At 36.0% G+C, this 72,089-nt stretch overlaps 1 pseudogene; it reads right to left on the bottom strand.

The window, feature by feature from the left end:
* Positions 1-10,499: 10,499 nt before the first annotated feature.
* LOC143387231 (ADP-ribosylation factor-like protein 6-interacting protein 1 pseudogene) lies at positions 10,500-11,250 on the bottom strand (annotated as a pseudogene).
* Between the last annotated feature and the right edge of the window lie 60,839 nt (positions 11,251-72,089).

Raw genomic sequence — 72,089 nt, forward strand, 5'->3', positions numbered from 1 at the left:
GGTAAAATGAGATGGTTGTAATATTCTCCACATCAAGAGCTGGTGGAGTGATGAGTACCACAGCAAACAAGTACACAAACAAACAAAAAACCAAACTCTTCCTCGAGAATAGATGATGGCACCTTTGAGCATCTAGGGTGGGGAACAGATACTAAGGTGCAAATGTGAACAGAAATATTTTTTTCCCATGTGTTTTTCATCAAGTAATGGAGAAATTTGATGCAAATACAAGCAGTCACAGTATTAGGAGATCCTTGATTCCCTCGGAGGTAGAGGTTGGGAAGGATTTCCAGGAGACATGGCATCAGAATTAAGCCTTAAAACATAAATGAAATGAAACTAGGATTTTTCTGCTTGACATCTGTTAAGTGTGGGTCCCAGGAAGAAAAGGGGGTGTAAGATCTTTAAGGCTGAAGTATAAGTGATTTGGAAGTTCTGGTACCACTATCTGACATAAAGAAGCACCAAGTTCAAGCACAAAGTGTGAGAAGCAAATTTGGGGTTCGTTTTCCAGCACCTTCGCTACTTGCTACCCATAATATGATCTTGCCATTTCTACTCTCTCTGTACATCCTGGTTCCCATCTCTTACTTCTCATACTCTGGCCTTTCCATTCTGCCCTGCTAACTTCTCTGCTTGAGATTTTTACAAGATCTAGTCAGACTTTGTGCTCAGCTCATGTGGGGTAGTTGCTTACATGCCACCAGGTCAACTTTTGATTTAAAATATTACTAATGTGCCAGTTGTGGTGGTGCATGTCTGTAATCTCAGTGGCTTGGGAGGCTGAGGCAGGAGGATTGTGAATTGAAAGCGAGCTTCAGCAATTATTGAGGCCCTAAGCAACTCAAAGAGAACCTGTCTCAAAATAAAATATAAAAAAGGTCAGGGGGCTGGGGATGTGGCTCAGTGCTTAAGCACCCCTGAATTCTATCCCTGAAATCAGGATTAAAAAAAAATCACACTAATGTGAGTGTGGTTTTATTTTATGGGACTAGAGTGACCTTATGTTTCTTGGCAACCCTGATCCCTAGGACTCAGTCAACACTCCGTAGATTTCTGTTGGATTAATGAAAGAGGATAATGAACATAAATTGTTGGAAAGAAAAGCAAGGGGGACATACAACAACTAGGCTTGGTTCTAAAGATGGAGAAGAAGTTTGAGAATCTATTGCAATAGAGATGGTGTAGTGAAGCCAGAATATAGAGACATGGAAAGAATGCTGAGGACTGGATTGTGGGACACAAATGTGGAACTGAGGAAGCTCAGGGGAGGATTCCGTAAACACAAACTAAGGACAAGGAAAATTTGAAGAATTAAAGGATGACCAAGGAATTAGAATACTGCAACGAGGCCAAGGAAAATGAGACATAATGAAAAGGTTGCATCTGGTGAAGGGCAGCCTTCAAGGCCCTTGGTGAACAGTTGAAGGAAAGTGGTTAAGATGAAAATATGAGTTTCTTTATGAAAACATTCACATGTTTTCACATGCCATTTGTAATGATAAGTTGGACCATTTAGTTTATTTAGGTATTTTCTGTTGACCCTTTGCCCCTGTGTAACCAGAAGGCTAAGGATTTCTTGTGGTTGTTTTTAGTTGATCGGAATACACTTTGTTGTTGGGTAAAGTGTATTCTAAGTACTGGGTTCTTATGTGAAACTTTACAGAAAAACATTAGTGTTTTGCTGTGGTTTCCATGGATTTCTCTATTTGTTCTTGACTTGGAGCAAGCCTGTTAATGCTAAGCGATCACAGTTCCCATGGGTAGAATCATTTTACATAAGTAAAAGCTTATACCTGTAGCCAGTGGGGCTCTGTCTTCAGAAGGCTGAAACCTTTGCCAGAGTTTAATTTTCAAATCAGGAAATCGCTTTCAAAGGAAATTAAAACAATAGCAAAACAGTGACTTAATAGCAAGGGTAATATCTTTGTCTAGGGTGACCCCTATGTGTTTTGTCTGAGTATTTCTGCAAAACTGTCCTTTTGATCTTAGGTGTACAATGTAAGATAGATAGAGTTGGTGAAGTACCATAAACTTCTGACTTAGGCATAAATTGTACCTTTTTTGTATGTCTATCTCTTTTATATTACTACTCATATGTTGCATTTATTGTCGCCATGTCATATTTCCTAAATACACACAGGCTGTTCAGTCAAGTATCAGTTGGTGAAATATTGATTTGGGTCATAGATAAGCATGTATTTGTTTTGTATATATGATATTATTACAGCAAAATTTTGGAAGAAAGCTAAGTGACATATATACTTCTATTTCTATGTAGATATTTACACATAGAATATATATGTACATGTGTTATCTACTTCTATTATTGAATATTCTATACTTTCTTTTTCTTTTTCAAATTCTCAATTCATCAAAATTTTAAACAACCAATCCAGGGGAATGCCCTGGAGAGAGAGGATTTAAGAAATACCTTGGGGTTATTGGCATGACACATCATCTGAAAATGACCAGGACCCAGGCACACATGTAGATTTATGCTGCACATGTGTGATTCTTGCTCACATCTATTTGTGCATAATTCTGATCATGATCTGGCCAAAGTACATGGTAATAATTTTTTTAAGTAGTTATTGTTCAGTTGATTTGTGACTAAAGTAGAATCTAGATTTGACTGTGTGGAACAAGAAATGGAAAAATCAAGTTCAACAAGGAAGTTTTATTCCTCTTACATGTAGCCATTAGGAGGTCAGCCTTCCAAAGATCAGATAATGAATTTGTTACATAAAATCACTCAGAGATCCAGGTTTCTTTGTTGTTTGTTTGCCTTCTAGAGCATTGCCCTCATTTGCACAATTCATCATGGACAACAATGAAGTTCATAGTCAGTCCAAGCTACCAAAGAGAGTTCCTTCTTTTTAAAGCATAACCTGAAAGTTACACATAACACTTGTTCTTTTGTTCCATTGGCTGTGCATTATGGAGATAGGGAAATGCATTTTTTATTCTGAGTGACCTTATGGCCAGCCAGAATTCCTCTTAATATATGGAATAAGGCAAGTATGAATATTGGGTTATACTTTTTGCCCTAGAGCACAATAGGGTTGGTACATATATATAGCAGACATGTCATTGTCAATATTTACATTTTTATTGATTGTTTTGTAGAATGTGCACTCAATGTTACTCAATATTGTGGCATTATTGAATGCTTTACAAATTATGTGTACAAAATATCCTTTATTTTGGAAAACCAATGATTTCAGATTCTGAACTTGAATAGTTGAGGAATCTGATGTGTGGTACAAGGCACTTGACTGCTAATGAAGATCCATTTGTTTTCTAGCAGGGTAGGATGGTCTGTTTCTGATTGTTTCTTGAATATTGTCTTGATTCATTAATTATTTCAACTCTGTCCTGCTCTGCATGGAGTAAAGACAGACAGTAGCATTAAGGCTTTTATAGTTGTATGTACTATATCCCTGTGCAGAGCAGGCCTCGATGACAGTGTCTGTACCTGGTCAAAATCACAGGAAAAACTGATGAAAAGACTTGTCTACTCCTTCACTCAGATTCTGATTAGTGCCATAAGACCTGAACAAAACCAACTTAGGACTTGTTGCTATTGTGGGGAAATTTTTTTTTGAACATTCAAGTTCTTTATGTTTCCTGAATTTTATTTTTTTAGTTTAGAATTCGCTAGTGGTTTATGACTTCACCACTACTGTGGTCAATTGAACATGTCAAAAGTAAAGGGAAACAACTTGATTTGTGTCTGTTTTTTTTTCCCACCCCCCAGGATTTCGAAAGTTTTTTTAAACAGTAAAAAATAAAAATAGCTAGTAATTATATGTATGTTCTTTTTCATTAAACAATTCAGAATCAAAATTTTCCCATTTAATTAGACTATAACATACAGATTTTTAGATTGTTATCTTAAGAAATAAATGCCTGGTTTTTATACAAAACTAATGGAATGCATCAGTAATCATTAAGGTATTCTGGCTAAGCTCCTTGCTACTCATCCTAAAGGGAACACACACACACATACACACACACACACGTGTGCACGCACACACACTAAACTAGGGATAGGGGAAGTAAACACTAATTAAACCTTAAATGTGTTGTAAAACCACAGCAACAAAAAGCCCTTGGTTCACCTAGTTTGATCTTGCTTGTTTTTTGTCACTCTTCAATGAGAATTTCAGAATTTGTCTTTCTTTAACAGTTTTCTTTTGAAATCAGTTGATTATTTTCTTTGATTATTCAATTACATTAGAACAATGAAGATCAATATTGATGTCACTAAAAGACATCCATAATAGAAGGTGGAGCACTTTGCCTGTGTCTGCACCGTACATTTGGGGCAGAATCAACATTTGTTCCTAATTCTGTTTTTCCTGTTGCATTATTACTCTCCTTTTGATCTCAGACTACTCTCTGTCCTTGAACCTAGATATATGTGAAATTAACTACCATACAGACACCTTTGGAAAGATTCCATTTTATGGTATGGTTAGAATCATATACTGTGGGGAACTCCAGAGAAAAACTGAACCAGAAAGTATATTTGTTGTCAACTGGGCTGGAAGGTAGAGAATATTTAGATATAGATGGATATTTCATATCATTGTTTTTTGCTTTTATTTTTAATAGATTAAGTCAGATGAAGCTCTTAGATTCTGAGAGATGAAAGCTCTTAACTTTTTTCCCTCCAGGAGTATGCATACTGGACGATGGTAACCTAATGTACTAGGAAGAATAATAGGATAGGAGTCAGGAAACTTGGGGTTTATGAACTCAGCTATTTTTTTTAGTGTAAACTTACCATGGCGTGTAGCATCTCTGGGTCTCTCTTGCCTCATCTGTAAAATGTAGGACTTGCTCTACATGATAACTAAGATTCCTCTTAGGTCTGTTGGTGCTCATTTACTTACTGGTCACTTTCATGAAATAAAAAAAAAAGCTTGGTATTTTAAAAAATCCATGTTCTCAATGCAGAGTTTATACACACATCTGTGTAATTCAGATGACATTAAATCTGTGTTACCTTCTCCATAGTTTAGCCTCTTCATGAATACGTTTTATGACTTAGTGACTTTCAGCAGCTCTTTTTACCATATACTAGGAGAATTTTTTTAAAAAAATTCAGAACTAGCTCACATGCAAAGCTTTCCTTGTGATCTCACTGTGGGCAGCCCCACTAGTTGAATATCCTCAACCAGTGCAGGGCCAGGTGGCCAGCCTAGGAGGGACGGCTGTGTCCTGCTGATTGTGAACATTTATCACAGCCCTATATTTTTTCACTTAGCCATATTCTCCTTGGATCACATGCCTGCTCACATGGATTAGTTTACTTAATTTGAGGTTGGTGTTTCTAGTCTCCAGTAATCCAATTTAGAGTAATTTGGTTTTTACCAGTAGGTGAATGGATTGCTCTTTGTGTGCCATTGCTTGCCATTTTGGAAGTTGCAATCAATTTTAATTCGAAGGGAATATGAAATATCAGGATAAAAAATGAGTATGATATGCAAGCCTCTTCTCAACCTTCAAAATGTTGTGATTTGTGAGGGAGGGAGAGTGCAAACCAGATTGCAGGCATATTTGTGGGAGATGAGGCTGCTTAATGAACCCTACCCCGCCTACAAAATTTGAATAATCTCGTTTTTAAAAAGATGAAATACTGATTCTTCTCCCTTCATTCCTAAGACAGGTACTTATTACATAAAACAAGCAGCTGTTACTTTAGAGTATACCAGTGTTAACTCCTTCAGGTAACCTAGTTGCCTTTAGCAATCCTGGTTCAGTTCACCAAGTCAAAAGTGCCTGCATTAAGACCTGGAATGTTCAAACATCATTGTGTCACAGTGATTCTGTGCTCAGGATCAAAGACAAATAAGGAAATGGCAGTTATTGATTGGTTTTATATAAAAACTTTGAGTGTCAATGACCTTTGGTATCCTCTGGTTTACTCTGGCATTCTGGGAGCTGTTTCAAAAATAGACACGTACATGGCTATTCAATCTCCACTTAAAAATCTTACAGTGATAAGTAACTGACTTCCTACTGAAAGAGTTATTTCCTTGAGAAGCGCTGCTCTGTGCTTAGCTATAATCCACGTAGCTTAACCCAAAGTGGTTCATAAAAGAGCATTCAAAATAATAAAGTTTGATCATAAATTGTGCTGAGGCATTCAGAAAAATTTAAAACACTATTGAAATATGGCATCTGTTATTATTCTTACTATTAATAGGTACTCTGGTTTCTAAGTTATCCAGTCCAAATTTTTTTTTGATTATTCAGCCCTGTCTTTATTACTAGTGGTCTCCCTGCTAACAAATTGTCATTTTTAGCCTAGCCATGTCAAGCCAGGTGAATATTACAAACAAGAAAATTTTAAACAAATATCTAATTAAGGCATAAATTGGTGTTTCTCAACTTCAGCACTATTGACATTTTTAAACAGGTGATTATTTAACATGTGAGGCTTGTCTTGTGCATTTTTGGTGGTTAGCAATACCCCTGACCTCTGTCCATTAGGTGCTCCAGTTTTGACAACCAAAAATATCTCCATTATTTACTAAATGTTACATAGAGGGCAAAATCACCCCTTGTTAAGAACCACTGCATTAAAAACCAAATAATTATTACCAATGTTTAACACCAAAAATGATAGATAGGATACCGTGGCAAAGTTAGGCTGACCTAATAAAAATGCATTATTAAAATTTTATGAGATTTATTGACTTGTTTTCTTGATACATCTTGGCAGATCTAGGCCAGATAGTACAAGGTAAAGCAGAGTTCAGCTCCCTGCCTTGTTCTGTTAAAAAAGAAGAAGAAGAAGTAGTTGTAAAAATTCTAATTTATGTGGGATGTTTGTATAAATGGAGGTGATAATTTTAGCATCAGTTCCTGACTCTGGAATATTCTGGGTGCATGTGAAAGCTGGTCTGTGATTAATCGGTTGTAGTGGTTCTGATGTGGTTCTCTTGAGGTCTGCGGACATCTCCTTGCTTATCCTCAGGATTGTGCACTTGGGGACCCTCATATCAGGAATTTCTTTCAGAAAGATACCAGGAATCAGTGGGAACTTTGTCACCAGCCAGGAGACAACAGCTGCCCTGGCCTGTACTGAGCATCCCTTAGAAGGTGACTAGTTGGATTCTTCTTCCAAGTCACTGATGGGGCATTGAAACGGTCAGTCCAGAGGAGCATGGTGATTCATACTGGGGACATTCCAGCATCTTCTTCCCGTTGAAGGGTCTGATGAACAAGGCAAAAATTAAAAGGATATGACTCATGGCCCCTTCCCACAGGCATTTCTCATGTAATAATTGCTGTGGCACTTTGTGGGTAGGGGAATCTTTGTCAGAAATGTCTCCCATAAAATCCTTCAGCCATAACTTCCTCCCGAGGAGCCAACGTTGTGAGTGACTCTAGGTCTTTCCAGGGTATCATTTAGATTACTGAGGTACCGTTGAGCTGAATCCCCAGTCCTCCCCATGGTTCCTGACTCAGAGAATTTCAGTAGACCAGCTATGATCTTCTTCCCCTGGGAGGTCTCTGAAACCTCACTTATGAGTCCTTGTCACTCTTAGGTATTTGTCATATCCCATAGGTGGATTAGACAAGAAAATGGTTGAGAACCATTTGGTGTCTACAGAGCTAACCCTTGATAGTATTCATCAGAAGCTATTTTTCTAAAATTTATTTTCCATTATGAAACCAACCTACAATTCAGATCAAGTGTGGTACATTGTTTTTTTAAGAAGATTAACAGGTCTAGCCAAGCATTACAATGTGCCTAAGATCATGACATATTAATAACAGACTCAGAATTTGTAGACTGGATACCTAAAATCTCTCATGGCATAATAACCTAAGTATTCTACCGACACCAAATCCAGATAATGTCGACTCAGAGGTGTAGCTTGATATGTGAGTCGTTATGAAAAACCATCTTTGACACCTCTATGGCATAGAATTTAAAGAACAACATATTGTAAATCAATCTAAAGCCCATCTTATTGTTCTTCAGCCATTAAGTCATTTTGGGAATAATGTCAAATTAAAGTTTTAGTAACCCAGACATGAAATATCCAATTGAATATGTTCTTATTGAATATGTTTCTGTATCAATTATATGAGGACCAATGGAAAAATATTTGTCATATGTGCATACAGGCTTGGAACAAACTGAAAATGTTTAGGGACTCAGTGCTTTTGCCCACCTAACATCTCACATGTAGAGGGTGACATTACTTAACACTGTGACAAATAATTCCTTTACAAATGACTGCTCTTGTAGTTTTCTTACTTTCTCTTTTTCCAGATACTGTCATTATTCCTCATATTTTTAAAAATATTTTTTTAGTTGTTAATGGACTTTTATTTATTTATTTATATGTGGTGCTGAGAATCAAACCCAGGGCCTCACATGTGCTAGACCACTGCTCTACCACTGAGCCACAACCCTTCCTCAGTGTTTTTAAAAGTTAAAATGTATATCTTCACTCAGCTTTCTTGGAGTTTATATAAATTACTCATTCTTTTGTGGAGGAGTTGTCACTAACAGCTTAAAAGAATATATAGCAGAGATCTTATATTTTCCCTGTACTTTTTTCCAGAGATAATTTTATGTTATTTTTTTAAATTCATGCTTATTTTATACAGTTTTTCAAAGGGAAGTACTCTGTACAGATGCCTACAGTAGAACTGTGTTAGTCTCATCAGCTCTGAAGTTCTGATGTCTAAATCTAAATTATTTTTATTTCATTTATGTGTAATCCAACTTAACTTTCTCTTCTCAGGCCTTGGGGAATTTTTGATCACCTTTGATGAACATATTTTTTCTTTTCTCTTTTTTCTTTTTTCATCTTTTTTTTCCATTTCCTTGGCTAACCACAGTATTTTGATGCATCTGAATTCTGGATAATTAACTACGTAGATGTTTAAATGTTCTGTCCAAAAGGGTATCCAGCAGCTACTTGTAACTATGGATCATTTGCAATGTGCCTCATTCCAGATTTTTTTTTTCAGCTTTTTAAAACTTTTATTCTTTACACAAAACAAAGTAGAAGAAATAATACAGGATTAAAACTGCTAAAGTAGTTAATTGGTAGAACATTTATTCACACAAAAAAAATCCAGATAAGAAAACAGGCTTATTTACAATGAGGAAACACATGTAAAATTAAGGTATTTGTCATATGAAACATTAAAAAAGAAAATCAAACATACACTTAAACGGGTGCCACTGTTTACAATGAGAAAAATGGGAGAGAACAACACTTACTCAGGAGCAGATGCACCAGAAGGTACAGGGTTACAGCATCAGCGCAATAAATTCACAAACTATCTTACAGCTAGTTCATCAGCTTAAGAATTGTTCCCAAATATGTCACATTTTTTGGCCCTCAAAGGTTTATTCCTACAGGTGTTAACTACTCTAAATTGCTAGCTACTGAGAAGGAAAGAATGATAAGCTTTCCAAAGAGTCACAAGGTCTACATAGACCAGAGACCAGCTATCACTACATGTCTGCTGTCACCAACAGCCCTTGAATTTTTCAAAGAAATATTGAGGGAAAAAAAGTCATCAGTGTAGAACTCTCTTCAATGCCAAACTGAGGGGGACCAAGTAATGGCCATTATTACCAAAGAAGGGAATTTTGAGGCTTACCCTTGAAGGCTTTCTCTGGTCTTAAGAATCAGATTATTTTTTTTCTCTACTGCAATGAATTTTCATTCAACACGGGCAGACTTGTCTTTGTTTAGCTGGTCATGAAGTAAATGTCACAGACACAGGTCTTGACCTACTGTGTACTTCAGGTCAGCTGAAAACCTGAAATGCTAAGTATGTGAAAATCCTAAATACAGTCTTTTAGAAGTCTGCTGTTAAAAAGGCTTAAGGGTTTACTAACTTGAAGTAGTGCAGAGAACAAGAGCTCTAAGCCTGTCAGATTCCCTGTGGAACAAAGAATCAATGTTTCCTAGAAATGACTAAGTTTTGCACAAGGGAGTTTGAAACCTATACAAACTAGGGCATGGAATTAATTTCATTTTATTCCATGGGGATTCTTCTCCCATGGTAAAAAACAAACAAACAAAAAACCAGCACAAGCAACGAATCTTAATTGGTCTCTTCATCAGAAGTAGTAAACTTGGTCTCTATATTCATGAAGCCAGACAGTTTTTTAAAGCAGACTGTGGAAGCAGACAGTAGATTCAGCTTATTATAGCCACAGACAACTACCTTGTAGTAGCTAGAACAAATGTCAACACTGTTAATCATACTAAAAAGTAAAAATCACCACTGTTATTTTAAAGGAAGTCATCAAAAGTAAAAATTCAATTAACCCTGGGTGAGAAAAATCAAGACGAGTCATACTCACTAATGAGTTGTCCATTTAAGGTCAACTGATGAAAATGTGCCCAGCTATACCTGACTCAAAGACACTGTGTGCAAAGCCTTACCTGGCAAGTGTGAATTTCTATCAACTAAGGGCAGAGTGAGGCGAGCTAGAGCTACTTCTGTAACATTTTAGTATCCAGACAGCATAGTAGCAACTGTTCCCAGGGGTGATGCAGACTCCATTAACACAGGAATAAAGCAGATAGATGCATTATTCATTTTTCTTTTCTTTTTGTTTGAAAAGCTTGTTTATCTCCCTTTTGGCCATTCCAATGTACTTCGAAATGATTCCATGTTGGCTTAGTCCAGGAAGCAACAATAAGAAAGTCACTATCAGGTAGGTGAGAAATAGATTGTGGACTTGCTGTCCAATCCAAGCAACCACAGCAAGAGAAATGATCATGGTCATGAAGTACATTTTAGGCTTTTCTTCCTTTAATGTAAAGAGGTGCTTCCACCAGCCCACAGTTCTACGTCGGGTCTTCACTAGATTGCTGCAAATTTCATGGAATCTTTGTTGTTGTTCAGCGGTCCATTTATTGGAGCCAAAAATTCTAGGTGCTAGAATGGGAACAAGGTAGTCAGCCAAGCACAAATACATAACAAAACAGGAAATACCAGAGAGAACAGATGGATCTAGATAATAGATAATCAGGAACACCAAGGAAACCACACCCATGATGGCAGGTGGGAACCAGGCTCTCTCCCATCGGAGAATTTTATCGGCCATCAGCATCATTTCTCCCTATCCTTGCAGCTGCTCTTCCAGATTCGCAGTCTCTGCAGCCAGCAGGTTGGTGCTGCGATTATCTCCCTCCGCCATCGTCCCTGAGGTGCAGTCTCAACGAGCGCAAGGCACCCTCCGGATACCTTCCCTGGATACCTTCCCCGGATACCCGCACCGCGACTGGAGCGCCTCATTCCAGATTTTGAATACCAAGTATCATGAAATAAATTGTTTCCTTTTAGATTTTGATTACCTTGAAATGATACTATTTTGGATATGTTGAGTTAAATAAAATATGCCATTAAAATCAGTTTCACATACATCTTTTACCTTTTTAGTCTGATTTCTTGAATATTTGAAATTACACATGCAGCTCACCTAATATTGCCACTGGGCAACTTTGCTCTGTTTCCCATAGTTTCTTTGCGCCTTAGCACCCACATTCAGTATTGAAGACCTATTTCAGTTTGATTGAAAGAATATTTGCTATGATCATATTCTGTGTATGCTTCTCACTACTGTACCTTTCTTAAATTTTAGCAAAAAAAAAAAAAAAAAACCACAAAAAAACCCTTTTTACGTTTTTGTTCCACAAATTTCATCTCTTGTTGTGATTGCCTTTCTTCCTTGAGAGAATTAGTGTATGCTCTTTCACTGGCCCTGGGCCTTGTTTTCTTGGCAGCCTGTGCAGATAAGGGCGGGGGTGCTTTGAGTATGGGCTTTGATCTGCATGTTTGAGTTTATAAATCATTTACTTTGTGGGCAGGGGTCCTCAGTAAATTTTTTTTGCTTTTCCTTTTCTTTTAAAATAAAGCTTGAATTACCAATTGAAATGTATTTATAAGAGGCTACATATTTTTATTTCTTGGGAGTTAACAATTATTGGATTTTCATAGATGACCAGAAGAATGCTATAATGTGGTTTCTAGAAACCATTTTTTTTTAAATTAGCTTGTTAATTTTTTAAAATGTGATTAAAGTTTTAAGTGAAATTCACAGCCTTTTGTTGAATCCATCACCTTCATGCCTCCTTCAAAGGAATTTGGAATCCTGGCTAGCCATTTGGTACCATCTCAGCTGGAGCAGTCAGAATCCCTTTCTGCTTATTAAGATCACAATGTGGAATTCCACAGGCTGAGAGGCCACTCACCCATTTTGGGATGGTGAATGCAGAAATTCAGAGGTTTTATTTTGGCTCAGGGAATTTGTCTGTGACCGTGGAGCTGAAATATGAAACAAACCAGCTCTGGAGCCATAGAGTCTTGCATTTATAGTGGGAGTGATTAGATAAGTGGTCTGCTGGTGACATGGACATGATTCATGCTCTATCTACTGAGGACCGAACTTTCCAAATACTTTCAGTACACTGATAGTACATTTCTTAAATGCTAAATATATCTAACTGTTAACAGCTAATTGTCTGTCAGGCTCATTGTCTGTTACCCTTTAAGGCTAAGGTCAAACCGTCCTTCCAGTTTTGTATATATAAGTATACAAATTAGTGGCAGAGGAAAGCAAAGAAAATCTATTTTTAAAAAACAGTGTACACTTTTAAATCTTGGGTACGTTAAAAGTAATCATCTCAACTACTGTTAAACTGCTTATTACTCTTGTTGTTTAGTTTTTGGCTCTAGAACAGTATCATACAACTTTACATCTGGGGAGAAAATACCTTATAGATCATCTGATCCATGAACTTAATCTTAACAGGTTGCGATTTTGTTTAAGGAAGTTGTGTGACTTTCAAGTCTCTGAAGCTAACACACTGATAGCATGAGTTAACCCGTGTTTGAATCTCTTAAGGTTTTCCTCCTGTCAGAGTTTATTTATCCACTCAAAAAGATTTAGGAACAAAACATCTAAGAACTATCTACTTTTAATTTCAGAGAAACAACACCTGTCTCCCTGATCCCTAGTTGGTTTTCATTTATAAAATGATAGGTCTTAGATGATTTCTAAGATTCTTTTTTTGTTCACACAAATTATAGCATGAGGTCTTTCCTTTAAAAATAAAAAAAAACAACTGTGGGCAGTGTTATTACCTCAAATACATATGTTTTCAATCTTTTATAAAGGCACTTCAATTTAAAGGTTATTTTAAGGGACATTTAAAAAATCCAGATGAAATTCCCACTGCTTGGAGGTGGAGGTGGGGATGAATGTGCATGCGCACACACATGTGCAACATGGGCTCTGAGATCTTTCCATATAGATCAGCACACAGGCTCTAGGAGAGAGGCTGAGATGGAGGCTAAGGCCAACTTGTCAAGGTTTTAAGCTTTGATAATAAAAGTCCTGCTCTGTTCTTTTCTTCCCTGGCAGCTTGTGTCTTGCCTGTTTCCAAGGCCTGTGAGTAGGCCAGAGAGCCACTGCAGGTCGGCCTTGGAAGATGATAAGAATTCTGTCCCTTGCAACAGTAAGCAAGAATGCTCCCCTTCTGTGGCTTTGCACTGACCAGTTGGTGGGTGGTCGTGTTCCCTCTTTTTTTTAAATCCTTTTGCATTCCTCTCCTGTTTTAACCTCATTCAGCTTGATTTACCCTAAGTCCTGCTTGGAAAGAGGGGGGCATGGTGAAGAGAACCCACAATTTAGAAAATGGCAAATTGGGTTTCCAGAGCAGCTTTGTCCTGTTCTGCTGGAGACCCTTGGACAAGTCTTGCCACCTCTTTCTGTCCTCAAATGCAGCCCTTGTGGGCCTGGGTACTTTTCTCCTTTGAACTTTCATTGTAGTAAATAACATATTTGCTTTAGAATAAGGTTATTCTTTCTTTCATGCTCTTTCCCTTCCTTCTCTTCATGGCAGAAAGGTGTGCTTACTCTACTTCCTCAAGAGCGTGAATATTCCTTTGCCATCTCCTGATAACAATAGTTGTTGCTTAGGTGCATCAGCCCACTAGTTTTCAGTACAAAATTTATTATTTCAGACTTGAGGGACAAAGGCCAAAGCTTTTGTGATGGGAAAATACCCTGGTGACTGTTGCTGTGAGCATTTGGCCTTGGTCAGCTGACTCTTTTCTTGGTTCTGTTCTTATTAGTCCCCTTTTCCTAAGTTTGATTTCGACTGACTTCCTGGCAGAAGTGGTGCAGAAATTTCTCCCTGTTCCTGGTCCTAACTCAGCATCTCACAAAGGGGCCAGGTTAATTCTTAAGAAATAATTTATGCAGTCAAAGAATGTGGTTTACAGAGAGTCCCATGTAGGGAAACACTGTTTTGTGATGTTAGTTTTTGGCTTCAACTAAAACAAAGAAGAATTAATCCACAGGACAGTGCTTAACAGGGGAGGTAAGAGCAGAGGTCTTTGTGTGTGGTTAGTACAGTGCCAGGGTATTTTCCTTTCTGGTGTTGATGTGGGTAGCACCAAGTTCTTCATTCAGAAAGGGAATAAAGCCCTAAGTGTGTCAGGTTATTGCCTCTTATCTCAAGAAAGGACACCATGTGGCCCTGTATTTGTATGCTCTTGCCATGACAATTCCTTCTGTCAAAAATGATTTTCTCCAGAAGTATGGTATGTAAATTCTTGGCTGATCATTCCAAAAGGGAAGGGAATAGCATTTGTTAACCAGCCTTTTTGAAAATACTATTTTGGCATATGAAAGAAGAAGTAACAACCCTTGGAAGTGTTGACACTATTTATGTGTTTTTAGTTATAATAAGGATACATGATTTTATAAACAGTAAGAAAAGCTTTCTTCTTCATCTTCAGATTATATGGATACGTCTCTTTTTTTGTTGTTTGTTTTTGTTTTTAAGTTTCATATTCTTGAGTAGCCTAGGAAAGCATCAAAGAGCTTTTGAAATCAGTTATTTGTGAAATCACCTTGAAGCAAATAATTGGCTCTGGCTTGAATGATACTGAAATTTGCAAAAATAAATCATTCTTCAGTTCTTGAAAATAACAGTCCAAAGTGTTGTATAAGTATGGTTGTTCCATATGTAGCTCCTCATATTGTCTGTTCATTTATTATTATAATACCTAAAGAGAGATGTGGCCAAAGAATTCAGCTTTAAGTTTCCAAAATATTTAATGATGATCTTCCTCCCGAAATCTTTCCTGAACTGTGCAAGAAGGAGGAAACCATGACTTTACTTCTAAATGTGTGGGGATATAGAAATCCACCAACTTACAGTAGGACAATTTTTAAGTAGGATGATGACATTTCTTTTTTGTTTGTTAATTGTATGTAAATTAGTAAAGTGCTTTTTCTTTCATAAGAGTATTGGATTCTTTTTTAAAAGAGAAAAGTTACCTAGGTCACTGGCTAGTCTACCTATTTATTTATTTTGTAGCAACAGGTATCTTGTTTCTATGGAAAATGTCATTAATTTGTATTGGGCATGTAAAAATGAATATTCTTTTCTGCTCCTTATTTTTTCAGTAGCATGAGTTTGTAGGTACAGTAGTTATATCATTAGCTGTCTAGTTATTCTGGCCATGCTTCAGAATCTGGTTTAATAAGATTAATCATAATGCTTTTAATACTGGAGAAGGTGCTATTGTTCTGTCAAAGTATTATTTAACGGCTGATGTGAACAAAGCCCATTGAGGTATGACTGGACACAACTTTTCATTATTCTGCCTTTCTTGACTGGCCAGGTAAAAGGAATTCTACAGAGTAGGGATAGAAAAGGGAAGTGTATTTATTTGTTTAGATATTACTCCTTATAGGTCAGGTTGAGAAAATTGGGAAAAGCTGCTCTGTTCTGACTTGTTGTTGTTTGCTTTTTTAAAAAAGGACTTAAGAGAGTTTTTGCAAAGGAGGTTCACATGGACAGAAAGTGGCTAGTTAAAACTCTTGGGTAGGTCATCTGATGAGTGCAAAATATAGTGTCATAGGAAAAAAACTAGAATTTTTAATTTTGTCATTAAAATTTGCATATATTATTGGGCAGGCACACATTACACACATGTGATTTGAAGACTTAGAATAAACTTGATTTTCTGAAATTCCTCTTTGGATGGCTTCTGTATTTGACTGTTAGAGGGACATGAATGTGTCTTTGACAGCTGTTTGATTAAAAGCTGAGCCCCAGTCTGTCAGGGTGAATTAGATTTGGCCAGGACCCAAGTGTATGTGATTGCATTTCATCTACTTCCTATCTTAACAGATGGATCTGTTTATTTGACTATTCCTAGTCTGTCCTTTAGCAATACCTAGATATACCAATGTCTGTAGAGTGCATTGATCAAAAAAGAGTTAATAATGCTTTTCTGAGGAATGTTGTTTCCCATAGCACTTTTTAAATTTATGGATCAAATAAGCAACTGAGAGTTTTCAGCACTTTTTCAGATCTTTGGAAGTTGTCTCCAAAGCCTGATCCAAAGAAAAATGAGGCCATTTATCTTTCCAGGGGTTTCCATGCCCTCTCAACACCTATGTGTTAATGGGATAAGTAAGAGTGGTTTTCACTCCTTGAAATCTGCAGGCTATCAAATGGAGAGGAAAAAAAGTGGAAAGGTTACTGCTTCCTATGTCTACCAGGTTTTATTATGGAAACTGTTCAGCCAGATAATTGGGTTTAATTTGTTACAGAGGGGGAGATTTGTATTGTAAACAAGAAAGTTCTTTGAAGATAAATCTTGTCCATAGTTGTTAGAATAATGCTAGAGGAAGCTTGAACTTTTTTTTTTAATTTTTTAATGGCCTGAAGTAAGAATCAGAAGGGCCTTTTCCTTTTCTTTCTTTCTTTTACAACCATCTCCCTTTTTCTTTTTATCTTTTTTTTTGCTAGAGCACAAGGTGTTAGTGGGGGCTAGATAGTGGTGCTAAGGTGTTAATTAATAGTTTTCACAGCTTCTTTCTTTCCTTCCTTCCTTTTTTTTGCACACTAATTAAAATACACAAAAACCTTTAACTCCTTCCCCCAAAGGAAAACTTATTTCTTTTGACGTCTTCATTTTTTGCCTTTGCACACCCTCCCCTGCTATCCTCTTTATCAAGGACTTCTTTATAAACTAAGAAGAGCCCTTAATATGTTTATTTGCAACTCTTAAACTATTTGGGAAATTAATTGTACTTGTAAAGTCAAGATTTGTTTTAATATGTATCAACATGATAGCATGCATATTGTGACACACCTATTAAGACATTTATTCAATTCTCCTCGTGTGTTTCCCACATTGGGCTCTTTATGGTTTAGTCCTTTGTCATTTTCAGTGACTAGGTAATAGTGTTTCTAGAGTCTTTTATATCATATCACCGATGGGACAGTTTCCATTTTGAATATTCATACCATCTCATACTCTGTACCATCACAGCAAAGATCCAGATTTTAAACACAATATCTGTAGGTATTAGATGTGAGATATTGTAAGTCTAGATTTGCTTTTTAACTTTAGGTGCATTGCTTCAGAAAATATGTTATTCTTTTATAAAGGAAATATTTCTTTACATTTATTTACTTATTTACTTTTTTATTTACATTTCAAAAGTCCTTGAAATGATGAGCTTTTGATTTTTGTGGTGTGGTGAGCTAGAATTTTTCTAAAACATTTCTATGATAAATGTACTAGAGAGTAGTACATTTTAGTTTGGCCTGCTTTTAATTGTCAAACTTGTAGAGCTTTTCAGCTTTGTTATTGTCATTATTTATTTTTTCAAAAAATATTTGTCATGGGATTAGTTAATGGATGCCTAGTTTGGATGTGTACATGTGTTGAATGCTGGATTTAGTTTCCCCCTTGCACATAATTTTTACCTTTAATTTTTTTTTTAGTTTTTGCTTATGTCCAGAGTAATGTTAACTCAACATTTGTGTAACTAGAAAAAGTATCTCACATTATCTTTGACAGAAATTAGACTTAATTAGAGATGCTTAACCAAAATTATAAATTATTTTAAAAGCCTGAATTGATTTTTAAGTGCTGATACCTATTTATTATTATGTGATAAAAGAGTTTTCACTAACAGTTGTAAAGTCAGAAGCAAGAGGCCACTAGCAGAGGCAGATGCCCTAAAACTTAGAAACAGACAAGTAGCTCATTTTGTGGGCTTCCTCACTGTTGATCAATTACATGTTACAGAACTTGATTTATTCTTTCATATCTAGAAGTTTGTGACCTAGGTGATGATTTTCCTTTTCTAATGAATACGTAAGGTCAAACCATCCCACTGAGAGGGAAACAAAACTAAGTAAGATGGTTCTCAAAACATAGATATTATACTTTCCTATCCCATATTTGCTAATGGTGACTGACTACTGGCAGGAAATTAAAATTTTTAATAATCTCATATTCACAATTTCAGGATAGAGAACTTATGAATAAACTATAGGAGTAAAGTCATATCATGAGAGGATATGAATGCATTCTCTTCATTTCCCATTAATTATAATTTATATTTGGGGGGATTTTATAGTGAATTCTCAACTAACTAATCAACATTGTAGAGTGGTATTTCCTCGCTAATTAAGTCATGAAGAGTTAACCAGAAACCTATTTTATTTTCTTATAAAGATTATTAAGCATCTGTATGAAGCATATTTGGATACTTTTGCTATTATGACAACTTAATGAATGGAATTATATTTTTAATTAAGGGACTGTGCATTAATTTGGGTGAATATTTTTCTGAATTTAAAATTTTCATTTTGAGGTTCTGTGATAGGCCGTAGTCTGGAAGTTAGGAGAGAATGAAAAATGACTGATAAAAATTTGTTTTGTTGTCATTTTAAGCATTTTCTCTGAATTTGGAATACAAGAAATAATGTTTAATTTGTATATAGTTAATGGATTCTGCTTAATTTAGGCTATATTTCTTTTTATGAAAAGCTTATTTTGAAAATGATAGCAGGAATTTGGAAGTATTCCAGAACTCTAACATTCATACTTAATAATTTGCTTCATTCAGATTTATTTTGATTGGCATGTGTGATGCCTATGTTGTGTTCTAAAAAATCTGAAATCACAACAACTTGAAAGATTCTCCTCTATTTTTGAATTGTTTTAAATAGTAACTTTAAAATTTGCATTAATTGAAAGGTATCTTGTCATAACATTTGCTTTGTATCATGAAAGGTTATCTATATTTGGAAGTAACATTTTGGTAAAAGGAAGATTATGGAATATTTATGAACTTTCTCTCTCAGAGACTCACAGAACAGGATGGAACTTTAGAGCTTTTCAACCACAACCTTCTCAATTTGCAGCTGAAGGAAATGTATTGCAGAAAGATCAAATGACATGCCCAAGGACACATAGCTGAAAGTAGTGTGAGAGGAATTCTAACTCAAGACCCCTAGATATAGGTCAAGTTTTTTTAACCATGAAACTGTCTATTCAACAAAACATAATATTTCTAAAAAATCCTGGTATAAAACTAGAAGGTAGTGAATTTTATTTTAAATACATTAAATTAATATTTTATCACATGTATATACATATATATAGGCTCACATACATTTGCATCTCTGTATATGTTTAGGTTGTCAAATGCTTTTATCTTTTCACCTAGTAAAATATGTTTGATTCTATTGGTAAATTAATCATGAATGTGAGTAAAATTATATGAGGATAATTTTACTTTTTCTTCTGATCCAATTTTAGGAGTATTGTATCTTAATAACAATTCCATAGGATAATGAATTGTGAAAAGAATTCTGTGTACAACAATTAAATTAAAAATTAAAATGAGAATGCTTAGTAGTTTTAAAATATATTTGATGAAAAATGACAATTAAAGATTGTCTATGATTCTAAATTCAAGTAACAAATTTTTCTAATTTAGAATAAACACATGTGCACTTTGAATTTATTTTGATTTAGTTAATTCTTTAGAAACAATGGCTCTGCAGAGCCTTTTAATGAATATACATGGTAAAGGTTTTTATGGTTCCTATTTGGTAGTGAAATAACAGAAACTTTTGATAACATTGTTTATGGTATTTCTTCCTTATAAATTCATTTTTATTAACAAAAATCAATATTATAACCAAGTAGAATTAATACTGATTGTGTTCCTGGACAGGCAGACAGGAAAGAGTCACAGCCAGTTGGCATCAAGAAGTGCTGCAAGAGCTTAATGCCCCTCTCCACAGCTGGCGGAAGTTGCCAGAAAAAGTGCAGCTCCAAATTCTCCTTGGCTATTGGTGTTCATAGGGTGCAGCCTGATTTTGAATTTTAGAGCCTCCAATTTTTTAAACTACATTTAAAAAATCTTGTTGATTTCTTCTTCTTCTTTTTTAACATATAAGTGTTTATTGTGCTTATCAGTTAGGTTTAAGACTCATATTATTTCATTTATTTCTTTTCTGACTGTTAACTGAATACCTGCCTACTGTGAAAATCTACTATTCAGTAACTAGTGGAAAATAGAGTGATTTTTCATAGGCAAATACCATTTTTGATTATTAGTATCAGCTCTGATATATATACATGCACACACACATACACACACCCCACACACACACATATATATACACTTTACCTGACTTCAGATTTATACCCTAAATTTTTTATGATCTGAAAACCAGGTTCAGTTGCAATGTTGAGGATTCTTGAATATGTACTATTGCTCACTCTGTATTAGAAGCTATTTTGATGCTTTGTTTCTTTTTAATTTCCATTTCATTTTCTCAGATAATTTTGAGCCACTTCCCATACCCTTTGCCACCACTCCCACAAATAAGCCAAACAAATAAGGCTTACTCCAAAGAATAAGATAAGTTTGGGGATTTTCTATATTTAATTTACATTAAGTGCCTAAACTCTTGACTTTAAACGGCAAGGGAATAATTTGCATATTCATTACAAAATAAATAATCTTCTTTGCAATTGCTCTTTGCAAAGGTACCAATTCTTGTCTCTCACAGTTGGATACTCAGTATGGAAATGGGCCTTATGTCCTGTATTCCAGTCAAAATCTTGACTGTTGGACAGGATAGAAAGTACCAGGAAGTGAGGATATTGGTCTGTGTTACCACCCCTCTCTTTCAAGTTGTTTTTAAAAAAGAAAAGAAAGAAAGGAAAAAATTCTTTAAGAAATGACTCTGCAGGGCTAGGGATGTGGCTCAAGCGGTAGCGCGCTCGCCTGGCATGTGTGCAGCCCGGGTTCGATCCTCAGCACAACATACAAAGATGTTGTGTCCATTGAAAACTAAAAAATATAAATATTTAAATTTAAAAAAAAAGAAATGACTCTGCAGAGATGCATCATAATACCCCCCCTCCAACTGTGTTTGAAATTTTCATTTCTTAATTCTTTAGGCATTTTGTAGCCAATCAAATCTAAACACTTAGGACTTTTTTCTCCACTTAATTAAATTTTAAAAAGCCCCCCCCCCCAAAAAAAAATTAATCCCTATTTCCCTGATTTATGACATATAGAGTCATTTTCTCCAAAGAAGGGAACTGCTATCTTTTTTAATGGTAAAACCAGGACACAGGCAAATTCCATAATAGAAAAGTTTCCCACTCCCTGATCAAGGTGAGTGGGTGTGAAATGTGCCCATTTCTTTATGGAAATCAGAATGGGTTTCCTTCCCTCTTGAGCAATTTGAGAAACAGGAAGAGACACAGGTAAAAAATGGAGGGGGCAGAGGAAAAGTCTTCCTCTTTAAAAAACCCTGGATCCTGAAGAACCATTATTGCAGTCAAACATAGCATTTTACTCAGAGTAAATTGCACATAGGTATTAAATAAAGCTTGGAGAGATTAAATTCCCAAATGTATTATGGTGTATTTTTTTTATAAATCACAGGTGTGGTTACAGCCGAGTCTCCAGGTGGCTTTTGGAGAAATATAATTTAATAGGGTGCTGTTAAAGAAATGCATCCAGGTGCAGATGACTTTGAAAGGCAGGAAAATTCACCACTAACTTTATTATTGCACATGGAAATTAAGTTGTGTTTAGTCAGGAGAGTCATATAAATAGCAACAGGGGTCATAGGACACTGCTCATCAGTAGGGGTGGGTGGGTAGAGGATGTTTGTAGTTTAAAACTGCAACATCCAAAAGCTCTGGAATACCCTTGAACAATAGTTAGAATGTGTAAGCAGGAAGCAAACTGCTAAGTTATTGTAGACACAAAGTAAGTGGAAAGTTATTTAGACCATCGACATTGACATTAAGTTTGATCATTCCTAGAAGCTGTAGGAGAGGATAACTCTTTGTTTTATGTTCACAAATCATCGTGTACACTATGGTTGGTTTTAAACTTAGAATGTCCTAGAATACATGTGTTGAGAAAATATGAAATATGACAAGAAATAAGATACTGATGCTTGTTGATAAGTTTTACAAAATTTCACTTTTTAAAAGCATATGTCTGAGTGGATTCTAGTCAATCCTTCTTTATGGGGTTAGTCTTGCCTGCATTCAGACCTCACTCCGTGGGACAAAAAAAAAGTTTGAGCTAGCGAGTTAGTGCTCTTCTTTAGATATGGTTTGAGTGTGTCCCCTAAGGATTCACAGGCTGGAAGCTTGGTCCCCAGAGTAGCAGTGTGAGAAGTGGTAGAATCTTGAAGAGGTAAGGCCTAGCTGGAATTGGTTAGACTGTTAGGGGCACTGCTCTTGGAAGGGACTAATGCTGGTCTCACAAAGTGAGGGAGTTCTCCCAAGAGCAGATGGTTAAAGTGTGAATCCACTCCACGTGCTTGCCCCTTCTGTATGAAGCTAGTTCCCTTTCCACTTCATCACATTGTGATCCAGCCGAGGGAACCCTCACTAAAGGCTGATGATGAGGCTTTCTAATCTTGTACCTTCAGCTTCTAAAACTGTGAAGTAGACTTCCTTTCTTCACAAATTCCTCTGGTATTTTCTGTTATAGAAACAGAAAATGAACTAATACACATGTGCTCTATAAGTATTGTAGTTCTGTGTCCTGTAGTGTCCTCTAGTTCTGTGGTCTATCTTTTTAAATTTAGAGTAGTAACTCTGAAGATTCTAATAGTTGTAATTTTTTTAAATTTCAAATAAAAAATTTTTAGGTTTTGCCAAAGTTTTTTTAAAACTTTGGACCCAATATGTTTATGTGAACAACACTATATCATCTCGTGAAAACTCTGGTAGGGTACTGAAGACCATAGCTAAGTTGTTCTATATACCAGATTTGAGAAACTAGGCCCTTCTGACTATTGTGTATACTGATAGGTTAGCATAGTATATTAATCCAGATCTTCCAGAAAAACAAAATCTTTTATATAAATGTCAATATCCATCTATTACCTATCATCTATATATGTCTGTAAGAATTTATTATAAGGAAGTGGCTCATGTGATTATGGAATCTGCCAAGTATCAAGACCTGAAGGTAAGTCGGCAAGCTGAAGACTCAAAAGAGCTGATAGTGAAGTTGTATTCTGAAGGCTAGCAGTCTCAAGACCCAGGAGGAACCCGTGTTCTTCAAGAGTTCAAGTCTGAAGGCAGGAAAAAGCTGATGTCCCTGGTCAAAGACATCTAACGGAGGACTCTCTCTTGCTCAGGGAGGCTCAGCCTTTTGTACTTCTCAGACCTTCAGTTGACTAGGGGAGGTTTGCCCACATTGGGGAGGCCAATCTGCTTTATTAAGTCTACTGATTTAAATGTGAGTCTCATCGGAATCCACTCTCATAGAAATACCTAGAATAAGGTTTGACCTAATGCCTGGACATTACATGGCCCAGTCAAGTTGACACTTAAATTAACTACCACATGTAGTAGTGTCTGTCTAGTGCCCAGGACAGTGCATTACAAAGATCAGTGGTCAATAAATATTTTAAATGGATGGATGGATGGATGAATAAATGAATAAATGTTCAAAACAAAAGCTAAATGTAGATCTACAAATACAGATGATTTTGCTATTTAAAAATCCAAAATTTCACAAGATTTGAAATATAGTATTAGTTGATATTTTTATTTATTTAACACCTGGGCCATGCTGAAGGTTATACCTGCCTTGAGATTTAAACATCTTCTGTTAAATTCAACATTTTTACTTGCTACTTTCTTCCATTACGTTTCACCCTGTCTCAATTTTTCTGTAACTTCCATGGCCTTGCTTTCATATGTAAGTGTATTTAGTATTTATATTCAGTTTTTTATTTATCTTTATATTTAATATTTATCTTCTTTTCTCTATAACTCATTTTAGTTTTGGTTGGTTTTGCCCTTATTGAACTTCTTTCTAGTAGCTTGTTGCCAATTATCTTTATTTACTTCATAGATAATAACTTTCACATTTTTATTGATATAAAAGTGTTCAGTGAAATCCTACAACTGGCAATGACTTTATTAATGTGACTACAAACAAAAAGTGAAGTACAACATCAATATTTTGAAAATGAGTTATATATACTATATATACTAATATATATATATATATATATATATATATATATATATATATATATATATCTTGAATCTATTCTCTTCATGTGATCTTTTCACCATAGAATTATAAAGTCTTATTGATCTGCATTCCTTTAAGTTCTTACAATGTAGTGTTCGGGAAACATGTTGATGTCCAATAACTTATAAACTAACAATGTAAGATACCAGAAAATATAATGGAAACACCATATTTTAAAGGATTTTCTTAGTAATAGTTTTCTTCCCATAACCAAAATGTTAATATATGTTTTCTGTAAAAAATTAGAATAATATTGTTATTTTTTTAATTATAAAAGCATAATAAACTTACCTTTGAACAGCAGAGGTATACAATGAAGGTAATAAACATCACCTGTAAACATAAACGTCACCCTGGAGTTGTTATGTTAGTTATAACCATCCATTTCTTTCCTACACCTTTAGTAGAGACCCTCATTCATTTTGGGCTCTGCATTGGTGTATTCGCTTACTCCCTAAGGTTTATTTGTAACCCCATTGAATACTAATGGTGAAGTTTTCTTAGTTATTTGAGGACATGCCGTGCACAGAGTGGCAGAACATTACAGTTGTTCCACACATTTTCAAAGCTGAAGTTGAACGAGGTGACACTTGGCTACCTTCTTTCAACTCTCAGCCTGTAAACAAGAGTCCTTTTTTTGCAATCTATCTAAAGCTGCATTTTAGCATTTTTATGCTTTTTGTTGGTGATTTTGATGTTTAAGATGGCCCTGGACCTATATAGTACTGAGGTGCTTTCTAGGATTTCTAAGTGCATGAAGGCTATGTTGTACCTTGCCAACAAAGTATGTGTGCTGGATAAGTTTTATTCAGGCAGAGTTATAATGATGTTGGCCATACACTCAGTGTCATGAATCCACAGTATGTATTAAATAAGGTGTCTTTAAATAAAAATGTACATGAAACATGGTATTCATCAGCTGACAAAATTATCATAACCAGAGGCTGGCAGGAACCTCTCCCTGTGTTTTCACTTTTTGTAAATTCAGTGCTTTCACAATGTTACAGATTTCATAATGAGAATAACAAGAACACTTTAATTTTTTTTTTTCAAAAATTAAGTTCCACTGTAATTTATGCATTTTTCTCTTAATGGCATATTTGAATGTTTTCTCATGTCATTAAATATTTTAATATCATTTTAATGTCTGTGTAGCAATGCAGCCTACAGAAGTGCTATTAGTTTATTTAATAAAAGTCCTTTTATAGATCATTTGCTAATCCCCCTAACTTTTTGCTATCATATGCAATTCTGGAAGAAAAATTCTGTAGCTTAATCTTTACCACATCCATGATTTTTTCCTTAGGATAATTTTTATGCAAATGAAATTTTTTAGACATAGCTTATGCAAATCAAAACTTAGCTGTTTGCAATATTCCTTTGTGATCTCTCTAATATGCTCTATCCTGCATAGAAGAAAATTAACAAAGAGTCCCATTTTATCAAATTTTGAAAACCTTTATTGGAATATGAAAAATACATAAAAGTTATTTTTATCTCTTATTTCAGTGGCCATTTATAGTAAATTTGTTCTGATGTATGTAAGTTGCATTGTAGAGTACTTTAGATATGGAGAGACTCATAGATTAGATATGAATGTGCCCCCATGAACTGTTAGGGGTTTTTTAGTCCACCTCCTACTTTTTATTGATAAGGTAATAAACATTACCTGTAAACATAAACATCAGACTGGTTGACTGCTTTATTTTGAATTGAATTTTTTAAAAGAACAAAACCACATAGCTTTATTTATTATTTTAATATTATAACCACGGATGTGCAGGAGGACTCAGATTGTCTATTCCCACACCCATACCCTCTTTGATTGTTTTTTCTAGCTTTGTTTCAGACACCTAAATTCAAGAAACACAAATACACATCTATTCTTTGTAGGCACAGGTGCAGAAATGAAGAAAGGGCACCCCTCCCGTTCATCCAGCAAGTCAGAGCAGGCACACCGATGCCCTCTTCTCTAAGGGAGATACTGATTAATGTCTCTGGGGGTACTCTGAAGTAGAATGCATTGGAAATACAGAGATTGGAGAAAATACTACTTTCTGCTGTGAGAATTGAGTAACTGAATAAAGTGGCATGTGTTTTAGACATTGAATGATGACTTGGAAATTATCATTGGAAAATTTATCTAATGGTATAAATTTGCATACTTCTACTACATTGGCAGATTTTTAAATTTTGTATATGATCTTTCTCAAATAAGGCACTTGTTTAGCTTGTCATTATTTTAAGCACTGCTGCTACAGAAAAGTAAATATTGATATTCCTGTATCACTCTTATTTATGAAGGGTGTTTGGTATTTCACATTTTTTACATAGACTCATAATAATTGTGTTAAGATTTTTGGTCACTGTGACCAAAATACCTGACAAGAACAACTTAGAGGAGGGAAAGTTTATTGGGGGCTCATGGTTTCAGAGGTTCAGTCTATGGATTTCCCACTCTATTGCTCTGGGATGCAGGAAGGTCAGAACATCATGGTGGAAAGGCATGGTGGAGGAAAGCTACTCAATTCAAGCAGAGAAATCCTGAGCAACAGTGATAGAATATAAACCCCAAGACAGTGACCTACTTCAGTGACCTACTTCCTCCAACTCTGACCCACCTGTATACAGTTACCACCCAAGTTGACCCATTCAGATTATTAATCTAGTAAATGGAGTAATCCATTGATCAGGTTGCAGTTCTCACAATCTAATCATTTCACATCTAAATATTCCTGCATTAACACAGGAGGTTTGAGGGGACACCTCATATTCAGTCCTTAACAATAATTATTTTGGTTTGTTTATGTAGTCCTTTTGGATCACACATCATTTAGTATATAATTTCAGGTTGTACTGATACATTTTAATTTTACACTCTTCTCTAATTTGGTCAATTTGGACTTTGCTCCATGTTTTGATTATTATAGATAATCACAAATGAATAATTAAATGATTATATAGCTTGTGAAATATTTTTGAGCATATATTCCTCAGAGTGGAATTACATTAAACTACTTTATAGCTTTTGTCATGTATTTTCATAATGCTGTCCAAAAATGTTTGGCTGATTACTTGCATTCCTTTCCATGGTTATTCCATCATTGTATGGTGTGTGTGTGTGTGTGTGTGTGTGTGTGTGTGTGTGTGTGTGTATGTGTTTAAAAATCCTACTTTCTTAGCAACTGTAAAAATGGCATCTCATCTTTTTAAATGTATATTTGTTTTACTACTAGCAAGTATCAATCATTTTTCCCAATAGTATTTGCTACTGAGATTATGTCTTAGGTAAAATTGATTGTAATTTTTTGCCCAAAAACTTGCTTTGTAGAACCTTTCTTTGTCTCACTTAAGGTCATTCCGTTATTTATGGAGATATTCCAAATTAAATAATTTTCTGTATATAAAATTTGAAGTACATAATGTGTACCTTTATATGTTGAGTGGTGTAGAGGGAATAGCACCTCGTATGACTGGGTTTCTCACTTAGCACAGATACTTTATGGAAGAAAAATATGTCTGAACAACCTTCTCAATGACGTGTAAAAGAAGCAGATGTTATATTGATAGTATAATTCTAAAATAGTTTATTCTCTATTATTGGAATGCATCTGTTCACCATAGTAATAATAGCCCATTCTGATTCCATCCTCTTTCTTTGTGCTGTTACTATACCTTGTGTATATTCTCCATTAAGGAAACTTAGTCACAGTACATTGTCATTAAGACTTTTTTTATGTGTATATGTTTTCTCTTCTAGATGCTCCCTGAGTAGTAGAAACCCATAGTCAAATCCTTTCTTCCCTTAATTCCTGATGCTAACACATAGCCATGAAGTCACTCCTTAGTTTTTTCACTCATTTAGCAAGCATTTATTGGATGTCCAAGTGCTCTCCAGAGTTTTATTGGACATGGAGTCCATAAAGATGAAAAACCCTGGTCCCTGAAGTCTGGCCAGACTATTTCCAGGGAGGAGAAACTTGAGTCCCTAGATAATTGACAGAGTGTGAAATCTGATTTTAGAGTTTAGTAAGGCCTTAAAGCACTAAAAAATATGAGTCAAGATACTTTATTAAAGCAGCAACTATCAGAACTTACTGGAAAAAGTATGTTATAACATGTTATAAATTCTTTACAGTTTGTTTTCCCAAACTTTATAGGTTTTTAGCTAAGTTGGTCTGGACAACTCTGAGTCCCTACCCTCATTCATTAAAAATCCTAACTCATAGAGATGTACTATTTAAAGCAGACAGAAACCTTAGCAATCATCTAGTTTAAATCCGTCTTTTTACAGTTGAGGAAATTAGACCCTAAAGCATTCATAACTTACCCCAGCCTGGTTGAGGCTTTTTTTCAGATCTTATTTCAATATTGTAGAAGGATATATTTCCTTATAAATATAATGAAGAACATTCTGTGTATCCTTGCACATTTGAGCCTAAGAGTTTCTAATCAGACACAAGAATCATGTAGATTCAGGCTCATGTGGATGTGAGCTATGTCTTCCATGTACACTATGCTCACATACCACCCCATTTCCCTTTGTTTCGTGTGTACCTCCAAAAATGCCACAGGAAACTGAGCTCTGTGATATTTCTTATATTTCTACAGTGTTTGCTGCTTAAAAAGAGATTGAAGTCTACTTTTAGAATTCAGTTGTGGTTCTTTGTGACAAAGATACGTACAAATTAGTACTTGGTTCTGAGCTTTAGCTTTTGAGTGTAATATATAATATGTAAAGGAAGGAGAGTACATCAAGGAGAATGTATAATGCAGTTGGCTCATGGCAGTAGAATTTTTCACAATGTTTTGTCTGGATCTTATAAAACAGCCAAGCGCTTAGTGTTTTTTGAGAACAATCCAATGTTTTGTTTTCTCTTTTACTTTGATTAGACTTCAGAAGATAAAGATGTGTCTATCTTAGTCACACCAGACCAAGCTCACATGGTAACCTTCATATGAGATGAGTGTGGCAAAAGGCAGAAAAAAACCTTTGGAACTGTATATTATTGTTTAACAAAATTAAAGACGTTCACTTATCCCTTTATTACATGAAGCAATCTTTCAGTTCAAGTGAGGGCTCAGAAGCAAGAGACTTCACTTAACATCTTCTAACTTGGGGTTGGTTTGTTTGTTTGTTTTCAGATCTGAGTCAGAAGTTTTAATTTTAGAGTACTCTTTAGGACCATATTTCTGTTCCCTGAATTGTCAAATTGTGTGTGCGTTTTCCTAGAGAAGGATTCCTAGCATCATAAACGTATCCTCAAAGGAATTCTCAAGTCAAAGATGAGGAAAACAATTGCTTCAAACTTTCACACAGTGACTGCTAGAGTGTGGTAATTCGTGAAATGAAAAGCAACTTCACTGTTGACATCCCTTTTCACAAGTTCTTCAGAGTGGCAGAGGTAATAGTCACTACTTGCATTTGTGGTTTCTTTAATCACATTAAAAAATTCCCAATTCATTGCTTGTGTTTGGAATGACCATATACCTTCCATGTACAAGATGGCTTAGGTTGGAATATTGACTAATTCCACCTGGTTGTCAAAAGAATATATGTATTTCTTCTTAATGGACTTCATCCTTCACTGTTAAAAGAGAGAGGTTAAGATTTCTATAATTCCATCTTTCTCGTGATCTTATTCATCTAATAAAGGTAAATGAACTTAGACATAATTATTAGAAATGTGATTTGATACCACCACTGAATTATGAACTTTTTCTTGCTGTGGTTTCTTCAAAGATTTTGTGTCTTACAATATATAATATTATATGTTAAAATTTTTTCAACTGCTATGTTTTAATGGGGATTTTACTATTTTAAAATTTTTTGTGCTCTTTTGTTTTCTCTTTTGATCAATATTTTGTTAATTCCTTGAAAGCTGTTGAAAGAATTATAAGAATTATATTGAGTACAGTTTAATTACATTGGGCTTCTGAGGGGTGATGACTGAAATCTGACTTAACTTAGGTTTCATTTTATAAATAATCATTTCAGAGTTAAACATGATGGCAATCATTCCTTCTATAAAAGAGACTCAGGTTAGACCACTGCTCACACTAACTTGCTGATTTGGCATCATGATTAGTAATTGCTCTGATTTACCCATGGTCTCCTTTCTTGGCCTTGAAACTAAGTAAGAAGAAATAAGACTGCTATTAAATATCAGGCTATGAAAATTAGACTTTATATAATCACTCACATATGAAAAGGCAATTTTTGGTGAGTGAGGGTGTTATGGATTGAATTGTGCCTTCCTCCCAAATTCATGTTAAAATCCTTACCCTTGTAGTTACCCCAGAAAGTAACTGCATTTGGAGACAGGGTCATCACAGAATCAAATGAAAATGAGTTCATGTGAGTGGACCCTAACTCCGGTGGACACCTGCCTGGTGTCCTTCTAACAAGAAAGATTAGGACTTAGACATACTCAAGGGGAAGGCCACATGGAAAGTCAGGCAGAAGATGGCTATCCACAACTAAGAAAAGGACTTCAGGAGCAGCCAACCCCCTGAACACCTTGATCTCAGACTTCTATCCACTGGAGTTGTGAGAGAGGCCACTCTAGTGTTTAGCACCCTGGTTGTGGGACCTTGTTTTGACAGCCTGATCAAGCCAGTGCAGGGCTCTTGTTGCAGAGTTGCTCAAACCAGCTCTGTTAATCAAAGGAAAAGAGAAGCTCATCATTCTTCTTGGGAATCAGGGGGTTTTATTTGTGTTGCTTCCACATAACCTCTATGATAGCGTCCTAAAGCCATTGGTATTTTGTTGATTAATTTCCCAGTGGTACCTCCTTCAAATAGATCAGTAGATCATCTCTAAAATATTTTTTCCTATAAAGCTTCAGGAAACCTATATATTGAAAAATAATTTGAATTAATAAATAAGAATATCTGCTTCATTCCAATCAAAATGTTGTTTTATCCTCTTTAATGATAATAAAAATGAATATGGGTTTTTTTTAGAGGGGAGCAGTGTGGGGAGTCTTGTCACTTTATAAAAACATATGAAAAGAATTGTAAAATATTTGCCAGACAGACTGAAGGACAAAGTTGACTCGCTAAATGAACTAAAGGGAATTAAGTTCAATTAGTTACAGACCAAATAAAAGGTATTTATGTTTCAGAGTTTTGTTTTTGTTTTTTTTCCCCTATTCTCAGAGTAATTTAACATCAGGGAGGGAGTTGAAAATGGAGGAAACAGGAGGAAATACAATTTTGTCCCCTCTGCTCTCAATTTGGTTGATAAACCCCAGTGAAGGTTTCTAGCAGGGGGACAAACCCACCTCTTTGCATTCATATAGATATTAGAGAAACCAGTACTCTTGAATTTACTTTCTTCTCAAGCTTCATATCAGAGTGTATCTCGATCCTTTCATTTTTACAAGTTTGTCCTAGAAAATATGGTAAAGTCAGCCTTTGCAATTAAGTGCAAAATCAATGTAAACTGCCCAGAGGACTAGGGTATTGGGTATTAGCTTGTAGAGACAAATGCTTTTCCATTCCTCTTGTGATTCAGCCACTATTGGATATAGAAATTTAAGACTTAATCTCTATTATCTCAATGTTCCAGTTTTAGGCAGAGTGAGAAGGAATAAAAGGATTTTTTCCCCTTCCAAACCAGAGAGATACATATTATATTAGAAATACTGTACTGGTTTCTGGGTATATTTAGGCCATGATAGATACAACATTCTGCACTACAATAAAAAAAATATGTCTTTTCCCTTGAAGTTATATTTTAGCTTTCATTAAGTTCTTATGTGCCGTAAGTTTGGAAGGGGGTAAGCATTTATAGCACTGCCAAGAGTTTGCTAGAATACAGTAGAAAATACTCTAATAACATAGGTGGATATTAATTTTGAATTTTGTAGCTGAAATTGTACTCTGTGGGGGTATAGCACATAAGCAGATATTTGTAGCAGTCCTAGTTGAAGCTTAGCCTTCCCTGTTTTGCTGACCAATGGTATGACCTTGGGAAGATGGTTCATTTGTTTCTGGCCTTCACTTGTACTTGAAGGGTGACATGATGGAGACAGATGATATTTTAGGTTCTTGCCTTTAAGGGGCCTTACAATTATTGCTCAATACACAAATCCATATGTCAACCAGTACCACACATTTGTTACTGTTCTTCAAATTAATTTCATTGTTATCGAGATCCATGTAATCCATGTGTATTTAAAAGCATATTGAATTCAGCGTACTTATTTCATTATGCAACATCTTAGATGACAGATGTGTAAAAGAACAAATTACTAACATTTAGGGGTTCATATAGTTCTTTATTGTTACATGTTTTTGTCTGGTTTATATGTTAAAAATTGGTGTTTCTATTCCAAAAAGAGGAACAGGCAGATTCAGTGATCTTCAAGACTCTTCCAGCTAGGGCATTCAACAGTCTTTAGAAGTGTGCAAACTATACTATAGTTGCTAATTATTATAACCTTAAAGATTTGCTAAGAGGATATAATCAGAGAGTGCTTAACAGCACAATTTATGGTGAATAGTGAATATTCTCAGTCTGTAGAGCTTGGATGTGACGTGTAGAGAACTCCATTATTAGTCCACACTTCAGTCCAGTTGGTTGGAGTTCAGGCTCTAGGGCTCTCCTATGCTGGTCTTATTTGTTGGCAACTGTGAAGTTCTTGGGTCTCAGGAGTGGCCCTGCCTTCCTGGTTTCACTAGGCATTGATCTAATTGGAGTTTCTCTGGTGGCTCCACTGTTGTGACCAGTCTTTTCCTGGGCCCAGCCATCTTGAACATCATTTGAAATCTAGGTGGAGGGAGCCACATCTCCACAGTTCTTGAATTCAGCACCAAGTAGCACTGCCAGTGGCTTATAGCTTTTGCTTCCACAGTGGTGTGGACACACCAGGGTCTTCGTGAGCTATGTCAGGGGTGACTGGGAAGTAGGGCAGGCATTGGAATTTGAGGAACAAGATCTAAAACACTCTGGGCAGTGAGAACATGGAGGGTGTTCCAGACTCATCCCCCACCCCATCTAGTCTACCATACTAGGGGTCTGGGCCTGTGATAGGAGGGGAAGCCTCCAAGATCTCTGAAATGTCTTTCTGTCATTCTCCATTGTCTTCATGATCCTCTCTATCCACATTAATCCTCTGAGCCATAGGTCACCTAGACACAACCTTGATTTGGTCGCCAAAACTCACCTTTCATTCTTTAATGGTCAGCCTGGTATTTTTTCCAAATCATTCCCTTCTTGGTTCTCTTTTAATTACAAATAATTTGTCTTTAAATATCACCTCCCTTTTACTGTTTTACTGAAGTGTTTGAAATTAGCCACACAATTTCTTCAATATTTTGTTTAGAAATTCCTTACACCAGATATCTTAGTTCCAGGCTCTTAAATTCCATTTTCCATTAAAGCCTTCAGGAATGGACACAATTCACCAAAGTTCTTTGTAACTTTATAATAAGGATGACCTTTACTCTAGTTTCCAATACCTTGTTCCTCATCTTCATTTGAGAGTTCAACAGAATGCCTTTGCTATGCATATTCCTACAAATATTCTAGTCATGACCACTTAAATAATCTCCAAGATTCAGACTTTGCCTGCAATTCTCCTCTTCATCTGAGTTCTTAACCAGGGTTGCCTCAGGCACCACTTTATGGCAACCTGCTCTTATAGATTCTTCTGGCCTCTACCCCTTACCCAGTTTCAAAGCTGTTTCCACATTTTGAGGTATCTATTATAATAACAGCCTTACTTCTTGTAGCATTTTCTGCTTCAATCCATTTGGTGCTACTATAACTGAATACTTGAGACTGGATGCTTTATAAACAATAGGACTTTTTTGTTTCTCAGATCTGTAGTCTGAGAATACCAAGACCATGGTGCTAGCATCTTGTGAAGGCCCTTGTGCTGTCATCCCATGGTGGAAGGCGGAAGGGTAAAAGAGCAAGAGTACAGAGAGGCCAAATTCACTTTAAAACAAGCAGGCTCATGAGATAACTAATATACTCTCATGATAACAACATGAATCCATTCGTGGGGCCATACCCTCATGACCCCAGCACCCATCTGGCTCCACCTCCAAACACTATTGACTTGCAGATTAAGTTTCCAACATATGAATTTGGGGTGGGGAGAATATTCAAACCAGAGCACTAACTTTCATTCAATCTATATACATCTTTTTTTGGAAATAAGATTATGAAAATCAGGATACCCCTGTAGATAGATGGTACAATTACCTTTTTAAAATTCCCTTACATTTAGGAAATGCTGCCAAAGATGATACAATTATAGTGTAAAAAAAAAAAAAAACTTATGTGTTTGGCTTTCCAAGTTGTAACTGAATTTTTTTGGATGTTCTGGAGTTGTTATTCCCTGGAAGATGTGGGTTGTGTTTCTGACTCTGTTATTTGGGTTTCTAAAATGTTTTTGTTTTCCCCCAAAAGGTGTCCCAGTCTGGCTTAGAGTCAGCAAGGTTGATTTGGCATTGAAGTCTCCATGAAATATCTTTTGGAGATGTTCTTCAGCATGAAGCTGTCTCCTAAACATAGATAGGTTTAAATTGCTAGGGAAGGGGACACACTTCTGATCTGCTGTGCTGTGGTCCTCTCTCTTTTCTGTTCCACTTATATTAAGTTATGAGAGAGAACAAATGATTAAAACTGGGTCTCACAAGTGTAAGTTTTAATTTCCTTGCCAATTAGAGTGGCTAATGCCTTTTAGAATGGCTATTTCATATAAATTACATGTGAGTGTATTCATCTAGGTATTCATTTTTTAAAGTCAAGTTTGATTTCCCTTTGAATTGCATTAGAGCCTTTACTTGACACCCAGTGTAGAGTTTGTGTTTTTCTCTTGTTATGGGAAATGTCTGCTTCGTCTTCCTTTGCTCTTTTGTATTATGGCTCTCTTGTGTACAGACGGCCCTCAATTTGGAAACACTTGACTTGCTCTAAAAGTGGCTGCCATGTAAAGTCCCCTGCCCCTGCAGGAACCCTTCCACACCTTGTGGGAGCTGTGGGTGCTGGAAGTCCTTAGGTCCCTGCTCACCTCCTCTGGAAGGTGCCCCATTCACCAGATCCCTCTAGGTCAGACTTGCACCTAACACATGGAGAGTGTGAATGCCTTCGAGGATATGAGACTGAACTGCAGGACTGTGAGCTGTTAATTCCCTGAGCTTCATTTTAGAAAGGGTATCTGACTAACTTGGAGGTGTCCAAATGATTTTCAAATTAGTCTGAATGAAAAGAATCGTGGTTCAAGTGTCAGGTTTATAAATTAACATTCAGGCCATTTGCAAGTTTGGGCTTCTTATGTATGTCTTGTTTTTCACATTAGATTTCCCTTCTCAAGATGCAGGAATAGTTACTTTAAAGTGCCTGTTAGTGCTTTTTGTTTACATGCTCATAAACGTAGTTGATTATATGAGTGGTCAATATCTTCTTTCTTCTCTACCCCCAAAAGAAAAAGAAATTATACTTTAATCTGATGTGAAACACTCTTTTTCTTTAACCTATTTTTGTCAACTTAATATAATAAATGATCTGCTTCTCACCCATTAAGCCTAATTAATCAAGGTAATATTTAATTTTCTCTGACTTACTGTCTGGTTTAATATTTTCATCAAGCAGCCTCATTACTGAAGGGTCATCTTTCCGTTTTGACAAATCAAGTGTATCACTGGAGGAGCCAGTGTTTATAAATTTTCCATTCTACCTTCTTGAGCAGGAGGAGGAGAGAAGAGAATGAGACAGACAACAAAAATCTGAGTTTGTGTAGCAGCGCCTGCCTTTCCCTCTGGGTAACAGAGCTGTAATTTCCCTGTCCCACGATTCCCATGATAGAAGTTTGGTCAGCCTTGTTTTTGTTTTGTTTTCTTTCTTGCTTTTTTTTTTCTTTATTTGAGTGGCTGAGCCTGTAAAGATTGGAGCACAGGTGAATATGTAGTTCGGCACAGCAGGATTGATAGTCAAGTTGTCTGGCCATAGTCCTTTTTGTAGTGTAACTATATCTAAGGAAGACATATTTGGGTTTTGAGGTATTGGACATGTAGAGGGGAGGATTGTTTTTTCTTCTTATCCCAATATAATGAATAGCTTGGATGAAGGCAGTCCCAGGAGCCTGTGCCCCAGTGTGTCATAACTGGTGCTTGCAGGAGGGTGAGATGCCAGTGGAGCTCAGACGCTGCAGCTTGTTTGTGTTGGCATGCGGCATGTATAGAGGTCATTATAAATGCCCTGGCATGGGAGACAGCCAGAGGATGCATTTGGTCCTCTCACCCAGTTACTGTTTCTGTTGGAGCATGTACCTTTGCTTTTCATGAAGCAGGCTTGTTGTGTTGACATCATCACATCTTGGTCCTCCTCATGGCGCAGGGAGAACCCTCTTTCCTGTAGCACGCTGCTCTTCACACACGGGCACAGCCCCTTGTGCACTTGGCATCAAACTCCTCTTTTGTATCTTTTGCAAGGAAATTAATCCCATAAAGAATGCGATCAAATTCATCAACTGGCAAAAGATATCATTTCCAAGTCTAAGTAAGAGACATAAAAAAGGATGTATTCGTAAGCTTGACTATTTCAACAGTGTTACTTAGCAAAAAAATATTAAATAGGCCTGTCTGCTATTAAATCACTCCAGGCATAACCAGCCAAAGAATTTCACAATGTGGATAACCTCCAGCCCTCTGACTGTATTGATCCCAGTTTTGGGTTTTGCTGAGTGGATGGATTGAAGGAATAAATAGAATAGGAGCGACAGTTGTTTAGCTGGCCTGTATACTTGGTAAGGTGGGCTGGGGACTCAGATATGTTTCGTATGTTGGTTGGCCAGGAACTAGGTGAGAGAGAGAGAGAGAGAGAGAGAGAGAGAGAGAGAGAGAGAGAGGGGGTGAGTGTGTGTGTGTGTGTGTGTGTGTGTGTGTGTGTGTGTGATGCTCAAATTCGGGACCCCCAAAGACCACCAGAGACCCAAGATCCATGCAAGCAGCAAAGAGGTGTTTATTGCGAGCTTGCTCCGTCCTCTGCACACACACACAGCAACTGGTGACGCTGAGAGGCCCTGAGCCCAGGGTTTGCAGCAGTTTTATACATTCTTTGGAGAGGGCAGAGACTTCACATACATCATAGCAAATCATCACACACCTCGGGAAAATCAAATAACAACTCTAAAACATGATTAGCACATTCATTGGCGGGAACAAGTTGGATAGGGGTGATTGGTCAGTACAAAAGGGGTATTCATTTGAACTGATTGGTTTAAACCAAGAGGGGTGTACGTGCTGAACTACATGGGGTTTCCCAACTTGTTATCAACCACCATAAACCACTGGGAGGGTTATCTGGCATCCCAGGTATTTCCCTGTCTCATGCTGATTGGTGGCTGCTAGGGGGCTGCTATGGATCCCCACCTAGCCTGACTGAGTCAGGGACACCTGGCACAGCAGATCTCTCCTGTTATTTGTAAATAAACATCTTAGCAGGGTGGGAATGTGCCTGGGAGTGCTCTGTGGGTTTTTCCAAGGACTAAGGTTATGTGCCTTCCTTGGACAGGCTTTTCTCTGAGGTAGAGGCTGGTTTTTCATGTGTATATGTGTTTTCTCTTCTGCCTTTTTAAATTTTTCACTGACATTGTTCCTGACACTGTTCCTTTTCTACTCCTATATGCAATAGTGTTGAAACTGGCCTTCTTTCTCATGTGCCTTGGAGAAACAGGGAAGGAACAGATTGTATAGCTGTATCTCAAATGCCTGATCACCAATGAAGACACAAAAAAACAACCCTGAAAATATTGGCTATTATTAATTATTATCATTATTATTATTATTTTGTGCTCTTGAGTCTTCTCATGAGAACAAAACAGCAAAGAGACAATAACAAATGACACGAGAATTTCCTTTCTCTGTTGTGTTAGAGATCACTGGCTTTTTTTTTTTGCTGACAGCATTGGAGTTTTGTCTTCAAGATTGCTAGCTAGCTCTCAAGCAACATAAAAATGGTAGGTCCTGCATTTGAGTGATATTTGTGAAAGCTCAGAGGCTAATATACATACAGAGCATTAAATGTATCTGATTCATGTAGGCCAGCTCCTAGCACTGAGTCTTGCATTGCTGGTATTTGATCATTTGAATTTTTCAGACAAAATTCTTCATGGCTGATTTGCTTACTGTCTACCCAGGACAGGCTTCAGATTCTGTGTGAGTGAAGCCGGACACAGCTCTTTAAACTCAGCAAAATTGCTCTCTGCTGAATTCAGCAAGGCAGAGAAGTAGGACTCACTAAGCCAAAATACTTAGCCTCCCAATGTCCCCATGTGAAAATGTGAAAGTGAGGAGTTGCTCAGAGCCACTACAGTGTGGCATCAGATACCATAGTTAGGACAGTAATTGCCAATCCTGACTTGTGCTTTTCTCTGCCTGTGTCCATTTGTCTCAGCAAACCTGTTTTGGTTCATTTTACTACTGTGTATTCATATTTTGCAGTCAGCCTTAGCATTCATCAGAACTTTTATGAATGAGAGAACATATTCAAATCAAACTTCATTGAAGAATAAGGACCTGGTACAGTAAATCTTGGCCTTCAAACAAGAAGAATCTGAGTGCTTATTTTTATTCAACTTTGTAACCTTGAGTGACATCTCTTACCTCTGAGATCTTCATTTCCTCAGCCATAAAATAATCTTTAAGGTCTTTTCCAGCTCTTAATAAATCATGATTTTTAAAAACAATTTACTTTGATTGCTATATTCTACCCAATTCTGGATGCTCCTCCTTTTCTTGGTATAACAGTGCTATGGTCAATAGTAGATTATCCATGTTTCTGTTGTATCAAAGCCCTGCTCTTCCTTCTTAGCCTTCTATTTACCAAGTCACTTTATTTGCCTATTCATTAGTACCTCCAGCATCGGGTAGACTGGGACAATAAAATATGAAATTCCAGCAAGGTACTACTCTAATCTTGGTTCTGATGTTCAGAATGAGTTTCTTGGGGGGTGTTATCTTTAGTAACTTAAATATGCTATCCCTGTCTCCAGGAGCTAATTGAGGAAATGGCTCTGCAAACAGATCAACAACAACACACATGTTTTACCAGGCCTTCTCCCCTAGGAAGTCCAGAGGCAGAAAATTTAATATCAGCATTCTTTTCTGCTCAGTTGGCATAAATTGTTACTGGCTTTTAGGCAGCTCATGAGGTATTTTTAGACCATTAGATTAGTTCTCTGTGAAGAAGTTCAGCTGACCCTAACCCTGTGGTCATAGATTGGGGAAGAAAAGAACATTCTGCTTGGCACAGTCCAGTCCTCGGCTGATGCTGAAATATTCCCTGTCTGTAGATATTGACGATATTTTTTCTTTTCTTTTTCTTTGTGTCCTAAATAATGGTTTCTTGTTTGTTTATTTGTGCTAGGGATTGAGCCCAGAGCTGCACACATGCTAAGCATGGGTTCTACCACTGATTACACCCCCAGCCACTAAGTAAAATTTTTAAAAGTGTATTTCTCATTGTATGCAAGAAACTAAAGCTTAAGTACAATTAAAACAACAACCATTTAAGGAACAGCTGTGTGGTCATAAAACAACATGTGTAATACACCATTTTATCATCTAATATAAAATAGAATTAATGAGATGATAAGGATTGCTTTGTGAATCTTTGAGCAATTTGTAGGAAAAAATGTAAATTAATTTTTTGATGGGGGTGCCTATTAAAAAACTCTGATATGACAAAAATACTTAAGAACTTAATGTACTTAGTCTGCATCAACCTTTGTTATGATGTCTTCAGTAAAGAAATCAACTATGCTTCTAAGTGTTATGTGGCCATTTATAAAACTTAAGAAATCCTAAATTGGTTATGATCCTTAAAATATGTAGAAAATAACTAGGTCAGTCATTTAGTCACAAGAAGCTTGTCAGTAATATGTGGCAAGGTTTTCTAAGACTATGAACTTAATCTTGGATTTGATTAGATAAAAAGTATACTGAAAAAGAGGGTATTAGAGAAAAGACATGGAAGAAAGTAGCAAACTCTTACTTGCTTTTGTTTATACTGTGTATTTTGATCAAATGAAATACCTTAGGTTAAAATATTTTACCTTTGGCCAGAATTTATTCACTTTTATTTCATTTCCTAATACTTTGTTACATACAAGGTTCAGCAGCCACTGAGTCAACCACATAACTGTTGTAGACTGTGCTAATGTTTGTAAAATAGAAATTAATCAAATTTATAAATGTACTGTTATTGTTATTCAGCATAGTATTATGAGCCATGTGAAGTCAGGGGATTATTTCCTCATGCATCATTATTACACATGATAAGTGAAATTGCACAATAATATTGTCCTTACATAATTCAGAAAATTTACTTCTGCAGAAAGATCTAAGAACTTAAAATTTATACTCTCACACCTTATAAAACATTATCAGATAAAATATTATGAGTTTTTAAAAGACTTTCAAAATCACCTGTTTGTGGGGGAGTTCTTGTAATTTCAAAACATTTTTTTAAGCATTGATATTAATATATAGCTTTGTTACTTGCCTCAAAAAAAAAAAAGACTTTTCCCAATACAATTTCTACACCTGTAATTCTAGTTGGAGGCTAAGGCAACAGGATCATAAGTTCCATGCCAGCTTAGGTGAGTTAGTGAGACTCTGTCTTTAAACAAAAAATAAATAGGGCTGGGGATGGAGCTTAGTGATACAGTGCCCCCTGTGTTCAATCCCCTGTGTAGGAGTTGAGGGACAACAAAATGAAACAGTAAGGGAATCAATGAATATTTACTTTGGCTAGTATTTTCCATGTATAAAATGGAAACTGTCATCTGTCCTAAGGGTATGAAGTATAGCTAGGGAGAATTACTATCATATGTAAACAATTTAAAAGTAATTAAATATTAAACTGGTAGACATAAAGGAATCCAGAAAAAGAGAGCATATCCTGACCCAGATGAACGAGTAGCATCTTGAGCTAGGTCTGGAATTATGAGACTATGTAGAACTCATCTCTGGGTGCACAGGAAATCATGCTAGACCCTTGGCCTCTGATTGACACTCAAGAAGCCATTTCTCAGATCAGGAAGGCCAGGCTTAGATTTAGGCCCTGACTCTTGATGGTATAGGTGCTCTGGGTCTGCTGTTTCTGGAGAGTTTCTTTCAAAGTGGAAGCAATGCTTGAAGAAAAGCATCAACGGCTGGGTTGGGGGCACCCCTAATTCCACCCATGGAGGAAGATCAGTGCCAAGTGAGAGCCCTTTCTCAAAATAAAAAGGCTGAGGCTGTAGCTCAGTGGCAGAATGCCTTGGGTTTAATCCCATCTCAGGAAGGGGATGGGTCATTCACATAGGCACACCTGTGCTTCCTAGAAGTTACTAAATGGTAAGTGCATAGGAAGTCTGTACTTTACAGGAATTGTGCAGTAGATATGCCACATGGGCCTTTGGATGGAGCATTAGATGACTTTCCTCAGATATCTTGCGTGGATTATCCCAGGTGTTGGGTGGTCATGAGATGATTGAGCGAGGGAGAATTGCATCTTTCCTAATTTCCTGTATAATGCTAAATTTAGGATGGTCATCCATGAGCCTGATTTCACAAATAAGCTGTAATCTTTATAAAAACAAAATGCTTAAACTTGATTAAGATTGATGATAATCTGTTTCAGCATTTTTTTGATAATCAAAGGTTTTAGGGTTTTTTTTTGAAAAGCATCTCCTTTTCCTCTATTATCTCTTGTTTTGGTAATTTTTGAAACACCTAATTATTGTATTTATGTGCTATCATCTCACAAGCTCACCAGGCAACTTTATAGCAGAAACCAATTATAACTTTGAACTTGTGTTTCAGCATACTTTCTGTGGAATTTTAATTTCTTTTTGATGAGGAATAGGAATATTTCAAGTTTTCTTATTGAGTGAGAAATGAAAACATAGATTTCTGTTTAATGGTATTATTTGTAGTTTTCATAAAGTCCCTAGGAGGCCTTGTGTTAGACTTAAGTGAACTTGCCTGTTTACTGCTAATTCTCTCTTTGGCCTTAGAATCAATGTTTTGTTTTGTTTTGTTATTGTTGTTTTGGCTTTACCCTAAAGCTCTTGTCTTTCATCCACCTGCAGGTACATTAATACCAGTACATTTTTGTTTCTCTTGCATATCAGCCCTGCATCCTCATGCTGAGGAATCTGCGGTTAGTCACTGTAAGTTCCTCAGGTTCTCTGAATCATATTCTGGTAATGCCGTATCAGAGGTTTTCAATTTATGTGTTAGATATAAAAAGACATTTTTCTCCCTTATATTTCCTCTTTGCTAAAATTTTTTTTTTTTGCTTTCTGTTGCTTATATAAGAACAAGCCAGTTTTTAAAGAATCAGTTACGTCCTTATGATCATATGACACATTTTCTCTGCTTTAAAAAAAATCACTTTTCAAAAAAGATAAGAGTTTCCATCAGATGTATCACCATGGCAATGCAGGTCTGTAGTTTCAGGAACATCCTCTTTGACAGAGTTCTCCCCATCTTAAGAATTTGTTATTTTGCCTCTGATATGATAGCAGGATTGGAATTGGGAATTTTTACTACTTTGAACAGTTCCAAAATGTTCTTTCTTTGATTTGCTTTTTTTTTTTTTTAAGTAAGTTTATCCTACAAAGGGAAGAGCATTCAATAGATTTATGAAACAAACCTATGATGCTTTAAAAAGCAGATTGCATCAAGGGAAAGCAAACAACTATAAAATAACTAATCGCTGGGCAGACCCAAATACATCTGATTGTCTTTTCTCATTCAAGACAGGATGGGAAGCATGCAGATTTTCCACTGCGCCTCCATTGTGAAATACTGCTTTTTCCAAATAGTATATGTTTTAAGAATCAATGAAAAATTAAAGAAAGAATAGAAAAAAAAATAAAGATCAAAGATTTTTATAATCAGGAAAGATGGATGTAAAACACTATTGATGAAGATAGGGGTACTGTTTAACTGCAACATTGGAAAATTCAGTTAAAGACAGGAAGGAAGTGTAGGCAATTTGGGTAGCTAAATATTAGGCTGTTTTACTTTTTTACTTAGCAAATATTTGTTGAGCATTTGCTAATTTGTAAGATGCATAGATAAATAAGAAACATTCCTAAAGGCTTAAGGAACCAAAAAATCCATTAGTAAAACAAGGTAAGCAAATAATTGCAGTTGAAGGTAGGTTCTCCTGATTAGTGTGCACAGAAATGACATTATTAGTGTGGAGGAAAAGTCCTTTTCTGAGTGATCAGGAATTTGATTGTTCAACCCCATGTGAAATAAGCTGCTCTCAATGCAAGTGTGAGCAATGTGGTTCAGATGCATAAAAGACTGGGATTAAGCTGCTCTGGGGAAGGGCATAGAAAGCTTTCAAGATGTGGAAATGCTTTCCTAGGGTCTTGAAACTTAGGTAGTTTCTTTCTTTTCTTTTTCTTTTTTTCTTTTTCTTTCTTAGCTATAGAAGGGCATTTCAGGCAGAAAAATTCCATGTGTGAATGCCTGGGTGCTTGAAAGACAATGTATTGGAAAGGGGCATTTAGTGGGGGAGAATGTGAAAGGTCAAGGAGAGGAATGTGGGGGACTGGGGTGGGGAGGTAGTGGGTGAGGCCTGCAGGTAAGGTCTGGAAGAATTTGCCCTGCCATTCAAAGGAATCTGTGCCTTTATCCTAAAGTTAGAGAATCATTTGCTTCCTTGCCCCAGTATCCCAGTTAGTCATCAACTATGGCCTGTACTTTCTAGATTTACCTTTAGTTAAGGGCTAACCCAGTACTCTTACCTTCGCCATCTCTAAAGATCAGATACCCTTTTTTTTTTTCTCAAGACATTGTGGTTAATGAATCCCCATTTTCATTTATATGAGTACTTTCCAAATTTAGTCTGTACAGTAGTATAGTATTTGCCTAAAACATGATGCTCATCCTGCTGATCTGGAAAGATCTTTGCTTTGGAGAATGGCTTCAGTTAATGTGAAGAGTTCTGAGGCACAAAATGGTTTTGAAAAGCACATCATGAGATTTTTAACTTTGAACCTTTTTTTCATGTCAAACAGAAATGCAAAAGAAAGGTAATAACTCTTGCATGCAAGAAAATTTTGCAAGTAGTCAGAAATATGCTACGAGACAGATGTCTCCTTATACAAAGTTTACATCCCACTTTGATATTCTCCCAACAGAGAGTAATCAGCCTTGAACTTGATAACCTCAGACTGGCTTTCTTGCTAGAGCCCCGGATTTGATTTTATGTCTAAAATTTTGCCAAGCTTCCACTTCATTAACGAAGGATAAATATTCGTGGCAGCCACTGTTCATTTTCTTTTGGAACAAGATAAATATTTTGCAATTTCTTTGTAATTATTTTTTTTTTCCTGTTGCTTTTTGGATGATTTCTAGGGTTAAAGAATAATGACATTTCCAGGTTTTCAGACAGCATTAAGATGATGTAATAGTCTAATATAAATAAGAAAGTTTGAAAGTTCTGGTACTGGTGATATCCTTTATTAAAATTTTTCTTTCAATATTGTTTTAATTTCTAATCTGATAGAAACTTCTTTTATATGTTTTAAATTTGTAGATGCATAAATCTTTATTATAATTCATTCATTGTACTCCAAAGATTATGACTTCAGCTATTGAATCAAGCATAATAGTGTGTTGTTACTCACTTGTTGGATTTTTAGCAGTGAACCCTGTGGCCAGTGTACAGAAAAAACAATAATTATTTACAATGGTAAGTTAAAATTAACATGAGTTTGCCTATTTGATGCAAACTAGGTAGCACCCAGATTTTATTCTCATCTTCTACCCATGATGATAACTGGTGATTAACATAATGATGATAATGATAAAGGCAAACCTTTATTGAAGGCAAGTGACAGACACCATATCAAGTACTCCCCATGTGTTATGTCACTTTGTTTTCACAGTTCTTTACTTTTCCATCTATCAGTGATTGGCAAAATTGTTTGGGTATACTTTTGTAAGAGATATCTGATAAATTAATGAACACATTTCCTGAATAACAGCATTTCTCAAGCTTGGGAAATGAAAGGTCCTCTTTCATTTAGGAGTTCAATTAGATCACATTAGTGATAAACATGCAAAATATAAAACTAATTAAACCTTCATTATAATATATATTTCAGAAAGTAATTTTAAACACACACCCAAAACTGAAGTAGACACTAAAATTGGGAATTGGAGTGTTAATGTAATGTCATGAGTAATGAAGATTTGTTGAGACTAACATTGTACTGCGATGTTAGTGGGTAACCAGTTTCATGTTTTCATGTGTCATATGAGGGCTGAGGTTCCTCCGTGCTTTTCTTATTCATACTTGCTCAACACTTTGTTCATCATGGTATGGCATAATTTGACATTCAGTTGACAAGAAATGTCATTTGTTAAGGGTGGACCTGTTAATCCACCTTTACATTACTACTTTGCATTTCCTTCTCCATGTGAATACAAAGAGCCATTAAGTATTCTTGCAAACCTGAAAAATTATTCTATGGATATAAACAGAAAACTAATTTCAAAGGTTTTTTTTGGTAGAGAATTTGAAGTTTCAAAGTTCCTTGGTCACATCTCCCCATCTCCCATGTGCTTCTCCACCCCTGAGATGCTAATGGAATTGGTACAGTGAAAAAACAAGATAATGAAGGGCTAGGCACTGTGTTAAGCTCCTCAGAAGCTAGATAGTATTATTCTTCTTTTGCACATAAAGAACCTGGACCTTGGACATTTAACTAAATCCCTCCTAAGGTCACGTGACTATAATGAAAACTCACACTGATTTTGAACCCCTGTGTTCTGACTCCAGTACCCTCCCCAGTAGATTTGATTTCTTTGCCAATCCTATATATGTGAATAATATCTGCTTCCTGTGCTCTGGGTACCAGACCAAATGCTTCTCATACATTATAATCCTCACAACTATCTCAGAAAACAGTGTATGCCTTTAAAAAACTGATAAAGCTCAAGGCTACCCTTATCCTAACACCACCTCCCCCCTCCAGAAAGATGAAAAAAAATATAAAGCTTCATTACAAGGAATGGTTAGTCTTAAAAGCAGAATTGAAAATACTACCTTCATTGTCTAGAGCTTGATTTATAAATTTTCAAAGAAAAACAATCAACCAAGAGATTGGGTGTTTACATTGATTTAAAAAATAAAATAAAATCTTTAAAAATGTCATTAGAAAATGTGCCTGTTACAGGCCTTCAGAGAATGTGAACCTTGACAAAAATATGACATAAATGCCTGGTGAAATGAACTTCTCTACATTAAAAACATTTTTGGTCAGCAAATTTTGTGGCAATCTTATTGATGTAGTAAATATTTCATTTACTAATAGGGCTATTTGGGAGAAGATTTGTTTACACGAGAGAACTGAAGGAAATGTAATCCAAATTACAGGCATAGTGATTCTCATTGATGTTCCTGGCGGACCCTCTGGCTTATGTGCATCTATAAAATTATGATTTTTTTTAAAATACTGTATGTCAACATATAAATAGTTTACATGATGATATTGATAATTTATATACCAATAGCTAAGGCAGTAATTGGGACTCAAGTAAGGGGTTTATGTGTGAGTACACATGAATGTGAATGTAGGTGTACAGGGCCAATATTCCTTACCCAAAATGCTTGGGAACCAAAATGTTTCAGATTTTAGAGTTTTTCAAATTTGGAATATTTGCATATATTTTACTGGTTTAGCATCTCCCATCTGAAGATCCCAAATCCTAAATGCTCAAAAACAAACAAACAAACAAAAAAATCATAAATATCATGCCAGTATTAAAAAATTTTAAGATGTGTTTAAGTGTTTCAGATTTTGGATTTTTAACTGAGATATGTTCAACCTGTATAAATATGTACATATATGCATATGTATAATCCAGTTAGGGTTCATGTGCTTTTGAATATTGATGGATTTTTTTTTTTCATTTTGAATACATGGTACCACTCATTTTCAAATACTGACTTGCATAAAGCAGAAAAGATTGCCTTGTAGGTGAACAACTATTTATGGTCTTTTATCAGTTAGTTTTATTTGAAGAATAATTCAGTTTACTAGAAGATATATCATAAAACTCAGAAAGCTGACCTGTGTTTCTCCCATATAAAATGTTTTCTCCCAATGTTTTGTGAAACATTGTTGGTTCTGTTTTTAGTATCTACCATTGAGATATGAGCTTCTAGACTGCTTTATTATTCAGAACTCTCTATTGGTTATTTGACAACCTCTAGATGAAAACAGTGGTTAACAAGAGGGACAGAGTCTCTGACCTGATGGAACTAGAACAACAATCTGCCGCTAATCAGTACGTGATCACAGGTTGTGGTAAAGATGGAGAAGAGTCCAGTTGTATCCTTCAAGGTTAAGAACGACTTTATCAGGTGGGATAGAGGCATCAACCAGGAAAGAGAGTTACATGCTTGCAGCCACTCGGAAACAAGACAAGTGCGACGCTTCCTAGAAGTTGGAAGGCACATTGCGTGAGGTCACATAAGGCTAGTGTTGGGGACAGTAGATGATTAGCTTGGGCAGCAACGGGCTCTCTATATCATTTAAAAGAGATACAACCAAGGAGCCTTGGCACACACCCATACTTCAGAGAGAGGAAAGAGACTGATCAAGAAAAGCCAGAGGGCTGGGGATGTGGCTCAAGCAGTAGTGCGCTCGCCTGGCATGCGTGCGGCGGGGGTTCGATCCTCAGCACCACATACAAAGATGTTGTGTCCGCCGAAAACTAAAAAATAAATATTAAAATTCTCTCTCTCTCTCTCTCTCTCTCTCTCTCTCTCTCTCTCTCTCTCTCCCCTCTCTCACTCTCTCTTAAAAAACAAAAAAAAAGAAAAGCCAGAAAGATAGTATTAGTGAGTGATAACCTGAGAGCTAGGGCTTGGAGAAGGGGCCGGCTTTCAAAGCAGAGAGAATAAGTGGGTCAGTGTCAAACATTGCTGTGTCTTTCAAGACAAGCATAGTACAGAATGATTGACTTTGGCAACTAAGGGGTCATTAATGACCTGGTCAAGAACAATACCATTATCTTTATTATGTGTTGAATTTCATGAGGAATCCTATAATGAGAGAAATTTTTTAAACTTAGTTTCCCCCCACCCCCTATTGAATTTGGAACTATTGTAAGCATATTATTGTCACCTTTAGCATTACTCCAGCTACTTCAAGGAAATGGGCAATAGATATAGCCTCATCTAGAATATTTAAGTGACAGTCTTTATTTCAAGTAGCTTACAACCAAAATTACTTGTGTTGCTGATTAAGAAGATGCATTCCAAGTCATCAGAATGCCAGTAGATTGTTAATTATTTAGCGATAAAATAGGTTTAATTCTTTTCCTGCTTTCTGGCTAATGGGAAGACAAGAGATGGTGGGGGAAGATCAGAGTCATACAGCCCCAAGAAGGCATATGTCTGTGTCCTGTCCTCAGTGCTGTATGATGGGTGACAGTGATGGACAGATTGTCCCTCCCACCTGCATTCTCTCTGCTTCTCGCAGTCACTCACTCTTTTCCTCCTTGACTTCCTGCTTCATCTCCAAGGAGCAGAGAGTGACCTTCCAGGGTGTGCACACCTGCATTTTTGCTTAGTAGCATTTTTAGGCTGTCTCTTTTGGAACCAGCACATACATATATTCCCAACTTCTTCCTCTTACTTAGAGGAAGTGGGGAAAAGAGAGAGAGAGGAAGGGAGGGAGCAAAAATTGGCAGAAAACCCCTGAAAGAAAATGAGTGTGACAGATTTTTTCAGTTCTGGATTCCTGTCTTCCTGTTTCTTAAATGTGTCAGAAAAAGCTCAGACCCTGCCCCCACGATGAATAAAATCCCTAAGGCCACTGACTGAAAAGAGGGGATATACACATCATTTTCTTTCCAAATTATCAGAGGAAGATCCATCCATAAAGGCAGAACCAAGACACAAATCATTATCTCCAAATTATTGGCAGGAAATCAAATTAATGCTTGGGGCTTTAAAACTGGGTGGGCTAATGTGGAGGAGGAAAAAATAATAATTGAAAAACAGAATGTCTCCTGAATAATGAATAAGTCAAATCTAGTTGAAATTTAATCCAAATCCTTCTACTAATGGATTGTGCTAGGTTCCTGATATGCGTGTGTTTTCTACCATTTCCTGACATGCTTCCCCACGCAGCCTCCCCATCCCATCCATACTTGTCTCCTACTACATTTGTCTTGTGATATTTCACTGCTTCTTTATACTTTGCTGTCTGGGATAAGCCATGATCTCTGTGATGATTGGGACCAGATATACTGCATTCACAGTGCCCAACTCAGTAGGTATTCCAGAAGATTCCCACATACGTTAGAGAAGTCAAGCTATTTTTTAATTGCAGAGGTTATCTGATCAAGAGAGGGTCCAGTCCTGGATTGGAGGCTAGACTAGTGATCTCTTCTTAGATGTTCTGACTGGGCATGGGGCTCTGCATTCTCCCCTTGGCTCTATTTTGGGGCTGATCAGTGAATAGTCTCTGGCTACAGGAGATTACATGGTGCCATGGAATGAGCTCCTGATTTGGAGTCAGGGACACCCCACTTTCACATTTTGCCAGTACTCTTAGCAAATTTCACTCATTTTCCCAAGCCTTAGCAGTTAAAATAGGGATAATTATACCTACCTCATGGGGTTGTAATTTGGCTCCAATGAGATAATAACTATAAAAGCACTTCATAAATTATAAAAGTGGTACTTGTATTTGTGCTTTTAAGATGATAGAACAATAGTTAAAAGAAGTACACTTTCCATGCAACTTTTACTCTTGACAAGGGGCCTCATAGAAAGAGAGGGTAGTTTACAAAGAAGTTTAGCATAAGTTTTCCTGGCCTGGAGAACTCCAGTCTTTTAAAAACAGGTTCTCAAACTACATCCTAAGTTTTACACCCTCTGTGTTCTCCGAAGAAGGATTATCTGTCTGATTGGTCTCCATGATTTCTGTTCTCTTCATTCACTTTTGCCTACAAGGCTTCTGGTGGGTATTGATACATTGGAGGTCTTACAGTAGACTTTCACTTTTTTTAGACATTATTCTCTTTAGGGAGCTGCTTGAATTCATGGTGTTATATAAGCTAGGAAACAAGTTCCCAAATGCATCATTGAAATAAGTCGTAATGTTGGCACTTAATACAGCCCAGGGCCATTATGGAGGTAACTACACCTGACATATAAAATATGGCCAGTGCCTTCATATGCTTCACATTTGAGTGGGGCCACCCATTGTCTCTAATAACACAAGTATCACATTAGCCTCTGAAAGCCCAATGGCCAAGTCCTAAAAAAATCTAAGGTGAGATATCAAGTGCCACTTTTCATTTTCAAGATCTCAGTGTACAGTAAGGTACTCTGGAGAGTGGTGTAAAAGTGAGTTGGTTGTCATTGATACTTGGAATCTGGAAAATAGTTTTTAGGGGCTAGTATTATAAAAAAAAACAGTACACAATGAGGAGGGTAGTTCTTTTAGAAGACAGAAATCCATTTTCCATTGAGTGGGAGTGATATGGAGGTTCATAATAAAATGTGTAATTTTTTTCCACCCAAAGAATAATCATAAAGGCCTTTGCAGATTGTTGTCTCAAAGAAATGTTGAAGAAGCATGTCAAATTCTATATAAACAAGGCAGGGAAAGATTAGCATTACAGTACAATCAATTTCCCAAAATTAAAAAAAAAATGCTGTCACATAAAGAGATGTGTGAGACAGTGCAGGGATTTTGAAATAATGTGCATCTCCCCAAGTAAAAAAAAAAAAAAAGTCAAGATTCTTATAATTTCACAGTGGTTCTAATGAATTAATTCTTGTGGTGGTTCTACTGCATATGCTAAACAGAAGTATTGTTAATATTTTGTCAGTTTTAGTCTTGAATTAAGGGAGAACTCCAGGATATGTCCCTTGTATAATATGTGACAATTTCATACCTTTCTATTCTCCAAGAATAACGAAAGAGGAGAATAATGATGGTTTATTATATGGTAGGAATTGACTTGTCCTTTTTCTATTTAATCTAGATTTTCATGTTAATAAATAGATTTAAGATTGAATAGCATAACTTTCCACCAGCACTAGGCCTATCAGGTTGCGTCAAATTAGTCCCTAGTTAATGAAATAGCACGGGATCTTGTTCACCATGATGAATTAGTTCCTGGTTCTGCAGCTCTTTACCCAGAGGGCATTTCTTGTCAGCCTTCTGAAGACCATGCTTACTCTTAAATCTGCTAGTACTGATTGATGGTAGCTAATGTTATTATCTTCATGTATGAACATCAGGTGTCATGATCTCGCCACAAGACTTAATAGGTATTTTGGTCTTGCTGTTAACATTTCCACTTTTAATACCGAGTGCCTGCATTATCTGCTCTGTGAGTAAATTCAGTTTATTTTTAATTTGTTGATAAGTTTTATACTAGGTAGGAACATTTATCTGTGTGTTCCTGCTTAGAATGTTCAAAGCAGACTTGATAGTGGTGTTCTGAGTGTTTGTGTGTGTGTTTGTTGGTTTAAATTTGGATGTGCTTTTGAAGTGCATACTGACTACTTAGGACTGAACTATCTAGAACACTCTTTCTACTTATAAATAACCATTGTGCTTGTTCATAAAGTTGAGACCTAATAACATTAGCAGCTCTGATAATTTTTATTTTCTCTCTTATTCTTCATTTTCAAAGTTTAAAATGTTTTTTGAAATGGTTAGGGATCAGGGATCTGCTTCAGGAGGCTGACCTGTATGGAATCATCAGTGGGCTCCTTGGCCCTGTTTCTGGATGAATGTAGCCAACATGTTCTTTTACAGAAATTGTAGGGAGGAGAGAGGAATCAGGACATTCACTTTTCTGTTTCTTATCCTGTGGCATGACTTTAGACTACTGGTTACTATGCCAAATCTGGGGTTTTACTTCACTCTGTTTGGATAATTCTTCACATTACATTGTGAACATTAATTTCTAGATTTCTAAAATTTTTAAACTCCAATAATCTTACATTTCATCACAAATAGAGAACCTGTCATTTTATAAATGAAAAAATTGAGTCATAAAATGGTAGACCTTTCATGTGGATATAAACAGTTGACTCTTAGGGACAATTAATACTTTGACCACAACTTTGGAATAGAAAGTAAATCACTTGACTCTGGGGAGAAAGAGTGCTTTATAGGACATGATAGGACAAATATCTTTAGTGAAGAATGTAAAACTACATAAGAAATATTGTTTTAAAAAGGAAGTCAATTAGAAACAACCAGAATGTCCATTCACTTATACATGGGTGCATAATATGTGGCATAGCCATTCAATGGAATATTATTTAACTGTAAAAATGAAGTACTGATTTATCAGTGCTGATTATACTCCACAAAGATAGAGTTCTGAATGTTATAATCCCTAATGCTTAAGATCTGAAAGATCAAAATTCCTAAAGTGTAAAATCTCCAAATCATAATCTCAAAAATAAGACTAAAATTCTAAAAGCCCACATTCTGCAAATCATAATCCTAAAGATTCAAATTCCAAATGTCGAAAGACCAAGAGCCAAACATCATAATCTCCCTACCTCCAGGGAGAGGCCACATAAGATGGGTAGAAAGTCTAGGGAGGGATCATCTACATGATCCAGTAACAGTGAAAACTTGAGTTTCAAATTGTGTCAGTTGTCTTCATTGGCATTCCTTCTAACTAGCGAAATTCCAGGAGCTTTTAATGAATTGTGAACTGGAAAGTTTGGTGAGTGTCTTTCTACACCATTCTTCCCTTTTCCTGTCCCTCCTCCTTCCCCCCCAGTCTTCATCCTGTACTCCACTGATCTCTTTTCTATTTTCATGGGATCTCACGTAAAACTATAATACCCTATTAAAAAAAACTAATAAATAATAAACAGAGAAAGATCAGTAAAGTAAAGGGAACAGAAGAGGGAGGAAGAAGGAAAAAAAGGCAAAGTACTGGGGACTGAATTGGAGCAAATTATATTCCATGTTTGTATTATGATGTCAAAATGAGCCCCAATATTATGTATATCTATAATGAACTAACAAAGAACAAAAAGAGTACTACACCTCCCTCCCCCAAGAGCTGCATTTGCCTGCAACAGTCAGTGAAATCATTAACTTGCTGGAAAATAATTATGTGCAAAGTGGCATGAGTAGACAGAACAGAGTTGCTGCTTGATCGCCACTATTATTTCTGCCAAATTTGTGGTCTGTGTATGAGCGCATGCAGAATGGATTTTCCCATACCCAATACAATATAAAAGTATGGCATAGAAGATGGGAAAATTGCATAGGCAATGCTCATGTCAAGTAGAATGTAAACATATTCTTCAAGAAGAGCCATGCCCTACAACAACCTAAACACAGAGCAGCTATTCATCTTGATACAAGACTCCAAAGTGGTCCCGACAGTTAGCCAGGTCTGAGGGACAACCACCATGCAGTTGTCTATCTCTGCATTACACCTTCCATAAGTCAGTATTGCATTGATGTTGTTGGTTTTTTTTAAATTTGTTTTAGTTGTTGATAACCTTTATTTTACTTATTTATATGTGGTGCTGAGAATCAAACCAGTGCCTCAAATATGCTAGGCAAGCGCTCTACCACTGAGGCACAACTTCAGCCATCAGCATTGCATTTTACAGTTCACTGTTATGTATTTCATCTTTGCATTATTTCTAATACTGGAAGTATGAATTGTGTAAAGACTAAGTTCTAATTTGTTTTATGCATTTTCTTGCAAATTAGACACCAAAAAATTGCATTATCACAATATGAACTTTGTTTATAAAGCTTTGTGCTTGTCCATGAAAACATTGAGACTTCCTCAATGAGGCAAGAGAGATCTTTTTTGTACTACTATACTTTTGAAAGATAACAATGCTTCAGATCTTGGCTCTTTGGGCAACTGCTTATGTGGTAGTAATCCATCACAATTTTTGTTTGTTCTTTGTAGTACTGAGGATTGAATGACTGGACTATGTCCCCAGCTGTTTTTATTTTTTATTTTGAGACAGTCCAGGCCTTGAATTTGCAGTCCTCCTGCCTCAGCCTCCCACGTTGATGGAAAGAGGGGTGGGTGCCACTATGCCGATTGATATCTCATTGTTTGAACCATCTCATTAAATGACTTGTGTTGCCTGTGATGTATTTCAGGTGACTGTGGTTATAAAGCTGGGTGCAGATAGTTACCAACCATGGTGACTACACATTTATGCATTTGGCTTTAGAATTTCTTTTTCTTTTTTTTTTGTACTAAGGACAAAATACAGGGGTAATTGACCACCACACCGCATTCCCAGCCCTTTTTATTTTTATATTTTTATTTTGAGACAGGGTCTTGCTAAGTTGCATAGTACCTCGATAAGTTGTTGAGGCTGACTTCGAACTTGCAATCTTCCTCCCTCAGCCTCCAGAGCAGCTGGGATTACAGGCATGTTCCACCATGCCTTGCTATGAACTATTTTCTTACAGATATGGTTTGTTTTCTCTTAACTGTTATACCCATGTGAATGTCTTTAGTATACCAGATTGTTTATATTTGCAAAAATAGGTTTGTTATTGTAGCTTTTTTATTGTATAAGATGGTCTATGGCCTATTCTGTGATATGTTTACTTCTTGATTAAAAATACTTTAAAAATATACATAAACATATATTTAAATAGTTTTTAAATCATTTTCCCAGAATTATACTTTTGTGATATTTTTTGTATGAAATATCTGGAGCAGTTAAATCTATAGATAGAAAATAGTTTATTAGTTGGCTAGAGTCTGTTGGTGGGGATTGGGGTAGAAGGGTACCATGAGAAGGGGTGATGGCTATTAGGCCCTGTTTCTTTTAAGGTAAAGAAAATATTCTAAAATTGTGGCAATATGTGCACAACTGTGAAAGGCAATGGATTGTGTAATTGAAATGGCTGAATTTTATGATATGTGAATTATGTCTCAATGGTTAAATTAAAAATTAGTCAATGACATTAGAAAATAGACAAAAAGAAAAAAAAGCCACAAACTACCCATTCCATAATTAATATGAGTATACACATCTTTGCTTTAAGATTTTTGTGAAGATTTTATGAGTTGCGGATTTTTACCACTACCAGGAAGTATATAAATCCCAACAATCTGTTAGTATCTTTGTAAAGTTTGTTTCCCCCTCCATTTTATGAAGTTTTATCATTTTAGGTTCATTTATTTATGAGGAGAAAGATCCAAGCAGAAAACTAAATTTCTAGCATGTTCTTTTTTTATGACTTTTATTTTGAGTTTTTACTTCAGATTTACTTTTGGTTTTTATGTTGTCTGAGTTTTGCCAGGTTTTTCCACATTGGAGAAGAATACCCGTAAATATTGGAAGAGTGGAGACTTGTTCTGAATGCTAAATGTGCTCATATTGTGGATTTGAAATTCTGACAATAAACATTTTTGTAATTTACAGATTAAAATTTCTTTCTATTCAATTCACTGGTAAAACTTATCCTTTCTACAATTCGGATTCTGCTTGACTATAATAGAAATCAATGGCATCTAAACCAAAAAGAGAATTAGTAAAATGGTTTTAATCACATGCTTGTCTGTTTGATAGGCAGTAAGAAAGGAGAGTTTTGCCTTTGAAAAGTGAAAAGGGGTCTATTTGGAGAAGGGGGTTGTCAATACAATTCCATGCATTCCTATCAAGAATTATTCTCAAAATTCTTAATGCATTAAACATAAGAACCTTTATAAGAAAGAAGAGCAGAGATTGTCCTGTTTCCTGAATCAGTAATCACCTCCTAACCAAGGGGACTACTCAGATCTTTCTGTACCTCCCAGACATCCTTGGTTATGATCTTCTGCTGAATTTAATATTGAAGAATTAGATAGGATGATGATAATGATGACAACCGAGCAGAACAGAATGATGTCATGTTATTCATAATGTCAGTACCCTAGGCAAACAATAAACCAATTCTACAGCTAGTGACCATGGATTTCCTTGCAAGTGAACAATGGCTGGATTATCAGCGCAGCCACATTCTTGGCACTTGAGCCTGTGTCTGAGAATGTCCGAAGAGAAATCCCTCTTCCATATTAGGAGATACAGAATATATAGTTGAAAATAGCAGTGCTTTTGAAAGAACTCTCCACTACAATTGCTCTAGAATGCATTCTTTCTAATGTATAATAACCCAAGTATCTTTTTTGATAAGATATCTCTGGTAATTAAATTTCTCTTGGATATTGGTTAAATTAGCCTACCATCTGCATCTGGAATTTGTAGTCAAATTGTGAAGCATGAGAGTGTTGGGACCCTGGTTTAGATCTTGGCTTAGATCTTGTCACCTCTGTGAATAAAGCAGTGTCAAAGGGGAGATAAAACTCCTTGGTGATTGTGCTTCTGGCTCAGCTCCTAAGAGTTTTTTTTTTTTTTTTTTTTTTTTTTTAATAAGAAAGACCAGAGTGTTGGTGTGAGCTACAAGTTGCAGTGGGTGCAGTGAATTCATAGTTTTTTGGTAGCCACTGAGCATAGCACCTGAGTTGTAGTAAAGCTTCATTTGGGTCATCCCTGGATATGGGAAATCTTCCTTCTGGGGAAGGAAGGCCGCTGAAAATTCATGATTCTTGGAGAGGACAAGTTGAGAGAGTAGGAGAGAGCATAGGCAAGTTTATAGTTAAGCTAAGGAAGGTCAAGGTCCCAGGGCTCCTTTCTCCCAGGCCCTGAGTAATGGAGTTTGCTGGGAGTTACTTTAGAGCATCTTCAGAGGAGAATAGAAGCCATCTTGTGATTCAGAGACTTTTCTGGCAAATGACCTAAAGAGATCTAGAAGAAAAGAACCTGAATCTCTCCAAGTTTTCAGTGACTTGAATGATAGCTCATTTGTTAAGTTGAAATAATTTGCTTTATTTTATATTTGGTACTTCTGTGAAATAGGGCTCTAGGTTTGGTTTTGTTTTTCTTTTCCATCAAAAACCCCAGAACTGGGGATGGCAGCCAGCTCCACCAATTCCTTTCTTTCTGTTTTAGTCTATCTGAGTATTTTCTTTCTTTACTTATTTATTTTTTTTTTTAATATTTATTTTTTAGTATTTGGCGGACACAACATCTTTGTCTGTATGTGGTGCTGAGGATCGAACCTGGGCCGCACGCATGCCAGGCGAGCGCGCTACCCCTTGAGCCACATCCCCAGTCCCAACACTTATTTTTTTTTTCTTTCTCCAGCCTCCTGTTTCCTTCTGAGGCATACCCTAGTGTATCTCCACATTCTCTGGCAGGAAAAAAAATTAAGTTTAGGAAGCCAGTGAAAGAAAAGAGATAAGAAAACTCTCCTAATTTCCAGGGGTTGCTTTCATCCAGTGGCCATATTTGGAACAGCAAAGGAGAAAAACTCCCTTCGCCCTCACTCCATCATCCTTTGAGGAATTCATAGTTTTCAGAGATCTCCAGATGTTTCTCATCCAGACATGTCTGGAGAAATAAATGAAGGACAGCACATATTTTAACATGTCTTGGTTGTTAGCGCCTCTCAGGCAGGCAATAAATATTATATTACCTTTTCCTGTGCTTAAGTCGATCTTAATGATAGAATAAATTGGACCTGGTTATGTGCAGTATACTGTGCTCCTGGTGATTTTTTCCAATTGTAGAACAGAGAGGGTAACCAATAAGAATAGAAAGCTCCTTTAGGAAGAAAATGGGAGAAAAGCCCATTACTCCTTTCTGAAGCAGGAAAGAGTATACTTTTGTTTATAAATCCCAGGGCTGTGGAGCTTCAAGGGTGTGAAGTCTGGCATCCACAGTTCTGCTGTCAGTCTCATCCTAGCAAGTAAATGTGTCTCTGCAGACACCCTGCTGCTGATCATTACTGGGTTCAGGCTTTACTTTATGGCTTCCTGGAGCTGGAGGCCCCCTGCTGACATTTGGTTTTGCATGTAGATTAGAAAGGAGTCCCTGTGAAAAGTTTTTATGAGGATGTGTTAATGATGCTTTAGTGCTCTTTACAGTGGGTTAGAGATCTGCTAAAGGAGTGACTGTGTGCCCCCATAAATAAATTACCAGAATCCCCCATTTTTCCCTGCTCCAGATAAGAAAAATGGCCACAGTCTGCACTGAGCAGTAACTTCAAAGACCCTTCACTTCCCAGATCCCTCAACGAATGTGTTCTGTATCTTCCTTTAGTCAACCTACTTATACTGTTTGTGGAAGTCAAATTGGTTGTTGATGTCCCTGCCCACTTTGGCTTTTATTATTATTATTATTATTATTATTTATATATGACAGTGTAATGCAGTACAATTCTTATTCCACATATAGAGCACAGTTTTTCATATCTCTGGTTTTATACAAAGTATATTTATATCAATTTGTGTCTTTATACATGTATTTTGGATAATAATGTCCATCACATTCCACCATCATTTCTAACCCCATACCCTGTCCCTTCCCCTCCAACCCCTCTACCCTCTAGTCCTCCCATGCTCCCTCTCCCTACCTGCCTATGAATCCGCCTCCTTATATCAGAGAAAACATTCAGCATTTGGGTGTTTTTGGGGGGGATTGGCTAACTTCACTTAGCCCACTTTGGCTTTTTTTAAGACTCCAAATGGTAAATATTGTTTAGTAGTAATGAAATGTTCAGTAATATACTTATGATTCAAGATGTGAGAAAAGGAATATAAACATTGTTGTCATCCTATAATATTTTTGGGGTGTGTGATATTTTTCCCCCAAATAGTTTTTAAGGAAACAAATAGGATTTTACAATGTTATATGCTTTCAAAAATTCACCATAACAATGACTTAAGAGGGTGTACACTGTTGCTTAATTCTTCTATTTAAATAGCAGCTTTTAATGCACTGATTATTTTTATGATATTATAATGTAGTCTTTATAATATAGTCTTAATAATTTGGACTCCTGTAAGGCTTTTATGAAATGTGACTTCCTCAATTGGTGACTTCCTCATTTTATTTTCTTTCTTTTTGAATACTTGTAGTTGTAGATGGACACAACACCTTTATTTATTTATATTTATGTGGTGCTGAGGCTCGAACCCAGAGCCTCCCCCTTGCCACGCAAGTGCTCTATCACTTTGCTACAGACCCAGCCCCTTATTTCATTTCCCTTGATATTGTGTCATTAAAATTTGGAAGGTTTTCATATATGCAACCCATGATTTCATGTTAATCTGATTAATATTTGAATCATGAGTTTAGTTGCACAATGTGAATTTCTTGATTTACAGTATTAGACTGTTGTAAACTTGATTTCATTATAAGAAAGCCTTGGAATAATAAGACTCTTCATCTGTAGTACGCTATAACAAAAATGAAGACAGAAAAAACTGAGGCTCTATTATTGACTCAAGTTGAATATTTTAGATTATCAGTTGTGGTTAATTAGTTTGAAAAGTTGTTTTGTTGTTTTGTTTTTTTCCTGATGGACAGGTTGAGAGAGATTTTTATTTGGTGAACACGTGGATGAATATTTTCCAGTAGTCTGTCTTATTGCATTATATCCTCTTCCTTTTGAAATACCTTTAGCCACTTTTTAATTTTTAAAGGATAGTTGAATGGCTAGTAAAAATACTAGACATCTCAGAAGATTACTGTGAAAAAAAAATCTGCTCAGTGCTATGGTTTATAAAATTCAGGGACCCAGAGAGGCCAAATGACTATGAAATATGGACTGGTTGAATACACGTGTGTGTGTGTGTGTGTGTGTGTGTGTGTATAGTGGCATGAAGCAAATAAATGGTTTGGGGCAGGAAGAAAGAAGGTAAAAGAGTAAGACAAGTGTGATTAAGTAAAAATGTTGAAATTCTGAACAAGAAATATCAAAATGACTCTACTTAAAGAAATAACAATTGAAAAGGTATAACATTTGAAAATAACTGAAAACAATGGCCATACAAATAGCAGTGAATATTCTATACTGTTTCACTAGAAGGAGAGGAGGGCTTTTTGAGATGTGGTGAGTTCAGGTCTTGAGCAAAAAGTGCATAAGATCCCATTTTGCCAGGTAGCAAGGGACTGCCAATAACCACTATCTGTGTTGGAGGGGTTACAAGGCCAAGCCAAAGTCCGCATAAACAGACTTAAAAACTGCAGTGTGGAAAGGCGGGGGTGCCCTACCTGATTTTGGTCACTGTTTTAAAAATTATCAAAGAGAAAGAACTAAGTATTTGCTTTTTTTTTTTCTGTGAAGATTGTATTTCAAGGTAATCATACAGATAGGCAAATTCCTCAGAAGTATTGCAGCCAATGAGCCAAAAAGGAATTATAGAAATTGATTGTCACCATTTTACTTCTCATTGAAATAGTAGATCTGAGCAGTGATCACCAATGACTGAAAAACAGTCAGTCTGTTACCATGTCCTTGTAAGGGAAATGCACATGTCTGTCTACTTCTTTGCCAAAAAAGGAGGAAGAAGAAGGGGAGGAGAAGGAATAATAATTATAATTTGAGACGGATCAAGCTTCTTGTTCTGTCAGCTTATAAGAATTCCAGTCAGCAAACTAGATTGCAGTTAAAGGCTAAAGAAAAAGGGGGTCTAGTTTCTTAAATAAAAATTTGAAAGGAAGAGGAGACAGAGCATTCACAGATTAAAGGAGACCATGTTCATTTGCATTTTGTTACTATGATACATACCTGAAAGAATGAACTTATAAAGAAAAAACTTTCATTTGGGCTCATGGTTTTGGAGTTTTGAGTTCAGTCCATAGTTGATTGGCCCTGTGGCTTGGGGGCCTGTAGTGAGAATGTACATCATGATGGGAACCTGTAAGCAGAAGAGAGAAAGAGTGAGAATGGGGTCCCATAATCCCTTTGAAGGGGACACCCCAATGACCTAAAGACCTCCCTCTAAGCTCCACCTCTTTAAGTTTCCATTACCACTCAATACCAGTAAGAGAGAACCTTTAACACATGGGCGTTTGGGGAACATTGAAGATCTAGACTATAGCAGAGACAAATCAACCAATCTCATTGGAATCTGACTCAAATAAATGTGTATGTGTAGTTTTATGAAATGGATATATGCATTTATGTACATAGGTGATAGAAATAATGATATTTGATAATTTTAATGAATTTTAGTTTCTTTTTTGAGTATGATTGATATCATCTTTAAAAATATCTTTTAAAGTGTTTAAAACTTAGCTTTAAAATAAATAAGGTTGTACTAACTATCTGGTTATGGGTGAAGTCAGTGATGAGTTTTTAGATTGATTTTTTCAGCATCCCATTGTTTCTTAGCTAGCTGGGCTACCATAATACAACACCTCAGGCTGGGAGGCTCACACAACAGAAATGTATTTCCTCACAGTTCTAGAGACTGGAAGTCACTCCAAGGTGTCAGGAGACATCTCTCTTTGCCATTCTTCTAGATGTGTCCTCATGTGGTCTTTCCTTTGTGCACAAGCCCGTCTGTGTCTTTCTTTAAAGGCAATATGTGAATATATTGCTACTCCTAACTATTGTATCTATGAGGTCCTCTGAGTTAAGCCTTCAAGTATATATGAATTGTAAGGGGAAATAATTCAACCCACAATGTGTGAAATATAATTTTTTGACCGACTGGAAGAGGAAAAATTAATGTTTTAAATTTCAAGCAGGAAGTCCGGGAGTTTCAGTGAGTTCCTTCTTGATGTTGAGCAGTTGAATTGCACCCAGAGAATTTCTGGCCTCTTTGTCAGGACATGTGTTTTCACTTTCAGGCCTTTGGTAGTTTCTGCTTTGTTCCCAGGTTGCTTGACTTCTCTGTTCCCTAGCACCGATACTTTGATTGCATTTGCAACACTGAAGTTAAAGCATCATTTGATGACTTTGAAACATTTCTCTGCAGTCTTTGAAATTTCTCTGTCTTTCCAAACAAATATGAAAAAGACCTTGTAGAGGAACAAACTATTAGTTTATATTAGCTGTCCTTTTAGCTCAAGTTCAAGAAAGGAAATACGTCAGAGCTTAATTCTGTGTAGTTTATAATGACAAACTTTAAATTTAGTTTTGTATTTGCTCTTATTATAGCTTAAAAGTAAACTAAAATTCAGTGCCTGGTGCTGTGGTGTACACCTGTAATCCTAACAGCTCAGGAAGTTGAGGTATGGAGGATTTTGAGTTCAGAGCCAGCGTCAGCAACTTAGATTGGCCTACTACTAAAAAATAAAATAAAATTTAAATAATGGTTTCTCTCCCTTTTGTCTATTTAATTATAAGTTTAATATGCAAAAGATCTTATATCTTCTTTCCTTTCCTTACAAATCATACCTTCCTTACAAATTACTTACCATCTACTTTTTTTTTCATTTTTTAATTTTTTTCTTTTGGAAAAATATAGAGCTGGGAAACATGAATGATTTTCCTTATAAAACGTATTTTGGTGAGGGCTGGGGTTGAAGCTCGGTGGTAGAGCACTTGCCTAGCATATGTGAGGCAATGGATTCGATCCTCAGCACCACATAAAAAAAATATATAAATAAAATACAAAGTAAAGAGGGGGAGGAGAGATGATCTAGTGCATCAGGAACATTACTCTTCAGAGTTGTACAAGCCTACTGTGGACAGCCTAGTTAACCCAGGAATCCAGGCATGAAATGATAAATAAAGGTTCCAACTAAGTTGTCATAAGATACAGCTTGGGCAATATTTGCCTCTATAACCTGTTAACTATCATTCTTCTCAGTGCTAACAGTGTTCATGGAAACTTTAAAGCCACCTAGAGGAAAGAATTTCAATGATAGGACTCTGCATTCAAAAAAGAATGATATACTGTCTAGAGCATCAAGAAACCTCTCAGGGCTACTCTCTGTGGTCATTTATATCCATGTCAGGGGAGTCCTGTGAAAACTGAGTAACTACTTACCCTGCAGCATTGCCCTTCACTTAGCATTGCATTAATCAAGAAAGTGACTGCATACTATCAAGTAGATAAAGATTTTGGAGCTTAGAAAGGTTAAATGAGTTGCTTAAAGTCACAGATCCATCAAGGCCTAGGACTCACAGTACTTTAACCTCAGTGCTCTACTTCCCTTTTGATTAAGAGCAAAGTTATGCATTGATACAAACATAGAATTTCAAGATAAAAAAATTAGTAAAGTTAGAGAACTCACTGATGAGAGTAGAACTTTTTCTAATTTGCTCAACTAAAAATTAGTCAAATCCACAGAATGAAATGGGAAAAAAAAATCTGTCTTTTTTTTCCAAAAAAAGATAGCCCATAGCTATTCCATGGACATATTTGAAAGTCTTGGCTTGAAATTTAAAAGAAGAAATTTAAATCTGATAAAGATACCTACTACTTCAATAGTTCATAGTCTGTCATCTTGAATAAGCAAAGTAAAACCAGAAGTAAGAAGAAATAATTTTTAATTAGTAGTTATCTATCTATCTATCTATTTATTTATTTGGTTAGTGAATTTCCTGATATGAAGGCTCTAGCAAAAATGTCAGGCTAAATTTATCACTTGTCTGTAGGTTTGGGAAATGTTAAGTTAACATACAACTTTACTTTTTGAAATTGTCACCCTTAAGAATAAATTCCTAAATTTGTAATTCTAAATTTTCAGTCCAAATGCCAATGTTATAAAACTCATTCCAGGGATATAGAAAACAGTAAGCTAAGCTTGTAAGAAAGATACCACTAATCTAGAAATTGTGGGCACAACCTCTAGATTATTATTATAATAATGTAGATCATTCCAGGCTCTGTCTTCCCTGTTGGGCTGACAGAACAAGGGCAATCCAGTCTCTTAGAAGGACATTGGATCCTTTAGATATTTTATCTGTGTTTACCAAGTACAATGAGGAAATTAAGTAGGAATACTAAATAATATTTGATTTAGAAAAAATAGGACACATTAAAAGACATCAACAAGGAACAGAGTAATCTCACAGATAATTGAGGTAGGTATATTCTATCAAAACCCCAAAGTCAAGAGGCCTTTTGTATATATAACAGGTTCAACAGAATGGAGACTCAGCTCATGAGCCAAAGAGACCTCAGAAAAGGTTCTTTAATTAGGTCTCTTTTTTGGGGGATGGTAAGCATATTTGGGAGATGATCTTGTGGCTCAATTGCACCTGTTTGACAAGGTTGTTCAGAAGCCATTGTGACCTGGCAACTCGGAGACCCTGGAACATGTTAAAGCTGCCTGAGAAATGAAAAACAAAATCTTCCATCTCTGTTTATAATCCCCAAGGACAGTAATTGGTGAAATAAATACCCTCACTCCCCTCGCTCCATCACAGACTCCCAAGAATGGATGGGTCAAGGCTCAGAGATGGGATAAAATAACACATGGGCTTAGACATTTTTATTGTGTGTTAGTTTCCAACTAAATACATATACACATGATTTTTGCTTTCTGACAAGGTTCTGTAAAAATGGCTTCTGAACCAAACCAGCCCTGTTCTTTATACTATAATAACAATCTTCATCTTCAAGTAAACACAGAATTCTCTTTGAGAAAGGAAAGCTCTGTGTTTTTCCTTGCTGTGGGCAAGGCAAATAGATTTTAGTGGGCCCCGACAGTTACTTGAGAGTTTTCACTTCTGTGGCTTGTTCTTTTGAAACAAAGGAAGGGATTATAGCTATAGACTGAGGGGTTTTCATTGGATTAAGTAGATGGCCAAGGCTGGCTCTACTATAAGAAAGGTATACAGAATTGAGAGAAAATGTTCTCTTTTGACTGTGTAAAGGGCTTAGTCCTGGACTCCTGAGAAATCTGAGCTTATAATCTCAAATTGAAAAAAAAATATTTTCTCTAAATTATAACTTTTAAAATTCATTTTTCCATAACAAATATTAAAATCAGAGTCTGATATATTTTAGTACAAATATTAAAATCAGAGTCTGATATATTTTAGTACCAATTCAAAGAGATGATTAAAATCAAAGAGAAAAGCACACATTCATTTATTTTGACACTGAGTATTAATAAAAGAATAAGTATTTGCAGATCAGTCATTTTATCTACCTCATATAGTAATTTTTTTTTTTCATTTTAGTTCTGTCAATCTTGCTTACCAGTCACAAAAACGAGTGTATAATTACTTTGGAATTTTGCATAGAAGTTAAAACAATTGCATAATACAATTTTGTTTTTAGTATTCTATTAAATTCCTCAATTTTCATCCATGTATTTGGAAATATTCATAGGCTAGGCTTTATCAGTCAACTTTTTACTTGATAGAGATAAGAGAATGGGGCCACCAACTTTCCACCCTATATGTTAATATATGTTTCTTTGAATACAAATTCTTCCCCAACCTTTCTTCCCTTTAAGTCATCATTGTCTCTGATGGTACCATTCCTAGGCCATGCAATGGGTCCCTGTTCCCTGTCTCCCCACATACAGTCCATGAAACACACAGCTGGGACTACAATGCAAATTTGATCCTTTCACTCTCTTCATAAGAAAAATGCAAAACCAGGGACAAAGACACACACTGCAGGAGGGGAGACTGTAACAAAAGCAAAGCAAAGCATTTTAGCCATTCACAGACTTGAAGGCATTTGAGAAATAATATTCATTTAATTAAAATCAACTGACACAACTCCAAAAATGTAAAATTCAGCCAAAAAAATTAAGGTGATCTTAAACCTGTAAAGCTCTTCAGCTCATTTCTTTGACCTCATAGGATGAGAATCTGTAGGGTGCTCATGTAATGGGATATCTGGACTCTATGTTAGGAAGAATCTTTCTTTTCTGTGGGTGGAGGGCCAAGCAGGGCACTTGAGCCCCTTTCTAGTTTGGACCATTCCCTCTCCTGGGTTGCCTAGCAGCTTTAACTTCACCAAGAGTTATAACAGTTTCCCCAAATCATCCTTCTATTTAACACTTCAAAGATCTTCTACATGTTTTCTTTTTTCCCTCTGTAGAGAATTTCCTTATTTTCTGTCTTTGCCTAAAAAAAATGATGAAGCTTCTTCAGAAGCTGACTCAAGCATCATTACCTCATCTCCTCAAATTCCTTCTTCTGGGTTACCATTTACCTTCACTTTATGCTTCAATATGCTTAATGTACTCTGCTTACTTGTTTTCATGAATTTGTTCTGTACTAGACATGATAAGTACTAAAGGATGGACACGAATGCTTTTTCTATTTTGGTATTTTCTTGCAGATTCCCCAGCACAAAATTGGTACACCACTAAATAGAAATTCAGGAAAAATTATTATTATCCACATCTTCTTTATAGCTGTGACTGTTCCATGTTAGTATGTCCCATGACTGTCCCACAATCCATCCCACAGCTGATTATCATTTGTCTTTTTAATTTTGTATTCAACAGCTCATTCCAGGGGAAGATCAAGGCCAGTGCTCTGCATCTTGACTCCAGATCTTAAAAATCCTGTAGCCCTCACTCTTAGGAAAAGCGTAGGAGGAGACATTGCTATTGCGATTCAAAACAAAATCCTTCCACAAATGTAACTCATTTTTAGGTGCCCTGGAGTACTGGTGTTTGAAAATATGCAATGGCAATGAAATAGAGTATCAAATTCTGTAGGCAAAAAGCCATAGAACCAATATCCCCAAAATGAACCATTAGTGTCTTCTTTTATCACCAACTGCACATCTTGGGAACATATTTTAAAAATCTGATCTTGTTTTAAAGTATTTCCCAGTGTCTACATTACAGCCAGTTCTTCTTATATTATTTGTTATTGCAGCCTGTCATTGTGATCAGTTTTTTCCACTACTTAACTGAATGTAGTATCATTTCTACTTTTCTACTGCCTAATAGTACTGAGAAATGTAAACTGTAAAACTCCAATCAAGAAATGTTAATAGGGAGTGACCATATCCTTTTACAGTGCTTAAAAGCTTAAGCTGTAATAATAAAATGTTGGCTTTTATTTCCTGAAATAATCTGATGAAGAACGTGAAGGAAATGAAAGTAAAATCCAACTGGATTACTGGATACTCCTTGAAGAATCTAGTAATGTGCTCATTGGAAGAAATACTCATGTGTATTCAACCAGCTAGCAGGATTGAAGAGAGGGAAGAATGGATTCCTGGTGGTTTAGACACAAAACACTAGAACAAAACCTTGTCAGCTACATAATGGTCAGACTAAGCAAGTAGAGAAAATTAATTCTTGACAAGATTGGTCTATGCTTAAAGACAAAGAGGACACTATCATATCCTAGTAATGACAACCACAGGAAAAGTTACAGCTATCTGGTGCAGTGATTAATTAGTGACATGCACAGTAAAGTATTCTAAGTCTAGCACTCAAAACCATAGATAATTACCACATTTTTGAGAATTTGAAAGAGTAAGGTGAAATCTCTTTTTAGTGTTTGACTCAAGAGTTCCCACAGAGGTGTTACAGAATTCTACAAGGTTGCTGAAAGGGGTAGACTTTCAATATGTCTAGTTAATAGTAGTAGAAAAAGTTTAATGGAACATGTCACATTATTGTGTTTGTATTAGTCAAGGTTCTAGCAAATACACAAAAATCACCCTGTTCGCTAAAGTTAGCCTTTTACCCATGTGTAACAAATATTCAAGATGCAGAGTATGTCATGCACTCCTCCCACCCTCAGGAATGCCTCGGCATTAGCTCTATTATTCTGTATCTCCTACAATTATACTTTAAAATTATCTTTCTCTTTGTTTTAGGTATTTCATTTTATTTTGTCTATTAGCTCAAAAATAAGTCCTCTTTTTTCTACAGAATCCATCCTCTGCAGCTTTTCTGAATATTTTTTTTCTGGCAACAGATTCTCCTTGAGACACATATACACTATCTCCAGACAAACGTGCTGGTGTGCAAGTGAACACATATACTTTCGGTCACACTCAACTCACACTTGTACTTAATGTTGTGTTTACCATTCTATGGGTGCATTGATCACATAATTCCATCTGTGGACACCAAGTTAGGAATTCTTGCTTGGCTTGTTTGTGTTGTTCTGGCACTAAGACAAAGTTTTTAAGGAGAAGTCTGCCTCTGGTTCATCCTGCTCCTTTTCAGGGAACACTTACAAAGTGCCAGTGAGATGCCAGATTTAACTTTAGACTATAAAGACACAGTCTCTGCAATTCTTTTGTTCCACCTATTTTCAATGTCTTAGAACTCCTCTGTACTTCTTTTCATTTTGACCCAAATGATCTTTAGTGGTAACATTTTAAACATTTTATATAAGTGGCAATATTATTTTTTAAAAATCACAGGGTTTGAATTTATTGCTGAGCGAATTCCTTACCATAAAATCCTTACAAAGTAATGATCAAGAGATAGAAATACAGATCATATCTGGATATTTATGTATTAAAATATCATAGTGCATCTCATAACTATGTACCATAAAATTACTAACTACCCTGATTTGAAATTTATGCATCAAATTATCAAAGAGTACCCCCTCCAATTAGTAAGATTAAAATAATTCTTTTAAAAATACCCTTACTGATAGTAATGGTTTTTAGTGGCTTTGAAGACTGTAGCAGGATTACCTGGCAAAAACAATTCTTCTTGAAGCTTTGCTCTGGCCTTCCGGGAAAAACATCTTTTCTTCAGCCAATCAGCTTCAAATTCACTGCAATGCTCATTCGGCCATGTGATATTCACCTTGTAATAGAAAGAAAATATCACCTAAGTGTACATTATACTTCCAAATAATTGTGTCCTCTCTGATTGCATCATTTTTCAATGCTATTTAAGGTATTCAGGGAATGTAGTTATCACTTGCAAGTGAAGGCAATACATCTGAGGATGAGTCCACCAAAATAGTTGTGCAAGAAGTAGAATTTGGCTTGACCCAAAGTCCTTTTTCTACAGTCTCTAAACTTGTGATCCCCAAATATTCTGTGAAGATTGAAGTTAGATAGTAATTATGATTCCCGGCAAGGGTATTAGAAAGAGTAATGATAAAGAGACAGAAATAATATTACTAATAAGAGTGAGAACACCTGGTCCTCGGGTTGAGACAAAGATAAAAGAATGGAAAAAGGGTGCCCTTTCTGCTTAAATCTTCCCTTCTGATAAGAATTCTGATAAATTTGGTCATGTCTCATTTGGTTTTAAGAGCTATTCTTTTAGGGCAAAACTTTATACAACTACTAACTAATAAAAAATACAATGATAAATTAAAAAAAAAATCATCAGTAGTATTTTTTGAGTGTCCACTGTATGTTGAGCAGTATGTTAAACTATTCTTTTTTTAGCCATTTTATCTCATTGAGTTCTGACAGCATTACTATGAACAAATTTTATTAGAATCCCTACTTTACAAATGAATAAACTGAGGCTCAGAACCACTGACATAGTTGTGTCTTCAATGCCATTCATGGAAAGAATAATGAGCAATAATGCAGATTTTATTAAAAATGGTAGAAGTAATAATAATAGCTTATACTTTCATTTACTGAGTATGATTAATTTGCATTGAGCACTACAATTAACATGATTCTATAGTTGGAATATACATTTAAACATAAAAACAAGTTATTTGACTTATTTTAGACTAGCCCCTTTATTTATTTGGAAGAGAAGGAAATGATTCTTTACAGTTATTACCTTTTTGTCAAACTCCAGGTCTTTAATACCAATGTTCACATCAAGGTTTCCAGGAGAAGTTTCCATGCTTTTGCAGAATCCAGGTAGCAATGGGAGCACTGGCAGTTGTCTTGCAGCCATACAGCTGGGTAGAGAGTCTCTGTCCCATCATTCCAGAGGATTTGCATCAATTAATTCCCATCTAGTGCTTCTGCCTTTTGGATGGCACAATTCATGTTTCTGGCGTTTGAGGGTAAATCCTGTTAGTGAGCTGCTGTTAAATCAGAGTTAAAAGGAATAGTCAGATGGAGTGGATCTAAACTTGACCTCTGTGAATGTGCACAGTTCAAGTGGACTCTGGCCTCTGCTAGTCACCTAGCTGCATGAGATTTGACTTATCAATTCTGGGGACTTTGTTCTGATGGAGCATTTCAGATGCTATAAACAGAAACACAGTGGCTAAAAGTAAATAAGATAAAAAGAATTCCTTGTTTTTCTCACAGAAATTTAAGATAATAAATTCAGAACCAATGACATACATACTTTTATGTTTGAAAAAGGCTGTGAAATTTGTTTTTAAGAGAAAAAACGCTCCACAAATTGGAAGTATAACAATCGTGCCTTTGCTATTTTAACTGATGCTCAATTGTATAAGGCCTTTGAAAAAAGATATTTTCATAATACTTAACTAGGAAACTTATTTTAATCAAGGGAATATTAATGTAATTTATTTTAAGGCATACTATAAGTTAGAACATAATGTTATCTCTGGTCTCTCTCTCTCTCTCTCTCTCTCTCTCTCTCTCTCTATATATATATATATATATATATATATATATATATATATATATTACCATGAATTGGAACCCAGAGGCACTCAATCACTGAGCCACATACCCTGCCCATTTTATTTTTCTATTTTGAGACACAATATTTGCTAAGTTGCTGAGGCTGGCTTTGAACTTGTGATTTTCGCCTTGGTTTCCTGAGCTGCATGTCCACCCCACCTGGTTTATTATTTACTCTTTTTCTGATGTAGTACATTGGCTCAATGAAATATTTTCAACAACTTTAAGTTATGCAAGGAATTTGTTTGTTTTATTCTCTGAAACTTTCATCTTTGGTATAAATCAATAGTGTGCTTTGATATTTTGGTTAGCTTATTCTGAACATTTATGGATTATTTTTATGTACCTTCATCTTAATTGAGAATACATCACTTTTTAAAAATTAAGACATCCGCGAAATTTGTAGATATGCATATCTATGGGAAAGAAAATCTAGTGCAAGTGAGCCACTGTAGTGTTATAGACTTAGCACCTCAGTGTTGATCCTGATTCCATTAATGACTTTATACTTAATATCAGAAAACATGACAGTGCCCTAAATTTCACTTTCTTCATTTTTATTTTCCAGAACTCATAAATAAGGATTAGAGTTTATATTGAAAAAATATAATTTACATGAAAGACAAACGTCTCAATCTCCCAGGTAATTATCAGTTAGTCATTAATAGAAGGTGATGTGAATAATAGAAATGAAAACTCCATTGCCTTTGAGATACATGTGTTTCTCTCTCTCTCTCTCTCTCTCTCTCTCTCTCTCTCTCTCTCTCTGTCTCACACACACACACATACACATGATGAAGATTTGTAAAATTCCTTCCATTTACAGCAATTAGGTTGTTCAACACCAATAAGATAAAACTGATCCTTGTTTTTCATGAACTTCTGGCAAAGATTTTATATAACATTAAAAATAACTTTAAAAACACACAATATTAAAATAAAGCAACTTTAGTTGACTGCTACACATGTTCCTTCCACATCATTAGCTCTAATGTTTTAGTCAGGTAATGGAAGAACGTCAAGACAAAGAAGATTGTTTTCTTTATTTAACTCACTACAGCTATAATACAATTCACTGGGTCTTGGGTATATTTCTACTTGGGAATTCCTGTTTGTTTATTTTTTTTAATTTGTATAATGACATGACAGAACTACTACTTAAAATCATTAAAATTATAATTCAGTTAAACTCTGAAAATTTAGTTCATGAGTTTAAGTAAGGGGTTTTAGGCAAGTCCTAAAATTAATTTCTCTGTGAAATGGGTAGGCAATTTTTTTTTCTGATAAGAAGAGGGGCAGTTTGGAATAT

Source organism: Callospermophilus lateralis, unplaced genomic scaffold (genome assembly GCF_048772815.1).
Source record: "Callospermophilus lateralis isolate mCalLat2 unplaced genomic scaffold, mCalLat2.hap1 Scaffold_101, whole genome shotgun sequence".
NCBI lineage: Eukaryota > Metazoa > Chordata > Mammalia > Rodentia > Sciuridae > Callospermophilus > Callospermophilus lateralis.